Source organism: Lampetra fluviatilis, unplaced genomic scaffold (assembly GCF_964198595.1).
Source record: "Lampetra fluviatilis unplaced genomic scaffold, kcLamFluv1.1 SCAFFOLD_406, whole genome shotgun sequence".
Lineage (NCBI taxonomy): Eukaryota > Metazoa > Chordata > Hyperoartia > Petromyzontiformes > Petromyzontidae > Lampetra > Lampetra fluviatilis.
The window spans coordinates 1-65,000 of NW_027621167.1; the positions used below are offsets into that span (position 1 = coordinate 1).

The 65,000-nt window shown below is 57.8% G+C and overlaps 1 protein-coding gene across 1 annotated transcript; it reads right to left on the reverse strand.

Moving 5' to 3' along the window:
- Positions 1–10,913: 10,913 nt before the first annotated feature.
- Positions 10,914–59,892, reverse strand: LOC144954874 (neurofibromin-like; the record flags this gene model as incomplete). Its single annotated transcript, XM_078885268.1, has 12 exons — positions 59,693–59,892; positions 46,101–46,244; positions 41,276–41,371; positions 40,141–40,243; positions 39,762–39,849; positions 34,639–34,745; positions 28,633–28,700; positions 24,927–25,002; positions 23,855–24,012; positions 16,055–16,228; positions 11,429–11,557; positions 10,914–11,072 (listed from the first exon to the last, which is right to left on the reverse strand). Coding segments are annotated over exons 1-12 (1,362 nt in total), but the record flags the coding sequence as incomplete, so codon positions are not given.
- Between the last annotated feature and the right edge of the window lie 5,108 nt (positions 59,893–65,000).

Sequence of the window (65,000 nt, forward strand, 5' to 3'; positions counted from 1 at the left end):
CCATTCACCCACCCACCCACCCACTCACCCACTCACTCACTCACTCACCCACCCACCCACCCACCCACCACTCACCCACCCACCCACCCACTTCATCCACCCACCCACCCACCCACTCACACCACACACCCACCCATTCACCCACCCACCCACTCAACCCACCCACCACTCACTCCACCCACCACCCACCCACCCACTCACCCACTCACCCACTCACCCACTCACTCACTCACCACCCACTCCACTTCACCCACCCACTCACCCACCCACCCACCCACCCCACCCACTCACCCACCCACCAACCCACCCACTCACCCACCCACCCACCCACTCACCCACCACTCCACCACTCACCCACCCACCACCCACCCACCCACTCACCCCACCCACTCCACCCACTCACCCACCCACCCCACCACCACTCACCCACCCACCCACCCACTCACCACCACACCCACTCACCCACCCACCACCCACCCACCCACCCACCCACCCACCCACTCACCCACCCACCCACCCACCCACCCACTCACCCACCCCCACCCACTCACCCACTCACCCACCCACTCACCCACCCACTCACCCACCCACTCCACCCACCCACCCACCCACGTCACCACCCACCCACCCACCCACCACCCACCACTCCCACTCACCCACCCACCCACCCACCACCCACCCACCCACTCCCACCCCACTCCACCCACCCACCCACCCACTCACCCACCACCCACCCACCCACCCACCCACCCACCCCACCCACCCACCCACCACCACCCACCCACCACCCACCCACCCACCCACCCACCCACCCACCCACCACCCCCACCCACCCACCCACTCACCCACCCACCCACCCCCCCACACCCACCCACCCCACCCCCACCCCACCACCCCACTCACCCACCCACCCACCCACTCACCCACCCACCCACCCACCCACCCACCCACCCACCCACCACCCACCCACCCACCCACCCACCCACCCCCCACCCACCCACCCACCCCACCCACACCACCCACCCCCCACCCACCCACCCACCCACCCACCCACCCACCCACTCACCCACCACCCACCCACCCACTCCCCACCCACCCACTCACCCACCCACCCACCACCCACTCCCCACCCACCCACCCACCACCCACCCACCCACCCACTCACCCACCCACCCACCCACCCACCCACCCACCCACCCACCCACTCACCCACCCACCCACCCACCCACCCACCCACCACCCACCCACCACCCACCCACCCACCACCCACCCACCCACTCACCCACCCACCCACCACACCCACCCACACCCACCCACCCACCCACTCACCCACCACCACCCACCCACCCCACCACCACCCACCCACCCACTCACCCACCCCCCACCACCCACCACCCCACTCACCCACCCACCCACCCACCCACACACCCACCCACCCACCCACCCACTCACCCACCCCCACCCACTCACCCACCCACTCACCCACCCACCCACCCACTCACCCACCCACCACCCACCCACCCACCCACCACCCACCCACCCACCCACCCACCCCACTCACCCACCCACCCACTCACCCACCCACTACCCACACCACCCACCCACCCACCCCACCCACCCACCCACCCACTCACCCACCCACCCACTCACCCACCCACACCCACCCCACCCACCCACTCACCCACCCACCCACTCACCCACCCACCCACCCACCCACTCACCCACCCACCCACCCACCCACTCACTCACCCACCCACCCACCCACCCACCCACTCACCCACCCACCCACCCACCCACTCACCCCACCCACCCACCACCCACTCACCCACCCACCCACCCACTCACCCACCCCACTCACCCACCACCCACCCACCCACCCACTCACCCACCCACCCCACCCACCCCACTCACCCACTCACCCACCCACTCACCCACCCACCCACTCACCCACCCACCACCCACCCACTCACCCACTCACCCCACCCACCACTCACCCACCCACCCACCCACTCACCCACCCACCCCACTCACCACCACCCACCCACCCACCCACCCACCCACTCACCCACTCACCCACCCACCCACTCACCCACCCACCCACCCACCCACTCACCCACCCACCCACCCACCTCACCCACCCACTCACCCACCACCCACCCACCCACTCACTCACCCACCACCCACCCACCCACCCACCCACCCACCCACCCACTCCACCCACCCACCCACTCACCCACCCCACCCACTCACCCACCCACCACCCACTCACCCACCCACCCACCCACCCACTCACTCACCACCCACCACCACCCCCCACCCACTCACCCACCCACCCACACACCCACTCACCCACCCACCCCACACCACCCCACTCACCCACCCACCCACACACCCACCCCACCCACTCACCCACCCACCCACCCACCCACACACCCACTCACCCACCCACTTACTCACCCACCCACTCACCCACCCACTCACCCACTCACTCACTCACCCACCCACCCACCCACTCACCCACTCACCCACCCACTCACCCACCCACTCACCTACCCACTCACCCACCCACACCCACCCACTCACCCACTCACTCACTCACCCACCCACCCATCACCCACTCACCCACCCACCCACCCACTCACCTCACCCACCCACCCACCCACCCACACACTCACCCACCCACCCACTCACTCACCCACCCACCACCCACTCACCCACCCACTCACCCACCCACTCACCCTCACCCCACCCACCCACCCACTCACCCACTCACCCACCCACTCACCCACCCACTCACCTACCCACACCCACCCACTCACCCACCCACTCACCCACCCACTCACCACCACCCATTCACCCACTCACCCCACCCACCCACTCACCTACCCACATCACCCACCCACTCACCCCACCCACTCACCTACCCACTCACCCACACCCACTCACCCACCCACTCACCCACCCACTCACTCCCCACCCACCCATCACCCACTCACCCACCCACCCACCCACTCACCCACCCACCCACCCACCCACTCACTCACCCACCCACCCACCCCTCACCCACTCACCCACCCACTCACCCACCCACTCACTCACCCACCCATTCACCCACCCACTCACCCACTCACCCACCCACTCACTCACCCACCCACCCACCCACTCACCCACCCACCCACTCACCCACTCACTCACCCACCCACCCACCCACACCCACCCACTCACCCACTCACCCACCCACCCACTCACCCACCCACCCACCCACCCACCCACCACCCACCCACCCACCCACCTCACCCACCCACCCACTCACCCACCCACTCACCCACCCACCCACCCACTCACTCACCCACCCACCCACCCACTCACCCACCCACCCACCCACTCCACCCACCCACCCACCCACTCACCCACCCACCCACCCACCCACTCACCCACCCACCCACCCACCCACTCACCCACCCACCCACTCACCCACCCACCCACCCACCCACTCACCCACCCACCCACCCACTCACCACCCACCCACCCACCCACTCACCCACCCACCCACACACCCACTCACCACCCACCCACACACCCACTCACCCACTCACCCACCCACCCACACACCCACCCACCACTCACCCACCCACCCACCCACCCACACACCCACTCACCCACCCACTTACTCACCCACCCACTCACCCACCCACTCACCCACTCACCACTCACCCACCCACCCACCCACTCACCCACTCACCCACCCACTCACCCCACCCACTCACCTACCCACTCACCCACCCACTCACCCACCCACTCACCCACTCACTCACTCACCCACCCACCCATTCACCCACTCACCCACCCACCCACCCACTCACTCACCCACCCACCCACCCCACCCCACTCACTCACCCACCCACCCACTCACTCACCCACTCACTCACACCACCCACTCACTCACTCACCCACTCACCCACCCACCCACTCCACCCACCACTCACTCACCCACCCACCCACTCACCCACTCACCCACCCACTCACCCACCCACTCACCTACCCACTCACCCACCCACTCACCCACCCACTCCACCCACTCACTCACTCACCCACCCACCCAGTCACCCACTCACCCACCCACCCACCCACTCACCTACCCACTCACCCACCCACTCACCCACCCACTCACCTACCCACTCACCACCCACTCACCCACCCACTCACCCACTCACTCACTCACCCACCCACCCATTCACCCACTCACCCACCCACCCACCCACTCACCCACCCACCCACCCACTCACTCACCCACCCACCCACCCACTCACCCACTCACCCACCCACTCACCCACCCACTCACTCACCCACCCATTCACCCACCACTCACCCACTCACCCACCCACTCACTCACCCACCCACCCACCCACTCACCCACCCACCCACTCACCCACTCACTCCACCACCCACCCACCCACCCACTCACCCACCCACTCACCCACTCACCCACCCACCCACTCACCCACCCACCCACCCACCCACTCACCCACCCACCCACTCACCCACCCACCCACTCACCCACCCACCCACCCACCCACCCACCCACCCACCCACTCACCCACCCACCCACCCACCCACCCACTCACCCACCCACCCACTCACCCACCCACCCACCCACCCACTCACCCACCCACCCACCCACCCACTCACTCACCCACCCACCCACCCACCCACTCACCCACCCACCCACACACCCACATCACCCACCCACCCACACACCCACTCACCCACCCACCCACACACCCACCCACCCACTCACCCACCCACCCACCCACACACCCACTCACCCACCCACTACTCACCCACCCACTCACCCACCCACTCACCCACTCACACACTCACTCACCCACCCACCCACCCACTCACCCCACTCACCCACCCACTCACCCACCCACTCACCTACCCACTCACCCACCCACTCACCCACCCACTCACCCACTCACTCACTCACCCACCCACCCATTCACCCACTCACCCACCCACCCACCCACTCACTCACCCACCCACCCACCCACCCACTCACTCACCCACCCACCCACCCACTCACTCACCCACTCACTCACCCACCCACTCACTCACTCACCCACTCACCCACCCACTCACCCACTCACTCACTCACCCACCCACCCACCCACTCACCCACTCACCCACCCACTCACCCACCCACTCACCTACCCACTCACCCACCCACTCACCCACCCACTCACCCACTCACTCACTCACCCACCCACCCATCACCCACTCACCCACCCACCCACCCACCCACTCACTCACCCACCCACCCACCCACTCACCCACCCACTCACCCACTCACTCACTCACCCACCCACCCATTCACCCACTCACCCACCCACCCACCCACTCACTCACCCACCCACCCACCCACCCACCCACTCACCCACTCACTCACTCACCCACCCACCCATTCACCCACTCACCCACCCACCCACTCACTCACCCACCCACCCACCCACTCACCCACCCACTCACACCACCCACCCACCCACCCACACACCCACTCACCCACCCACTTACTCACCCACCCACTCACCCACCCACTCACCCACTCACTCACTCACCCACCCCACCCACCCACTCACCCACTCACCCACCCACTCACCCACCCCACTCACCTACCCACTCACCCACCCACTCACCCACCCACTCACCCACTCACTCACTCACCCCACCCACCCATTCACCCACTCACCCACCCACCCACACCCACTCACTCACCCCACCCCACCCACCCACCACACCCACTCACTCACCCACCCACCCACCCACTCACTCACCCACTCACTCACCCACCCACTCACTCACTCACCCACTCACCCACCCACTCACCCACTCCACTCACTCACCCACACACCCACCCACCACCCACCCACTCACCCACTCCCACCCACTCACCCACCCACACTCACCTACCCACTCACCCACCCACTCACCCACCCACTCACACCACTCACTCACTCACCCACCCACCCATTCACCCACTCACCCACCCACCCACCCACTCACTCACCCACCCACACCCACCCACTCACCCACCCACTCACCCACTCACTCACTCACCCACCCACCCATTCACCCACTCACCCACCCACCCACCCACTCACTCACCCACCCACCCACCCACCCACTCACCCACCCACTCACCCACTCACTCACTCACCCACCCACCCATTCACCCACTCACCCACCCACCCACCCACTCACTCACCCACCCACCCACCCACCCACTCACCCACCCACTCACCCACCCACTCACTCACCCACCCACCCACCCACTCACCCACCCACTCACCCACTCACTCACTCACCCACCCACCCATCACCCACTCACCCACCCACCCACCCACTCACTCACCCACCCACCCACCCACTCACCCACCCACCCACTCACCCACCCACCCACCCACCCACACACCCACTCACCCACCCACTTACTCACCCACCCACTCACCCACCCACTCACCCACCACTCACTCACCACCACCCACCCACCCACTCACCCACTCACCCACCCACTCACCCACCCACTCACCTACCCACTCACCCACCCACTCACCCACCCACTCACCCACTCACTCACTCACCCACCCACCCATTCACCCACTCACCCACCCACCCACCCACTCACTCACCCACCCACCCACCCACCCACTCACTCACCCACCCACCCACCCACTCACTCACCCACTCACTCACCCACCCACTCACTCACTCACCCACTCACCCACCCACTCACCCACTCACTCACATCACCCACCCCACCCACCCACTCACCCACTCACCACCACCCACTCACCCACCACTCACCCACCCACTCACCTACCCACTCACCCACCCACTCACCCACCCACTCACCCACTCACTCACTCACCCACCCACCCATTCACCCACTCACCCACCCCACCCCACCCACTCACTCACCCACCCACCCACCCACTCACCCACCCACTCACCCACTCACTCACTCACCCACCCACCCATTCACCCACTCACCCACCCACCCACCCACTCACTCACCCACCCACCCACCCCACCCACTCACCCACCCACTCACCCACTCACTCACTCACCCACCCACCCCATTCACCCACTCACCCACCCACCCACCCACTCACTCACCCACCCACCCACCCACTCACCCACCCACCCACTCACCCACCCACCCACCCACCCACACACCCACTCACCCACCCACTTACTCACCCACCCACTCACCCACCCACTCACCCACTCACTCACTCACCCACCCACCCACCCACTCACCCACTCACCCACCCACTCACCCACCCACTCACCTACCCACTCACCCACCCACTCACCCACCCACTCACCCACTCACTCACTCACCCACCCACCCATTCACCCACTCACCCACCCACTCACTCACCCACCCACCCACCCACCCACTCACTCACTCACTCACCCACCCACCCACCCCTCACCCACTCACCCACCCACTCACCCACCCACTCACCTACCCACTCACCCACCCACTCACCCACCCACTCACCCACTCACTCACTCACCCCCACCACCCACCCACTCACCCCCACTCACCCCACCCACCCACCCACTCACTCACCCACCCACCCACCCACTCACCCACCCACCACCCACCACTCACTCACTCACCCACCCACCCATTCACCCACTCACCCACCCACACCACCCACTCACTCACCACCCACCCACCCACTCACCCACCCACTCACCCACTCACTCACTCACCCACCCACCCACCCACTCACCCACCCACTCACCCACTCACTCACTCACCCACCCACCCATTCACCCACTCACCCACCCACCCACCCACTCACTCACCCACCCACCCACCCACTCACCCACCCACCCACTCACCCACCACCACCCACCCCACCCACACACCCACTCACCCACCCACTTACTCACCCACCCACTCACCCACCCACTCACCCACTCACTCACTCACCCACCCCACCCACCCACTCACCCACTCACCCACCCACTCACCCACCCACTCACCTACCCACTCACCCACCCACTCACCCACCCACTCACCCACTCACTCACTCACCCACCCACCCATTCACCCACTCACCCACCACCACCCACTCACTCACCCACCCACCCACCCACCCACTCACTCACCCACCCACCCACCCACCCACTCACTCACCACCACTCACTCACCCACCCACTCACTCACTCACCCACTCACCCACCCACTCACCCACTCACTCACTCACCCCACCCACCCCACCCACTCACCCACTCACCCACCCACTCACCCACCCACTCACCTACCCACTCACCCACCCACACACCCACCCACTCACCCACTCACTCACTCACCCACCCACCCATTCACCCACTCACCCACCCACCCACCCACTCACTCACCCACCCACCCACCCACTCACCCACCCACTCACCCACTCACTCACTCACCCACCCACCCATTCACCCACTCACCCACCCACCCACCCACTCACTCACCCACCCACCCACCCACTCACCCACCCACTCACCCACTCACTCACTCACCCACCCACCCATTCACCCACTCACCCACCCACCCACCCACTCACTCACCCACCCACCCACCCACTCACCCACCCACCCACTCACCCACCCACCCACCCACCCACACACCCACTCACCCACCCACTTACTCACCCCACCCACTCACCCACCCACTCACCCACTCACTCACTCACCCACCCACCCACCCACTCACCCACTCCACCCACCCACTCACCCCACCCACTCACCTACCCACTCACCCACCCACTCACCCACCCACTCACCCACTCACTCACTCACCCACCCACCCATTCACCCACTCACCCACCCACCCACCCACTCACTCACCCACCCACCCACCCACCCACTCACTCACCCACCCACCCACCCACTCACTCACCCACTCACTCACCCACCCACTCACTCACTCACCCACTCACCCACCCACTCACCCACTCACTCACTCACCCACCCACCCACCCACTCACCCACTCACCCACCCACTCACCCACCCACTCACCTACCCACTCACCCACCCACTCACCCACCCACTCACCCACTCACTCACTCACCCACCCACCCATTCACCCACTCACCCACCCACCCACCCACTCACTCACCCACCCACCCACCCACTCACCCACCCACTCACCCACTCACTCACTCACCCACCCACCCATTCACCCACTCACCCACCCACCCACCCACTCACTCACCCACCCACCCACCCACCCACTCACCCACCCACTCACCCACTCACTCACTCACCCACCCACCCATTCACCCACTCACCCACCCACCCACCCACTCACTCACCCACCCACCCACCCACTCACCCACTCACCCACCCACCCATTCACCCACCCACTCACCCACTCACCCACCCACTCACCCACCCACTCACCTACCCACTCACCCACCCACTCACCCACCCACTCACCCACTCACTCACTCACCCACCCACCCATTCACCCACTCACCCACCCACCCACCCACTCACTCACCCACCCACCCACCCGCTCACCCACCCACTCACCCACTCACTCACTCACCCACCCACCCATTCACCCACTCACCCACCCACCCACCCACTCACTCACCCACCCACCCACCCACCCACTCACCCACCCACTCACCCACTCACTCACTCACCCACCCACCCATTCACCCACTCACCCACCCACCCACCCACTCACTCACCCACCCACCCACCCACTCACCCACTCACCCACCCACCCATTCACCCACCCACTCACCCACCCACCCACCCACTCACTCACCCACCCACCCACCCACTCACCCACTCACCCACCCACCCATTCACCCACCCACTCACCCACTCACCCACCCACTCACCCACCCACTCACCTACCCACTCACCCACCCACTCACCCACCCACTCACCCACTCACTCACTCACCCACCCACCCATTCACCCACTCACCCACCCACCCACCCACTCACTCACCCACCCACCCACCCACTCACCCACCCACTCACCCACTCACTCACTCACCCACCCACCCATTCACCCACTCACCCACCCACCCACCCACCCACTCACTCACCCACCCACCCACCCACTCACCCACCCACTCACCCACTCACTCACTCACCCACCCACCCATTCACCCACTCACCCACCCACCCACCCACCCACCCACTCACCCACTCACCCACCCACTCACCCACCCACCCACTCACTCACCCACCCACCCACCCACCCACCCACTCACCCACCCACTCACTCACTCACTCACCCACCCACTCACCCACCCACCCACCCACTCACCCACCCACCCACCCACTCACCCACTCACCCACACACCCACACAGGGAGTGGTGTGGTGTAGTGTTGTGTAGTGTAGTGTGGAGTGGTGTAGTGTAGTGTAGTGTGGAGTGGTGCGGTGCGGTGTGGTGTAGTGTTGTGTAGTGTAATGTGGTGTAGTGTGGAGTGGTGTGGTGCGGTGCGGTGTGGTGTAGTGTAGTGTTGTGTAGTGTGGTGTAGTGTAGTGTGGAGTGGTGCGGTGCGGTGCGGTGCGGTGCGGTGTAGTGTAGTGTGGAGTGGTGCGGTGCGGTGCGGTGCGGTGCGGTGTGGTGTAGTGTTGTGTAGTGTAATGTGGTGTAGTGTAGTGTGGAGTGGTGCGGTGTGGTGCGGTGCGGTGTGGTGTAGTGTTGTGTAGTGTAATGTGGTGTAGTGTGGAGTGGTGCGGTGTGGTGCGGTGCGGTGCGGTGCGGTGTGGTGTAGTGTAGTGTTGTGTAGTGTAATGTGGTGTAGTGTGGTGCGGTGTGGTGCGGTGCGGTGCGGTGCGGTGCGGTGCGGTGCGGTGTGGTGTGGTGTGGTGCGGTGCGGTGCGGTGTGGTGTGGTGTGGTGTGGTGTGGTGTGGTGCGGTGCGGTGCGGTGCGGTGCGGTGCGGTGCGGTGCGGTGCTCACCTTGGTGATGATGCGGTGGAGGGCGTTGACCAGCACGTAGTGGAACGTGGCCGGGGACGACGTGGAGAGGCAAACCTGGGGAGACAAAGGCAGAGAAGACCCAGCAAGCCCTCACACACAGACACACACACGCGCGCGTGTCTGTGTGAGTGTGTGTGTCTGTGTGTGTGTGTCTGTGTGTGTGTGTCTGCGTGTGTCTGTGTGTGTCTGTGTGTGTGTGTGTGTCACTGTGTGTGTGTGTGCGTCTGTGTGTGTGTGTGACTGTGCGTGTGTGTCTGTATCTGTGTGTGTGTGTCTGTGTCTGTGTGTGTGTGTCTGTGTGTGTGTGTGTCTGTGTGTGTGTGTGTCTGTGTGTGTGTGTCTGTATCTGTGTGTGTGCGTGTCTGTGTGTGTGTGTGACTGTGCGTGTGTGTGTCTGTGTGTGACGCCACCTTGAAGTGCTGGTTGTTGTGAGGGTTGATGCGAAAGCAGGAGATGAAACAGTCCATCATGAGGTCCAGGTCTGCGCTGAGACTCCCGGCGCCTCGGGAGAACGGTCGGGCCGGGTTGAAGAGGAGGGTCTGACGCAGACAGAGACACGGAGGGAGAGAGACACGGGGAGAGAGACACGGGGAGAGAGACACGGGGGGAGAGACACGGGGGGAGAGACACGGGGAGAGAGAGACACGGGGGGAGAGACACGGGGGGAGAGACACGGGGAGAGAGACACGGGAAGAGACACATGAAGAGGGAGACACGGGGGGAGAGACACGGGAAGAGAGACACGGGGAGAGAGACACGGGGGGAGAGACACGGGGAGAGAGACACGGGGGGAGAGACACGGGGAGAGAGACACGGGGAGAGAGACACGGGGAGAGAGACACGGGGAGAGAGACACGGGGAGAGAGACACGGGGAGAGAGACGCGGGGAGAGAGACACGGGGAGAGAGACACGGGGAGAGAGACACGGGGAGAGAGACACGGGGAGAGAGACACGGGGAGAGAGACACGGGGAGAGAGACACGGGGAGAGAGACACGGGGAGAGAGACACGGGGAGAGAGACACGGGCAGAGAGACACGGGGGGAGAGACACGGGGAGAGAGAGACAAGGGGAGAGAGACACGGGGAGAGATACACGGGGAGAGACACGGGGAGAGAGACACGGGGAGAGAGACACGGGGAGAGAGACGCGGAGAGAGAGACGCGGGGAGGGAGAGACACAGGGAGAGACACGGGGAGAGACACGGGGAGAGAGACACGGGGAGAGAGATACGGGGAGAGAGACACGGGGGGAGAGACACGGGGAGAGAGAGACAAGGGGAGAGAGACACGGGGAGAGATACACGGGGAGAGAGACACGGGGAGAGACACGGGGGGAGAGACACGGGGGGAGAGACACGGGGGGAGAGACACGGGGGGAGAGACACGGGGGGAGAGACACGGGGAGAGAGAGACACGGGGAGAGAGACACGGGGAGAGAGACACGGGGAGAGAGACACGGGGGGAGAGACACGGGGGGAGAGACACGGGGAGAGAGAGACACGGGGGGAGAGACACGGGGGGAGAGACACGGGGAGAGAGACACGGGAAGAGACACATGAAGAGGGAGACACGGGGGGAGAGACACGGGGAGAGAGACACGGGAAGAGAGACACGGGGAGAGAGACATGGGGAGAGAGACACGGGGAGAGAGACACGGGGAGAGAGACACGGGGAGAGAGACATGGGGAGAGAGACACGGGGAGAGAGACACGGGGAGAGAGACGCGGGGAGAGAGACACGGGGAGAGAGACACGGGGGGAGAGACACGGGGAGAGAGACACGGGGAGAGAGACACGGGGAGAGAGACACGGGGAGAGAGACACGGGGAGAGAGACACGGGGAGAGAGACACGGGCAGAGAGACACGGGGGGAGAGACACGGGGAGAGAGAGACAAGGGGAGAGAGACACGGGGAGAGATACACGGGGAGAGAGACACGGGGAGAGAGACACGGGGAGAGAGACACGGGGAGAGAGACGCGGAGAGAGAGACGCGGGGAGGGAGAGACACAGGGAGAGACACGGGGAGAGACACGGGGAGAGAGACACGGGGAGAGAGATACGGGGAGAGAGACACGGGGGGAGAGACACGGGGAGAGAGACACGGGGAGAGAGACACGAGGAGAGAGACACGGGGAGAGAGACACGGGGAGAGAGACACGGGGAGAGAGACACGGGGAGAGAGACAAGGGGAGAGAGACACGGGGAGAGAGACACGGGGAGAGAGACACGGGGGGAGAGACACGGGGAGAGAGACACGGGGAGAGAGACACGAGGAGAGAGACACGGGGAGAGAGACACGGGGAGAGAGACACGGGGAGAGAGAGACAAGGGGAGAGAGACACGGGGAGAGAGACACGGGGAGAGAGACACGGGGAGAGAGACACGGGGAGAGAGAGACAAGGGGAGAGAGACACGGGGAGAGAGACACGGAGAGAGAGACACGGGGGGAGAGACACGGGGAGAGAGAGGCACGGGGAGAGAGACACGGGGAGAGAGACACGGGGAGAGAGACACGGGGGGTGAGACTCACTCACCCACTCACTCATCCACTCACTCAATGACTCACCCACCCACTCATTCACTCATTCACTCATCCGCTCACCCACTCACTCACTCACCCACTTACTCACTCACCCACCCACTCACCCACACACCCACCCACTCACCCACACGCTCACCCACTCACTCACCCACTCACTCACCTACACGCTCACCTACACACCCACTCACCCACTTACTCACTCACCCACCCACTCACCCACACACCCACCCACTCACCCACACGCTCACCCACCCACTCACTCACTCACTCACCCACCCACCCACCTTGAGGTCAGGCAGGATGGACTGCACCAGGAAGCAGATGACCGTGTGGTCCTCCCAGCTGATGTAGGTGCTCACCTTGCTCACCCACTCACTCACCCACACGCTCACCCACTCACCCACACGCTCACCCACTCACCCACCCACTCACCCACTCACTTACTCACTCATCTACTCACTCACACGCTCACCCACTCACCCACTCACTCACTCACCCACCCACTGGCTCACCCACCTTGAGGTCAGGCAGGATGGACTGCACCAGGAAGCAGATGACCGTGTGGTCCTCCCAGCTGATGTAGGTGCTCACCTTGCTCACCCACTCACTCACCCACACGCTCACCCACTCACCCACACGCTCACCCACTCACCCACTCACTCACTCACCCACTCACTCACTCACCCACTTACTCACTCACCCACCCACTCAACCGCTCACCCACCCACCCACCCACTGGCTCACCCACCTTGAGGTCAGGCAGGATGGACTGCACCAGGAAGCAGATGACCGTGTGGTCCTCCCAGCTGATGTAGGTGCTCACCTTACTCACCCACTCACTCACCCACACGCTCACCCACTCACCCACACGCTCACCCACTCACCCACTCACTCACTCACCCACACGCTCACCCACTCACTCACCCACTTACTCACTCACCCACTCACTCACTCACCCACTTACTCACTCACCCACTCACTCACTCACTCACCCACTCACTCACCCACACACTTACTCATCTACTTACTCACCCACTCACTCACCCACCCACTCATTCACCCACCCACCCACTCACCCACACGCTCACCCACTCACCCACTCACTCACTCACCCACACGCTCACCCACTCACTCACTCACTCACCCACTTACTCACTCACCCACCCACTCAACCGCTCACCCACCCACCCACCCACACGCTCACCCACCTTGAGGTCAGGCAGGATGGACTGCACGAGGAAGCAGATGACCGTGTGGTCCTCCCAGCTGATGTAGGTGCTCACCTTGCTCACCCACTCACTCACCCACACGCTCACCCACTCACCCACTCACTCACTCACCCACACGCTCACCCACTCACTCACTCACTCACCCACTTACTCACCCACTCACCCACCCACTGACCCACCCGCTCACCCACCCACTGGCTCACCCACCTTGAGGTCAGGCAGGATGGACTGCACGAGGAAGCAGATGACCGTGTGGTCCTCCCAGCTGATGTAGGTGCTCACCTTGCTCACCCACTCACTCACTCACACGCTCACCCACTCACCCACACGCTTACCCACTCACCCACTCACTCACTCACTCACACGCTCACCCACTCACTCATTCACTCACTCACCCACCCACCCACACACTCACCCACACGCTCACCCACTCACTCATTCATTCAACCACCCCCCCACTCACCCACTCACTTACTCACTCACCCACTCACTCACCCACCCACTCATTCACCCACCCACCCACTCACCCACTCACTTACTCACTCATCTACTCACTCACACGCTCACCCACTCACCCACTCACTCACTCACCCACCCACCCACCCACTCATTCACCCACCCACCCACTCACCCACTCACTTACTCACTCATCTACTCACTCACACGCTCACCCACTCACCCACTCACTCACTCACCCACCCACCCACCCACCTTGAGGTCAGGCAGGATGGACTGCACCAGGAAGCAGATGACCGTGTGGTCCTCCCAGCTGATGTAGGTGCTCACCTTGCTCACCCACTCACTCACTCACCCACTCACCCACTCACCCACACACCCACCCACCCACCCACTGGCTCACCCACCTTGAGGTCAGGCAGGATGGACTGCACGAGGAAGCAGATGACCGTGTGGTCCTCCCAGCTGATGTAGGTGCTCACCTTGCTCACCCACTCACTCACTCACCCACTCACCCACACACCCACCCACCCACCCACTGGCTCACCCACCTTGAGGTCAGGCAGGATGGACTGCACGAGGAAGCAGATGACCGTGTGGTCCTCCCAGCTGATGTAGGTGCTCACCTTGCTCACCCACTCACTCACTCACCCACTCACCCACACACCCACCCACCCACCCACTGGCTCACCCACCTTGAGGTCAGGCAGGATGGACTGCACGAGGAAGCAGATGACCGTGTGGTCCTCCCAGCTGATGTAGGTGCTCACCTTGCTCACCCACTCACTCACTCACCCACCCACCCACCTTGAGGTCAGGCAGGATGGACTGCACGAGGAAGCAGATGACCGTGTGGTCCTCCCAGCTGATGTAGGTGCTCGCTTTGCAGAGCTTGACGCTCGCCACGGCGGCGCTCTCCGTGAGCTGACGGCTCGTGCCGTGGCCAGAGAGGGCACGGCGCACGTTCTCTAGGAAGAGTTTCTGGTGAGCGAGAGAGAGAGAGAGAGAGGGTGGTGGTGAGGAGGTGGTGAGGAGGCGGTGAGCAGCGGTGGTGAGGTGAGGGAGAGAGAGGGTGGTGAGGGTGAGCGTCTCACGTTCTCTAGGAAGAGTTTCTGGTGAGCGAGAGAGAGAGGGTGGTGGTGAGGAGGTGGTGAGGAGGTGGTGAGCAGCGGTGGTGAGGAGGAGGTGAGGGTGAGGGTGAGAGAGAGAGGGTGGTGAGCGAGAGAGAGAGGTGGTGAGGTGAGGGTGAGCGTCTCACGTTCTCTAGGAAGAGTTTCTGGTGAGCGAGAGAGAGAGAGAGAGAGGGTGGTGGTGAGGAGGTGGTGAGGAGGTGGTGAGCAGCGGTGGTGAGGTGAGGGAGAGAGAGGGTGGTGAGGGTGAGCGTCTCACGTTCTCTAGGAAGAGTTTCTGGTGAGCGAGAGAGAGAGAGTGGTGAGGAGATGAGGGTGAGAGAGAGTGGTGAGGAGGTGGTGAGGGTGAGGGAGAGAGAGAGAGAGTGGTGAGGAGGTGGTGAGGGTGAGGGAGAGAGAGGGTGGTGAGGAGGAGGTGAGGGTGAGGGTGAGAGAGAGTGGTGAGGAGGTGGTGAGGGTGAGGGTGAGAGAGAGAGGGTGGTGAGGAGGTGGTGAGGGTGAGGGAGAGAGAGGGTGGTGAGGAGGTGGTGAGGGTGAGGGAGAGAGAGGGTGGTGAGGAGGAGGTGAGGGTGAGGGAGAGAGAGAGAGAGTGGTGAAGAGGTGGTGAGGGTGAGGGTGAGAGAGAGTGGTGAGGAGGTGGTGAGGGTGAGGGAGAGAGAGAGAGAGTGGTGAGGAGGAGGTGAGGGTGAGGGAGAGAGAGAGAGGGTGGTGAGCGAGAGAGAGGGTGGTGAGGAGGAGGTGAGGGTGAGGGAGAGAGAGAGAGGGTGGTGAGGAGGTGGTGAGGGTGAGGGAGAGAGAGAGAGGGTGGTGAGGAGGAGGTGAGGGTGAGAGAGAGAGGGTGGTGAGGAGGTGGTGAGGGTGAGGGTGAGAGAGAGAGGGTGGTGAGGAGGAGGTGAGGGTGAGGGTGAGAGAGAGAGGGTGGTGAGGAGGAGGTGAGGGAGAGAGAGAGAGGGTGGTGAGGAGGAGGTGAGGGTGAGGGTGAGAGAGAGAGGGTGGTGAGGAGGAGGTGAGGGTGAGAGAGAGAGGGTGGTGAGGAGGAGGTGAGGGTGAGGGTGAGAGAGAGAGGGTGGTGAGCGAGAGAGAGGGTGGTGAGGAGGTGGTGAGGGTGAGGGTGAGAGAGAGAGGGTGGTGAGGAGGAGGTGAGGGTGAGGGTGAGAGAGAGAGGGTGGTGAGGAGGAGGTGAGGGTGAGGGTGAGAGAGAGAGGGTGGTGAGGAGGAGGTGAGGGTGAGGGTGAGAGAGAGAGGGTGGTGAGCGAGAGAGAGGGTGGTGAGGAGGTGGTGAGGGTGAGAGAGAGAGGGTGGTGAGGAGGAGGTGAGGGTGAGGGTGAGAGAGAGAGGGTGGTGAGCGAGAGAGAGGGTGGTGAGGAGGTGGTGAGGGTGAGGGTGAGAGAGAGAGGGTGGTGAGGAGGAGGTGAGGGTGAGGGTGAGAGAGAGAGGGTGGTGAGGAGGAGGTGAGGGTGAGGGTGAGAGAGAGAGGGTGGTGAGCGAGAGAGAGGGTGGTGAGGAGGTGGTGAGGGTGAGAGAGAGAGGGTGGTGAGGAGGAGGTGAGGGTGAGGGTGAGAGAGAGAGGGTGGTGAGCGAGAGAGAGGGTGGTGAGGAGGTGGTGAGGGTGAGGGTGAGAGAGAGAGGGTGGTGAGGAGGAGGTGAGGGTGAGGGTGAGAGAGAGAGGGTGGTGAGGAGGAGGTGAGGGTGAGGGTGAGAGAGAGAGGGTGGTGAGCGAGAGAGAGGGTGGTGAGGAGGTGGTGAGGGTGAGAGAGAGAGGGTGGTGAGGAGGAGGTGAGGGTGAGGGTGAGAGAGAGAGGGTGGTGAGCGAGAGAGAGGGTGGTGAGGAGGTGGTGAGGGTGAGGGTGAGAGAGAGAGGGTGGTGAGGAGGAGGTGAGGGTGAGGGTGAGAGAGAGAGGGTGGTGAGGAGGAGGTGAGGGTGAGGGTGAGAGAGAGAGGGTGGTGAGCGAGAGAGAGGGTGGTGAGGAGGTGGTGAGGGTGAGGGAGAGAGCGAGAGGCTGGTGAGCGGCAGTGGTGGTGAGGAGGAGACACACACAGAGACACAGAGACACAGACAGAGACACAGAAACGCAGAGACACAGAGACACAGACACAGACACAGAGACACAGACAGAGACACAGAGACACAGAGACACACAGACAGAGACACAGAGACACAGACACATAGACAGAGACACAGGCGGTGAGAGGGACAGGCGGCGGGACCTTGTTGGTGTTGTTCTCCTGCACAAAGTCCCCGTTGACCTCCACAGAGACACAGAGACACAGAGACACAGAGACACAGAGACACAGAGACACACACAGAGACACAGGCGGTGAGAGGGACAGGCGGAGGGACCTTGTTGGTGTTGTTCTCCTGCACAAAGTCCCCGTTGACCTCCACAGAGACACAGAGACACAGACAGAGACACAGACAGAGACACAGAGACACACACAGAGACACAGGCGGTGAGAGGGACAGGCGGAGGGACCTTGTTGGTGTTGTTCTCCTGCACAAAGTCCCCGTTGACCTCCACAGAGACACAGAGACACAGACAGAGACACAGAGACACAGAGACACAGACACACAGAGACACACACAGAGACACAGGCGGTGAGAGGGACAGGCGGAGGGACCTTGTTGGTGTTGTTCTCCTGCACAAAGTCCCCGTTGACCTCCACAGAGACACAGAGACACAGACAGAGACACAGACAGAGACACAGAGACACACACAGAGACACAGGCGGTGAGAGGGACAGGCGGAGGGACCTTGTTGGTGTTGTTCTCCTGCACAAAGTCCCCGTTGACCTCCACAGAGACACAGAGACACAGACAGAGACACAGAGACACAGAGACACAGAGACACAGAGACACACACAGAGACACAGGCGGTGAGAGGGACAGGCGGAGGGACCTTGTTGGTGTTGTTCTCCTGCACAAAGTCCCCGTTGACCTCCACAGAGACACAGAGACACACAGACACAGAGACACAGAGACACAGACAGAGACACAGACAGAGACACACAGAGACACAGAGACACAGAGACACAGACACACAGACAGAGACACAGGCGGTGAGAGGGACAGGCGGCGGAGGGACCTTGTTGGTGTTGTTCTCCTGCACAAAGTCCCCGTTGACCTCCACAGAGACACAGAGACACAGACAGAGACACAGACACACAGAGACACAGAGACACACACAGAGACACAGGCGGTGAGAGGGACAGGCGGCGGGACCTTGTTGGTGTTGTTCTCCTGCACAAAGTCCCCGTTGACCTCCACAGAGACACAGAGACACAGAGACACAGAGACACACAGACAGAGACACACACACACAGACACACACACAGAGACACAGGCGGTGAGAGGGACAGGCGGCGGAGGGACCTTGTTGGTGTTGTTCTCCTGCACGAAGTCCCCGTTGACCTCCACAGAGACACAGAGACACACAGACAGAGACACACAGACAGAGACACACAGAGACACAGACAGAGACACAGGCGGTGAGAGGGACAGGCGGCGGAGGGACCTTGTTGGTGTTGTTCTCCTGCACGAAGTCCCCGTTGACCTCCACAGAGACACAGAGACACAGACAGAGACACAGACACACAGAGACACAGAGACACAGAGACACAGAGACACAGACGGTGAGAGGGACAGGCGGCGGCGGGACCTTGTTGGTGTTGTTCTCCTGCACAAAGTCCCCGTTGACCTCCACAGAGACACAGAGACACAGACAGAGAAACAGACACACAGAGACACAGAGACACAGAGACACAGAGACACACACAGAGACACAGGCGGTGAGAGGGACAGGCGGCGGGACCTTGTTGGTGTTGTTCTCCTGCACGAAGTCCCCGTTGACCTCCACAGAGACACAGAGACACACAGACACAGAGACACAGAGACACAGACACACAGAGACACAGGCGGTGAGAGGGACAGGCGGCGGCGGGACCTTGTTGGTGTTGTTCTCCTGCACAAAGTCCCCGTTGACCTCCACAGAGACACAGAGACACAGAGACACAGACAGAGACACAGAGACACAGAGACACAGACAGAGACACAGAGACACACAGACAGAGACACACAGACACACAGACACAGAGACACAGAGACACAGAGACACAGAGACACAGAGACACAGAGACACAGACAGAGACACAGACACAGAGACACAGACACAGACACAGAGACACAGAGACACAGACAGAGACACAGACACAGAGACACAGAGACACAGACACAGAGACACAGAGACAGAGACACACACAGAGACACAGACACAGACACACAGAGACACAGAGACACAGAGACACAGACACACAGGCGGTGAGAGGGACAGGCGGCGGAGGGACCTTGTTGGTGTTGTTCTCCTGCACGAAGTCCCCGTTGACCTCCACAGAGACACAGAGACACAGAGACACACAGACACACAGAGACACAGAGACACAGAGAGACACAGAGACACAGAGACACAGACAGAGACACACAGACAGAGACACAGAGACACAGAGACACAGACAGAGACACAGGCGGTGAGAGGGACAGGCGGCGGCGGGACCTTGTTGGTGTTGTTCTCCTGCACGAAGTCCCCGTTGACCTCCACAGAGACACAGAGACACAGAGACACAGAGACACAGAGACACAGAGACACAGAGACACAGAGACACAGAGACACAGACGGTGAGAGGGACAGGCGGCGGCGGGACCTTGTTGGTGTTGTTCTCCTGCACGAAGTCCCCGTTGACCTCCACAGAGACACAGAGACACAGAGACAGAGACACAGAGACACAGAGACACAGGCGGTGAGAGGGACAGGCGGCGGCGGGACCTTGTTGGTGTTGTTCTCCTGCACAAAGTCCCCGTTGACCTCCACAGAGACACAGAGACACAGAGACACAGACAGAGACACAGAGACACAGACAGAGACACAGAGACACAGACAGAGACACAGAGACACAGAGACACAGAGACACAGAGACACAGGCGGTGAGAGGGACAGGCGGCGGCGGGACCTTGTTGGTGTTGTTCTCCTGCACAAAGTCCCCGTTGACCTCCACAGAGACACAGAGACACAGAGACACACAGAGACACACACAGAGACACAGGCGGTGAGAGGGACAGGCGGCGGAGGGACCTTGTTGGTGTTGTTCTCCTGCACGAAGTCCCCGTTGACCTCCACAGAGACACAGAGACACAGAGACAGAGACACACAGACACAGAGACACAGAGACACAGACACAAAGACACAGAGACACACAGACAGAGACACACAGACACACAGACACAGAGACACAGAGACACAGAGACACAGAGACACAGAGACACAGACAGAGACACAGACACAGAGACACAGACACAGACACAGAGACACAGAGACACAGACAGAGACACAGACACAGAGACACAGAGACACAGACACAGAGACACAGAGACAGAGACACACACAGAGACACAGACACAGACACACAGAGACACAGAGACACAGAGACACAGACACACAGGCGGTGAGAGGGACAGGCGGCGGAGGGACCTTGTTGGTGTTGTTCTCCTGCACGAAGTCCCCGTTGACCTCCACAGAGACACAGAGACACAGAGACACAGACACACAGACAGAGACACAGGCGGTGAGAGGGACAGGCGGCGGAGGGACCTTGTTGGTGTTGTTCTCCTGCACGAAGTCCCCGTTGACCTCCACAGAGACACAGAGACACAGAGACACACAGACACACAGAGACACAGAGACACAGAGAGACACAGAGACACAGAGACACAGACAGAGACACACAGACAGAGACACAGAGACACAGAGACACAGACAGAGACACAGGCGGTGAGAGGGACAGGCGGCGGCGGGACCTTGTTGGTGTTGTTCTCCTGCACGAAGTCCCCGTTGACCTCCACAGAGACACAGAGACACAGAGACACAGAGACACAGAGACACAGAGACACAGAGACACAGAGACACAGAGACACAGAGACACAGAGACACAGACGGTGAGAGGGACAGGCGGCGGCGGGACCTTGTTGGTGTTGTTCTCCTGCACGAAGTCCCCGTTGACCTCCACAGAGACACAGAGACACAGAGATAGAGACACAGAGACACAGAGACACAGGCGGTGAGAGGGACAGGCGGCGGCGGGACCTTGTTGGTGTTGTTCTCCTGCACAAAGTCCCCGTTGACCTCCACAGAGACACAGAGACACAGAGACACAGACAGAGACACAGAGACACAGAGACACAGAGACACAGAGACACAGAGACACAGGCGGTGAGAGGGACAGGCGGCGGCGGGACCTTGTTGGTGTTGTTCTCCTGCACAAAGTCCCCGTTGACCTCCACAGAGACACAGAGACACAGACAGAGACACAGAGACACAGAGACACAGACAGAGACACAGAGACACAGAGACACAGAGACACAGAGACACAGAGACACAGAGACACAGGCGGTGAGAGGGACAGGCGGCGGCGGGACCTTGTTGGTGTTGTTCTCCTGCACAAAGTCCCCGTTGACCTCCACAGAGACACAGAGACACAGAGACACACAGACACACAGAGACACACACAGAGACACAGGCGGTGAGAGGGACAGGCGGCGGAGGGACCTTGTTGGTGTTGTTCTCCTGCACGAAGTCCCCGTTGACCTCCACAGAGACACAGAGACACAGACACATAGACAGAGACACAGGCGGTGAGAGGGACAGGCGGCGGAGGGACCTTGTTGGTGTTGTTCTCCTGCACGAAGTCCCCGTTGACCTCCACAGAGACACAGAGACACAGAGACAGAGACACACAGACACAGAGACACAGAGACACAGACACAAAGACACAGAGACACACAGACAGAGACACACAGACACACAGACACAGAGACACAGAGACACAGAGACACAGAGACACAGAGACACAGAGACACAGAGACACAGACACAGAGACACAGACACAGACACAGACACAGAGACACAGAGACACAGACAGAGACACAGACACAGAGACACAGAGACACAGACACAGAGACACAGAGACAGAGACACACACAGAGACACAGACACAGACACACAGAGACACAGAGACACAGAGACACAGACACACAGGCGGTGAGAGGGACAGGCGGCGGAGGGACCTTGTTGGTGTTGTTCTCCTGCACGAAGTCCCCGTTGACCTCCACAGAGACACAGAGACACAGAGACACACAGACACACAGAGACACAGAGACACAGAGAGACACAGAGACACAGAGACACAGACAGAGACACACAGACAGAGACACAGAGACACAGAGACACAGACAGAGACACAGGCGGTGAGAGGGACAGGCGGCGGCGGGACCTTGTTGGTGTTGTTCTCCTGCACGAAGTCCCCGTTGACCTCCACAGAGACACAGAGACACAGAGACACAGAGACACAGAGACACAGAGACACAGAGACACAGACACACACAGAGACACACAGAGACACAGGCGGTGAGAGGGACAGGCGGCGGAGGGACCTTGTTGGTGTTGTTCTCCTGCACGAAGTCCCCGTTGACCTCCTGCAGGATGTCCGGGCACAGGATGAGGAGGACGATCTGCAGGGGCCACACGGCCGCCTTGCGCTTGGGGCTCTCGGCAAAGGCGTCGACCAGGTCGAAGAGTCTCTGCGCACTCTCTGCAGAGACACGGGGGCAGAGACAGAGACAGATGGTGAGAGAGAGACAGAGAGAGACAGAGAGAGAGACACAGAGACAGGATGAGGAGGACGATCTGCAGGGGCCACACGGCCGCCTTGCGCTTGGGGCTCTCGGCAAAGGCGTCGACCAGGTCGAAGAGTCTCTGCGCACTCTCTGCAGAGACACGGGGGCAGAGACAGAGAGACAGATGGTGAGAGAGAGACACAGAGAGAGACAGAGAGAGAGAGATGGTGAGAGAGAGACAGATGGTGAGAGAGAGAGAGACACACAGAGAGACAGAGAGACATGGTGAGAGAGAGACAGACACGGAGACCAGGTCGAAGAGTCTCTGCGCACTCTCTGCAGAGACACGGGGGCAGAGACAGAGAGACAGATGGTGAGACACAGAGACAGAGACAGATGGTGAGAGAGAGAGACACGGAGAGACACGTAGACAGAGAGAGAGACAGAGAGAGACACAGAGAGACACGTAGAAACACAGAGACAGACAGAGAGAGAGAGAGAGACACAGAGAGAGAGACACGGAGAGATGTGGTGGTTGTGGTAGTGGTAGTTGTAGCGGTGGTTGTGGTAGTTGTGCTAGTTGTGGTGGTTGTGGTGGTTGTAGCGGTGGTTGTGGTTGTGGTGGTTGTGGTGGTAGTGGTGGCTGTGGTTGTGGTGGTGGTTGTGGTGGTGGTGGTGGTTGTGGTAGTGGTGGTGGTTGTGGTGGTGGTGGATGTGGTTGTGGTGGTGGTAGTTGTGGTGGTGTTGGTGTTGGTAGTGGTTGTGGAAGTTGTGGTGGTGTTGGTAGTGGTGGTGGTTGTGGTAGTGGTTGTGGTAGTTTTAGCGGAAGTTGTGGTAGTTGTGGTGGTTGTGGTGGTTGTGGTTGTGGCGGTGGTAGTGGTGGATGTACCTGCGAGCTCCGGCTGGGGTCTCTGGTAGAGGTTGGTGAACTCATCAGCGTTGTTCTCCACCCAAACCCAGAACACCTGCAGCGCACACACACACACTCACCACTCACTCACCACACACACACACACTCACCACTCACTCACCACACACACACACACTCACCACTCACTCACACACCCACTCACCACTCACTCACCACTCACTCACTCACACACTCACTCACTCACTCACACACACACACACACACTCACCACTCACTCACACACCCACTCACCACTCACTCACCACACACACACACACTCACCACTCACTCACCCACCCACTCACCACTCACTCACCCACCCACTCACACACACACACACACAGACTCAGTCATCACACACACACAGACTCACCACTCACTCACCCACCCACTCACCACTCACTCATCCACCCACTCACACACACACACACACAGACTCACTCATCACACACACACAGACTCACCACTCACTCACCCACCCACTCACCACTCACTTACCCACCCACTCACCACCCACTCACCACTCACTCACCACTCACTCACCCACCCACTCACCACTCACTCACCCACCCACTCACACACACACACACACAGACTCACTCATCACACACACACAGACTCACCACTCACTCACTCACACACTCACAAACACAGACTCACTCATCACACACACACAGACTCACCACTTACTCACTCACCCACCCACTCACCACTCACTCACCCACCCACTCACACACACACACACACAGACTCACTCATCACACACACACAGACTCACCACTCACTCACCCACCCACTCACAAACACAGACTCACTCATCACACACACACAGACTCACCACTTACTCACTCACCCACTCACACAGACTCACCACTCACACACTCACACACACACACACAGACTCACTCACCCACTCACAGACTCACCACTCACTCACTCACACACACACACACAGACTCACTCATCACACACACACAGACTCACCACTTACTCACTCACCCACTCACACAGACTCACCACTCACTCACTCACACACACACACACAGACTCACTCACCCACTCACAGACTCACCACTCACTCACTCACACACACACACACAGACTCACTCATCACACACACACAGACTCACCACTTACTCACTCACCCACTCACACAGACTCACCACTCACTCACTCACACACACACACACAAACACAGACTCAATCATCACACACACACAGACTCACCACCACATTCACCACCAGCTCATTCACCCACCCACTCACACACTCACTCACTCATCCACTCAACACACACACACACACACAGACTCGCCACCACATTCACCACTCGCTCACTCACCCACTCAACACTCACACACTCACTCACTCACCCACTCACCCACTCACCACTCACCACTCACTCACTCACCACTACACTCACCACTCACTCACCACTCACCACACACTCACCACTACACTCACCACTCACTCACCCACCCACTCACACACACACACACACACAGACTCGCCACCACATTCACCACTCGCTCACTCACCCACTCAACACTCACACACTCACTCACTCACCCACTCACCCACTCACCCACTCACTCACTCACCACTACACTCACCACTCACTCACCACTCACCACACACTCACCACTACACTCACCACTCACTCACTCACCCACTCACACACTCACAGACTCACCACCACATTCACCACTCACTCACCCACTCACTCACACACACACAGACTCACCACCACATTCACCACTCACTCACCCACCCACTCAACACTCACTCACCCACTCACCACTCACACACACACACAGACTCACCACTACATTCACCACTCACTCACCACTCACCACTACAGTCACCACTCACCACTCACTCACTCACCCACTCACCACTCACCACTACATTCACCACTCACTCACCCACTCATGACTCACTCACTCACCCACTCACCACGACATTCACCACTCACTCTGTCACCCACTCACCACTCACTCACCCACTCCTCACTCACCACTCACTCACTCACCCACTCCTCACTCACCACACTCACTCACCCACTCACCACTCACACACACACACACACAGACTCACCACTACATTCACCACTCACCACTCACTCACTCACTCACCCACTCACCACTACACTCACTCACTCCTCACTCACTCACCACACTCACTCACCCACTCCTCACTCACCACTCACTCACTCACCCACTCCTCACTCACCACCCGCTCACCACCCACTCACCCACTCCTCACTCACCACACTCACTCACCCACTCACTCACCACTCACTCACCCACTCCTCACTCACTCACCACTCACTCACCACACTCACTCAACCACACAGTACACTCACCACCCGCTCACCACCCGCTCACCACTCACTCACTCACTCACCACTCACTCACTCACTACTCACTCACCACTCACTCACCCACTCCTCACTCACCACTCACTCACTCACCCACTCCTCACTCACCACACTCACTCACCACTCACTCACCACACTCACTCAACCACACAGTACACTCACCACCCGCTCACCACCCACTCACCCACTCCTCACTCACCACACTCACTCACCCACTCCTCACTCACCACTCACTCACTCACCCACTCCTCACTCACCACTCACTCACCCACTCCTCACTCACCACTCACTCACTCACCCACTCCTCACTCACCACTCACTCACTCACCCACTCCTCACTCACCACTCACTCACTCACCCACTCCTCACTCACTCACCACTCACTCACCCACTCCTCACTCACCACTCACTCACTCACCCACTCCTCACTCACCACCCGCTCACCACCCACTCACCCACTCCTCACTCACCACACTCACCCACTCACTCACCCACTCACTCACCCACTCCTCACTCACTCACCACTCACTCACCACACTCACTCAACCACACAGTACACTCACCACCCGCTCACCACCCACTCACCACTCACTCACCCACTCCTCACTCACCACTCACTCACTCACCCACTCCTCACTCACCACTACACTCACTCACCCACTCCTCACTCACTCACCCACTCCTCACTCACCACTCACTCACTCACCCACTCCTCACTCACCACCCGCTCACCACTCACTCACCCACTCCTCACTCACCACACTCACTCACCCACTCACTCACCACTCACTCACCCACTCCTCACTCACTCACCCCTCACTCACCACACTCACTCAACCACACAGTACACTCACCACCCGCTCACCACCCACTCACTCACTCACCACTCACTCACCACTCACTCACCACTCACTCACCCACTCCTCACTCACCACTCACTCACTCACCCACTCCTCACTCACCCACTCACTCACCACTCACTCACCCACTCCTCACTCACCACACTCACTCACCACTCACTCACTCACCCACTCCTCACTCACCACTCACTCACGCACCCACTCCTCACTCACCACACTCACTCACCACTCACTCACCACACTCACTCAACCACACAGTACACTCACCACCCGCTCACCACCCACTCCTCACTCACCCACTCACTCACCACTCACTCACCCACTCCTCACTCACTCACCACTCACTCACCACTCACTCACCACTCACTCACCACTCACTCACCACTCACTCACCACACTCACTCAACCACACAGTACACTCACCACCCGCTCACCACCCGCTCACCTTCTCCAGGCTGGTGATCACCGCTAGCTGTGCCACCTTCCTCAGGGCTTTGAACTTCAGCACCGTCTCTGCAAACAGCACGAGAGTGGTGGCGCCGCGGTTAGCAGCCTGTGTGTGCTGCGCGTGTGTGCTGTGTGTGTGCTGTGTGTGTGCTGTGTGTGTGTGCTGTGTGCGTGTGTGCTGTGCGCGTGTGTGCTGTGCGCGTGCGTGTGTGCTGTGCGCGTGTGTGCTGCGTGTGTGCGTGCTGCGTGTGTGCTGGCTGTGTGTGTGCTGTGTGTGTGTGTGCGTGCTGTGTGTGTGTGTGCGTGTGTGTGTGCTGCGTGTGTGCTGTGTGTGTGTGCTGCGTGTGTGTGCTGCGTGTGTGTGCTGCGTGTGTGCTGCGTGTGTGTGCTGCGTGTGTGCTGTGTGTGTGTGCTGCGTGTGTGCTGTGCGCGTGTGTGCTGCGTGTGTGCGTGCTGCGTGTGTGCTGTGTGTGTGTGTGCTATGTGTGTGTGTGCGTGCTGTGTGTGTGTGTGCGTGTGTGTGTGCTGCGTGTGTGCTGTGTGTGTGTGCTGCGTGTGTGTGCTGCGTGTGTGTGCTGCGTGTGTGCTGTGTGTGTGTGCTGCGTGTGTGCTGCGTGTGTGTGCTGCGTGTGTGTGCTGCGTGTGTGCTGCGTGTGTGTGCTGCGTGTGTGCTGCGTGTGTGCTGCGTGTGTGCTGCGTGTGTGTGTGCTGCGTGTGTGTGTGCTGCGTGTGTGTGCTGCGTGTGTGTGCTGCGTGTGTGCTGCGTGTGTGTGCTGCGTGTGTGCTGCGTGTGTGCTGCGTGTGTGTGTGCTGCGTGTGTGTGCTGCGTGTGTGTGCTGCGTGTGTGTGTGTGCTGCGTGTGTGTGTGCTGCGTGTGTGTGCTACGTGTGTGTGCTGCGTGTGTGCTGTGTGTGTGTGTGCTGCGTGTGTGTGTGCTGCGTGTGTGTGCTGTGTGTGTGTGCTGCGTGTGTGTGCTGTGTGTGTGTGCTGCGTGTGTGTGCTGCCTGTGTGTGTGTGCTGCGTGTGTGTGCTGCGTGTGTGTGCTGCCTGCGTGTGTGTGCTGCCTGCGTGTGTGTGCTGCGTGTGTGTGTACTGTGTGTGTGCTGCGTGTGTGCTGCATGTGTGCTGCGTGTGTGTGTGATGTGTGTGTGCTGCGTGTGTGCTGCGTGTGTGCTGCGTGTGTGTGCTGCGTGTGTGCTGCGTGTGTGTGCTGCGTGTGTGTGCTGCGTGTGTGCTGTGTGTGTGTGCTGCGTGTGTGCTGCGCGTGTGTGCTGCGTGTGTGTGCTGCGTGTGTGCTGCGTGTGTGTGCTGCGTGTGTGTGTGCTGCGTGTGTGTGTGCTGCGTGTGTGCTGCGTGTGTGCTGCGTGTGTGTGCTGCGTGTGTGTGTGCTGCGTGTGTGTGCTGCGTGTGTGCTGTGTGTGTGTGCTGCGTGTGTGTGCTGCGTGTGTGTGTGCTGCGTGTGTGTGCTGCGTGTGTGCTGTGTGTGTGTGCTGCGTGTGTGCTGCGTGTGTGTGCTGCGTGTGTGTGTGCTGCGTGTGTGTGTGCTGCGTGTGTGTGCTGCGTGTGTGTGCTGCGTGTGTGTGTGCTGTGTGTGTGTGTGCTGTGTGTGTGCTGCGTGTGTGCTGCGTGTGTGTGCTGCGTGTGTGTGTGCTGCGTGTGTGTGTGCTGCGTGTGTGTGCTGCGTGTGTGTGCTGCGTGTGTGTGCTGCGTGTGTGTGTGCTGTGTGTGTGCTGCGTGTGTGTGTGCTGCGTGTGTGCTGCGTGTGTGTGCTGCGTGTGTGTGCTGCGTGTGTGTGCTGCGTGTGTGTGTGCTGCGTGTGTGTGCTGCGTGTGTGTGCTGCGTGTGTGCTGCGTGTGTGCTGCGTGTGTGTGCTGCGTGTGTGTGCTGCGTGTGTGTGTGCTGCGTGTGTGTGTGCTGCTTGTGTGTGTGCTGCGTGTGTGTGTGCTGCATGCGTGTGCTGAGTGTTGCTACGTGTGCGCTGGGTGCGTGTGCGCTACGTGTGCGCTACGTGTGCGCTGGGTGTGTGTGTGTGCTGCGTGTGTGTGTGTGTGCTACGTGTGTGCTGTGTGTGTGTGCTGCGTGTGTGTGTGTGTGTCTGTGTGCTACGTGTGCGCTGGGTGTGTGTGTGCTGCGTGTGTGTGCTGCGTGTGTGTGTGTGTGTGCTACGTGTGTGCTGTGTGTGTGTGTGTGTTGTGTGTGTGTGTGCTGTGTGTGTGCTGCGTGTGTGTGTGCTGGGTGCGTGTGTGCTGCGTGTGTGTGTGTGCTGGGTGTGTGCGTGCTGCGTGTGTGTGTGTTGTGTGTGTGTGTGTGCTGCGTGTGTGTGTGCTGCGTGTGTGCTGCGTGCGTGTGTGTGCTACGTGTGTGTGTGTGCTGCGTGTGTGCTGCGTGTGTGTGCTGCGTGTGTGTGCTACGTGTGTGCTGCGTGTGTGCTGCGTGTGTGCTGCGTGTGTGTGCTGCGTGTGTGCTGCGTGTGTGCTGCGTGTGTGTGTGCTGCGTGTGTGTGCTACGTGTGTGTGTGTGCTGCGTGTGTGCTGCGTGTGTGCTGCGTGTGTGCTGCGTGTGTGCTGCGTGTGTGCTGCGTGCGTGTGTGTGCTACGTGTGTGTGTGTGCTGCGTGTGTGCTGCGTGTGTGCTGCGTGTGTGTGCTGCGTGTGTGCTGCGTGTGTGCTGCGTGTGTGTGCTACGTGTGTGCTGCGTGTGTGCTGCGTGTGTGCTGCGTGTGTGTGCTGCGTGTGTGTGCTGCGTGTGTGCTGCGTGTGTGCTGCGTGTGTGCTGCGTGTGTGCTGCGTGTGTGTGCTGCGTGTGTGTGCTGCGTGTGTGCTGCGTGTGTGCTGCGTTTGTGCTGCGTGTGTGTGCTGCGTGTGTGTGTGCTGCGTGTGTGTGCTACGTGTGTGTGTGTGCTGCGTGTGTGCTGCGTGTGTGCTGCGTGTGTGTGTGCTGCGTGTGTGTGTGTGCTGCGTGCGTGTGTGCTGCGTGCGTGTGCGCTGCACCGTGCAGCAGCCTCTTCAGGCGAGTGCAGTTGACGTTGATGTGCTGCGTGTGTGTGTGCTGCGTGTGTGTGCTGCATGTGTGTGCTGCGTGTGTGTGCTGCGTGTGTGTGTGCTGCGTGTGTGTGTGCTGCGTGCGTGTGTGCTGCGTGTGTGCTGCGTGTGTGCTGCGTGTGTGTGCTGCGTGTGTGTGCTGCGTGTGTGTGTGCTGCGTGTGTGTGTGCTGCGTGTGTGCTACGTGCGTGTGCGCTGCACCGTGCAGCAGCCTCTTGAGGCGAGTGCAGTTGACGTTGATGTGCTGCGTGTGTGTGTGCTGCGTGTGTGTGTGTGCTGCGTGTGTGTGTGTGTGCTGCGTGTGTGTGCTGCGTCTGTGTGTGCTGCGTGTGTGCTGCGTGTGTGTGTGCTGTGTGTGTGTGCTGCGTGTGTGTGCTGCGTGTGTGCTGCGTGTGTGTGTGCTGGGTGTGTGTGTGCTGCGTGCGTGTGCGCTGGGTGCGTGTGTGCTGCGTGTGTGTGCTGCGTGTGTGTGCGCTGGGTGCGTGTGCGCTGCACCGTGCAGCAGCCTCTTGAGGCGAGTGCAGTTGACGTTGATGTGCTGCGTGTGTGTGCTGCGTGTGTGTGTGCTGCGTGTGTGCTGCGTGTGTGTGCTGCGTGTGTGTGCTGCGTGTGTGTGCTACGTGTGTGTGCTGTGTGTGTGTGTGTGCTGTGTGTGTGTGCTGCGTGTGTGTGCTGTGTGTGTGTGCTGCGTGTGTGCTGCGTGTGTGTGCTGTGTGTGTGCTGCGTGTGTGTGCTACGTGTGCGTGTGTGCTGCGTGTGTGCTGCGTGCGTGCGTGTGTGCTGCGTGCGTGTGCGCTGCACCGTGCAGCACCCTCTTGAGGCGAGTGCAGTTGACGTTGATGTGCTGCGTGTGTGTGTGCTGCGTGTGTGCTGCGTGTGTGTGCTGCGTGTGTGTGTGTGTGCTGCGTGTGTGTGTGCTGCGTGTGTGTGTGCTGCGTGTGTGTGTGTGTGCTGCGTGCGTGTGTGCTGCGTGTGTGTGTGCTGCGTGTGTGCTGCGTGTGTGTGTGCTGCGTGTGTGCTGCGTGTGTGCTGCGTGTGTGTGCTGCGTGTGTGTGTGCTGCGTGTGTGTGTGCTGCGTGTGTGTGCTACGTGCGTGTGCGCTGCACCGTGCAGCAGCCTCTTGAGGCGAGTGCAGTTGACGTTGATGTGCTGCGTGTGTGTGTGCTGCGTGTGTGTGTGTGTGTGCTGCGTGTGTGTGCTGCGTGTGTGTGCTGTGTGTGTGCTGCGTGTGTGTGTGCTGTGTGTGTGTGCTGCGTGTGTGCTGCGTGTGTGTGTGCTGCGTGTGTGTGTGCTGCGTGTGTGCTGCGTGTGTGTGTGCTGGGTGTGTGTGTGCTGCGTGCGTGTGCGCTGGGTGCGTGTGTGCTGCGTGCGTGTGCTACGTGTGTGTGTGTGCTGCGTGCGTGTGCGCTGGGTGCGTGTGCGCTGCACCGCGCAGCAGCCTCTTGAGGCGAGTGCAGTTGACGTTGATGTGCTGCGTGTGTGTGTGCTGCGTGTGTGTGTGCTGCGTATGTGCTGCGTGTGTGTGCTGCGTGTGTGTGCTGCGTGTGTGTGCTACGTGTGTGTGCTGTGTGTGTGTGTGTGCTGTGTGTGTGTGCTGCGTGTGTGTGCTGTGTGTGTGTGCTGCGTGTGTGCTGCGTGTGTGTGCTGTGTGTGTGTGCTGCGTGTGTGTGCTACGTGTGCGTGTGTGCTGCGTGTGTGCTGCGTGCGTGCGTGTGTGCTGCGTGCGTATGCGCTGCACCGTGCAGCACCCTCTTGAGGCGAGTGCAGTTGACGTTGATGTGCTGCGTGTGTGTGTGCTGCGTGTGTGCTGCGTGTGTGTGCTGCGTGTGTGTGTGCTGCGTGTGTGTGCTGCGTGTGTGTGTGCTGCGTGTGTGCTGCGTGTGTGTGTGTGCTGCGTGTGTGTGCTGCGTGTGTGTGTGCTGCGTGTGTGCTGCGTGTGTGTGTGCTGCGTGTGTGCTGCGTGTGTGTGCTGCGTGTGTGTGTGCTGCGTGTGTGTGTGCTGCGTGTGTGTGTGCTGCGTGTGTGTGCTACGTGCGTGTGCGCTGCACCGTGCAGCAGCCTCTTGAGGCGAGTGCAGTTGACGTTGATGTGCTGCGTGTGTGTGTGCTGCGTGTGTGTGTGTGCTGCGTGTGTGTGCTGCGTGTGTGTGTGCTGCGTGTGTGCTGCGTGTGTGTGTGCTGTGTGTGTGTGCTGCGTGTGTGCTGCGTGTGTGTGTGCTGCGTGTGTGCTGCGTGTGTGTGTGCTGCGTGTGTGTGCTGCGTGTGTGTGTGCTGCGTGTGTGTGCTGCGTGTGTGTGCTGCGTGTGTGTGTGCTGCGTGTGTGTGCTACGTGCGTGTGCGCTGCACCGTGCAGCAGCCTCTTGAGGCGAGTGCAGTTGACGTTGATGTGCTGCGTGTGTGTGTGCTGCGTGTGTGTGTGTGCTGCGTGTGTGTGCTGCGTGTGTGTGTGCTGCGTGTGTGCTGCGTGTGTGTGTGCTGTGTGTGTGTGCTGCGTGTGTGCTGCGTGTGTGTGTGCTGCGTGTGTGCTGCGTGTGTGTGTGCTGCGTGTGTGTGCTGCGTGTGTGTGTGCTGCGTGTGTGTGTGCTGCGTGCGTGTGTGCTGCGTGTGTGTGTGCTGCGTGTGTGTGCTGCGTGCGTGTGCGCTGGGTGCGTGTGCGCTGCACCGTGCAGCAGCCTCTTGAGGCGAGTGCAGTTGACGTTAATGTGCTGCGTGCGTGTGTGCTGCGTGTGTGCTGCGTGTGTGCTGCGTGTGTGTGTGCTGCGTGTGTGTGTGCTGCGTGTGTGTGCTGTGTGTGTGTGTGCTGCGTGCGTGTGCGCTGCACCGTGCAGCAGCCTCTTGAGGCGAGTGCAGTTGACGTTAATGTGCTGCGTGCGTGTGTGCTGCGTGTGTGCTGCGTGTGTGCTGCGTGTGTGTGTGCTGCGTGTGTGTGCTGCGTGTGTGTGCGCTGCGTGCGTGTGCGCTGCACCGTGCAGCAGCCTCTTGAGGCGAGTGCAGTTGACGTTGATGTGCTGGATGAGTTCAATGTCGTTCACGTCGGCTGCGTCGTCTGTGCAGTTGGTGAGCTCCTGCAGCCTGCCTCACGCACACACACACACACACACGCACACACGGTGTGACACACACACACACACACACACGGTGTGACACACACACACACACACACACACGGTGTGACACACACACACGCACACACACACACGGTGTGACACACGCACACACACACACACGGTGTGACACACACACACACACACACGGTGTGACACACACACACACACACGCACACGCACACACACACACACACACACGGTGTGACACACGCACACACACACACACGGTGTGACACACACACGCACACACGGTGTGACACACACACGCACACACGCACGGTGTGACACACGCACACACACACGCACGGTGTGACACACACACGCACACACGCACGGTGTGACACACGCACACACACACACACGGTGTGACACACACACGCACACACGCACGGTGTGACACACACACGCACACACACACGGTGTGACACACACACGCACACACGCACGGTGCGACACACGCACACACACACGCACGGTGTGACACACGCACACACGGTGTGACACACACACACACGGTGTGACACACGCACACAGTGTGACACACACACACACACACGGTGTGACACACACACACACACGGTGTGACACACACACACGGTGTGACACACACACACACACGCACGGTGTGACACACGCACACACACACACACGGTGTGACACACACACACACGCATGGTGTGACACACACACACGGTGTGACACACGCACACGGTGTGACACACGCACACACACACACACGGTGTGACACACACACACACACACGGTGTGACACACGCACACACACACAGTGTGACACACGCACACACGGTGTGACACACACACACACGGTGTGACACACATACACGGTGTGACACACGCACACACACGCACGGTGTGACACACGCACACACACACACACACACGGTGTGACACACACACACACGGTGTGACACGCACACACACACACGGTGTGACACACATACACGGTGTGACACACGCACACACACGCACGGTGTGACACACGCACACACACACACACGGTGTGACACACACACACACGCACGGTGTGACACACACACACGGTGTGACACACGCACACGGTGTGACACACGCACACACACACACACGGTGTGACACACACACACACACACACACACGGTGTGACACACACACACACACACGGTGTGACACACGCACACACACACAGTGTGACACACGCACACACGGTGTGACACACACACACACGGTGTGACACACACACACACACGGTGTGACACACACACACACACGGTGTGACACACACACACCCGGTGTGACACACGCACACACACACACACACACGGTGTGACACACACACACACGGTGTGACACGCACACACACACACGGTGTGACACACATACACGGTGTGACACACGCACACACACGCACGGTGTGACACACGCACACACACACACACGGTGTGACACACACACACACGCACGGTGTGACACACACACACGGTGTGACACACGCACACGGTGTGACACACGCACACACACACACACGGTGTGACACACACACACGGTGTGACACACACACACACACACACACGGTGTGACACACGCACACACACACAGTGTGACACACGCACACACGGTGTGACACACACACACACGGTGTGACACACACACACACAAGCGGTGTGACACACACACACACACGGTGTGACACACGCACACACACACACACACACGGTGTGACACACACACACACGGTGTGACACACACACACACGGTGTGACACACGCACACACGGTGTGACACACACACACACACACACGGTGTGACACACACACACACGGTGTGACACACGCACACACACACACACGGTGTGACACACACACACACGGTGTGACACACACACACACACACACGGTGTGACACACACACACGGTGTGACACACGCACACACACACACACACACACGGTGTGACACACACACACACACACGGTGTGACACACACACACACACGGTGTGACACACGCACACACACACACACGGTGTGACACACGCACACACACGGTGTGACACACGCACACACACACACACGGTGTGACACACGCACACACACACGGTGTGACACACACACACACACACGGTGTGACACACACACACGGTGTGACACACACACACCCTGTAGTTGTTACAGTCTGTGCGGTCCCCCTTCTTGAAGAGGGGGACCACCAGGGCATCCTTCCAGTCCTGCGGAACCCGTCCAGTGGTCCAGACTGTTGTTATGATGTCATGTAGGGCATATTATTTGGTTCTTTCGGTGAAGTCACGTCTAAAGATAAAATAATAAATTTAATTAAATAATAGAATACGACGTTTCGATTGCAACACAAGCAATCATCATCAGGTATAATGAAATAGCGACATAAAATCTAACCAGAAAACTATAGTTTTCTGGTTAGATTCTATTATTTAATTTAATTTATTATTTTATCTTTAGACGTGACTTAACCGAAAGAACCAAATAATAATTCCTGCAGTCACGAAAGTTCTAAAATTAAGATCATGTAGGGCAGTCTGTGCACAAACGCCACCCTCCCTCAGCATTTCAGCCGGTGCCTTTCCTGGTCAGTACTTCCTCAACAGATGGCACCTCAGCCAGCCACTCACAGGGGGTGACCTCTTCCAATATCTGAGACACCGCAGCCTCAGCAGGGTCATCCCCACTTTGTGCCACGATGTTTTCCTGGCTGAGAGATTTCCCCTCCCCCAGGACCTCACAAAAATGCTCAGCAAATCTGCAAACCTGTTCCTGGGGGTCGGAGATTGGATCACCGTTTTTTCCTCTAATGATGGTAATAGATGTGGCGCTGCAGGTGACTTTGTTGATGGAGTTAAATGGTGATTTGTGATCGCGGGCCACTGAGGCAGACTCCATCTCCTCAGCAACCCGCGACCACCACCCATCCTTGCAGCGCCTCACGGCTCTCCGAACCTCCGAGCGAAGGCTGCGGTAAGCCTCCTCATTCTCTGACGTGGGATGCTGTCGACGATGAGAGTGGGCCTGTCGCTTTTTCTGAGCCAGCTTGAACACCTCCTCTGTCAGCCAGGGTCTCTGGGGAGGTCTGGACCGCGTACCCAAAGCAGCCATTGCAGCTGCATGAGCCACAGTCCTAAACCTCGCCCATTTCCCCTCGACATCAGGAGTGGGAGACGATGCCAACTCTGGCCGCAAGCGACGATGAAATTCTCGCTTGCAACTTTCATCAGCTAGCTGAGACCAGGCCACTTTAGGTTTGAAATGGGGTCCTGGGTGTACACCCACCAGGCGCATCTTACAGATGACTAGTCGATGGTCAGAGGGCAGATCAGCTCCACGGTAGGTCCTGGTGTCAAGGACATGGGCTCGCATCCGCTGGTCCGTCACTACGTAGTCCAGCAGATGTTCTTGCTTGGACCCGGCATGCATCCGTGATGTTGTGTGGATGCGCCGATGCCGGAAGAGCGTGTTGGTAATTACAAGCCCATGGGCTGCACAAAAATCTAGCAGCCTCCTGCCCTTGTTATTGAGCTGATCTGGCCCATGCCTTCCAATCACTCCAGACCAGGTGCCAACATCATGACCAACTCGGGCATTGAAGTCGCCCAACAAGATGACTCTATCCCGAGTGGCCACTTTAGCCAGCATCTGTGACAGGAGGTCATAGAAGCCATCTGACTCATCGGCCTTGCCTGCATCCCTCCACGGATGTTCGTCTTCGGTGGGGGCATAAGTAACCACGACCACCACTCCTCGTCTCCGGTTGATGGGATGGCGATCCCAAAGTAGCCTGGGGCTTACAGCTTCCCACACCTCACCGCCACGCTCCCACGCCCCCTTCATTCTTTTGTTCAGAAGAAGAGCCACACCCTGTTGTTTGGCAGTCTCCTGCCCCGAGTAGAGGACTGTCCACCCCTCACGGTGACAGAAGTCAGAGCCGGTCCACCGGACCTCCTGAATGCCACAGAGATCCAGGCGGTACCGGTCCAGCTCCCGACAGAGGAGTGGCAGCCTCTCCTCCTCCGCAGTGAGCGTTCCAACATTCCACGTGGCCATCCGTAGACGATTTTCGTTGTTTCTGGAGGAGCCCCGAGGGTGAAGATTCAATCTCCTGGCTCCGCCAAATGGGGTTTGGGCAGGAGACGTCATGGACGCCTGTCCCCCCGGGGCCTCCGGCACAAGCTTAGTAATTACAATTTTCATTCGTGGTTTCGTGGTAATTCATTGAAGGTGGAGGGGTTACCAGCCCCTGGCACCCCATTTGGCCGCTGTGGTGGTCACAAACGCCATGAGGGAAAGGCCACGGCACTGCCCACCACAGCGTTGCCGTCCGGCACCACGAGGAGGCAGGGAGTTGTGTTTGCCAGACACACACACACAGACACTCACACACACTCACACACACACTCACCCACACACACACGCACGGTGCGACGCACACACACAGACACGCACACACAGACACACTCACACACACAGACACACTCACACACAAACTCACACACACAGACACACTCACACACACACACTCACCCACACACACACACTCACACACGCACGGTGCGACGCACACACACAGACACACTCACACACACACTCACACACTAACAGACACACTCACACACACTCAACCACACACACACAGACACACTCACACTCACACACAAACTCACACTCACACATACACACACAGACACGCACAGACACACTCACCCACACACACACTCACCCACACACACAGACACACTCACACACACTCAACCACACACACACAGACACACTCACACTCACACACAAACTCACACTCACACATACACACTCACACACGCACGGTGCGACGCACACACACAGAATAACGCAGAGCCCAGCGTGTCCCACCCCCCCCCACGTGCCCCACCCCCCCCCCCACGTGCCCCACCCCCCCCCCCCACGTGCCCCACCCCCGCGTGCCCCGCCCACCAGCCCATCACCTGGTGGCCGTGCGGTTGAAGACGGCGTTGAAGTTGTTGCACGACAGGCAGAAGAGCACCTTGGAGGCGGAAGAACGCAGCTGGGCGGCTAGAGCCGGCCCCGAGATGACACCGCCACCACCGCCACCACCGCCACCACCGCCGCCACCACCGCCACCACCGCCACCACCGCCTCCGCAGCCGCCGCCGCCGCCGCCGCCACCGCCGCAACCTCCGCCCACTCCCCCTCCACCGCCCCCTCCGCTCCCTCCGCCCCCTCCCCCGCCGACTCCTGCCGCGGCGCCGGTCGTGCCGGAACTACCGGAGCCGCCCCCGGAGCCGCCGGAACTGCCGGAGCCGCCCCCGGAGCCGCCGGAGCTGCCGGAGCCGCCCCCGGAGCCGCCCCCGGAGCCGTCGCGCGGCTGGTGGATGAAGAGGCAGATCTCGGGCAGCAGCTGCTTGACCAGCATCGACTCGTCCAGGCGAGACGTGTCCTTGGGCTGCTGCTCACGCGCCGACACGCGGGCGGACGCACGGACAAATGTACACGCGGACACACGGACACACCGACACACGGACCGACACACGGACCGACACACGGACCGACACACGGACCGACACACGGACACACGGACAGACCGACACACGGACCGACACGGACCGACACACGGACCGACACACGGACCGACACACGGACACACAGACAGACCGACACACGGACCGACACACGGACCGACACGGACCGACACACAGACACACGGACAGACCGACACACGGACCGACACACGGACCGACACACGGACCGACACACGGACCGACACACGGACCGACACACGGACACACGGACACACGGACAGACCGACACACGGACCGACACACGGACCGACACACGGACCGACACACGGACCGACACACGGACCGACACACGGACCGACACACGGACCGACACACGGACCGACACACGGACACACGGACAGACCGACACACGGACCGACACGGACCGACACACGGACCGACACACGGACCGACACACGGACCGACACACGGACACACGGACAGACCGACACACGGACCGACACATGGACCGACACGGACCGACACACGGACCGACACACGGACCGACACACGGACCGACACACGGACACACCGACACACGGACCGACACACGGACAGACACACACGGACACACGGACACACACGGACACACGGACCGACACACGGACACACGGACACACCGACACACGGACACACCGACACACGGACCGACACACAGACCGACACACGGACGGACACACGGACAGACACATGTACACGCGGACACACCAACACGCGGACACGAGGACGGACACACGGAGTGGGTGAGCGTGAGTGGGTGAGCGTGGGCGATCGAGCGTGAGTGGGTGAGCGTGAGCTGGGTTGAGCGTGAGTGGGTGAGCGTGAGCGGGTGAGTGGGTGAGCGTGAATGGGTGAGCGCGAGCGGGTGAGTGGGTGAGCGTGAGTGGGTGAGCGTGAGCTGGGTTGAGCGTGCCACTCACCCCTGCCAGGCACTTTTCCAGAGTGTCCAGAATGATGAGCTGGGAGAGGTGCAGATTCCGCTCCATCTCCGCGCTTGCGTTGACGTAACGTTTGCCCTGCTCACCACACCACGCTCACCACCGTCACTCACCACACACTCACCACCGTCACTCACCACACACTCACCACACGCTCACCACACACTCACCACCGTCACTCACCACACGCTCACCACCGTCACTCACCACACGCTCACCACACCACGCTCACCACCATCACTCACCACACGCTCACCACCGTCACTCACCACACGCTCACCACCGTCACTCACCACATACTCACCAAACGCTCACCACCGTCACTCACCACACGCTCACCACCGTCACTCACCACACACTCACCACACGCTCACCACACACTCACCACCATCACTCACCACACACTCACCACACGCTCACCACACACTCACCACACGCTCACCACACACTCACCACCGTCACCCACCACACACTCACCACCATCACTCACCACGCTCACCACCGTCACTCACCACACGCTCACCACCATCACTCACCACACACTCACCACACGCTCACCACACACTCACCACCATCACTCACCACACGCTCACCACCATCACCCACCACACGCTCACCACACACTCACCACCGTCACTCACCACACACTCACCACCGTCACTCACCACACGCTCACCACACACTCACCACCGTCACCCACCGCACACTCACCACCGTCACTCACCACACGCTCACCACCATCACTCACCACACGCTCACCACCATCACTCACCACACGCTCACCACCGTCACTCACCACACACTCACCACCGTCACCCACCACACGCTCACCACCGTCACTCACCACACGCTCACCACCGTCACTCACCACACACTCACCACCATCACTCACCACACACTCACCACCATCACTCACCACACACTCACCACCGTCACCCACCACACGCTCACCACCGTCACTCACCACACGCTCACCACCGTCACTCACCACACACTCACCACACACTCACCACCGTCACTCACCACACACTCACCACCGTCACTCACCACACGCTCACCACACACTCACCACCGTCACTCACCACACGCTCACCACCGTCACTCACCACACGCTCACCACACGCTCACCACACACTCACCACCGTCACTCACCACACACTCACCACCGTCACTCACCACACACTCACCACCGTCACTCACCACACGCTCACCACCGTCACTCACCACACGCTCACCACGTCACTCACCACACACTCACCACCGTCACTCACCACACACTCACCACCGTCACTCACCACACGCTCACCACCGTCACTCACCACACGCTCACCACCGTCACTCACCACACGCTCACCACACACTCACCACACACTCACCACCGTCACTCACCACACACTCACCACCGTCACTCACCACACGCTCACCACCGTCACTCACCACACACTCACCACCGTCACTCACCACACACTCACCACCGTCACTCACCACACGCTCACCACACACTCACCACCGTCACTCACCACACGCTCACCACCGTCACTCACCACACGCTCACCACACGCTCACCACACACTCACCACCGTCACTCACCACACACTCACCACCGTCACTCACCACACGCTCACCACCGTCACTCACCACACGCTCACCACCGTCACTCACCACACGCTCACCACACACTCACCACCGTCACTCACCACACACTCACCACCGTCACTCACCACACACTCACCACCGTCACTCACCACACGCTCACCACACACTCACCACCGTCACTCACCACACGCTCACCACCGTCACTCACCACACGCTCACCACACGCTCACCACACACTCACCACCGTCACTCACCACACACTCACCACCGTCACTCACCACACACTCACCACCGTCACTCACCACACGCTCACCACCGTCACTCACCACACGCTCACCACGTCACTCACCACACACTCACCACCGTCACTCACCACACGCTCACCACGTCACTCACCACACGCTCACCACCGTCACTCACCACACACTCACCACCATCACTCACCACACGCTCACCACCGTCACTCACCACACGCTCACCACCATCACTCACCACACGCTCACCACCGTCACTCACCACACACTCACCACCGTCACTCACCACACGCTCACCACCGTCACTCACCACACGCTCACTACCATCACTCACCACACGCTCACCAAACGCTCACCATACGCTCGTGTGAGTGAGTGTGTGTGTGTGTGTGAGTGAGTGTGTGAGTGGGTGTGTGAGTGAATGAGTGTGTGAGTGAGTGAGTGTTCGAGTGAGTGAGTGGGTGTGTAAGTGTGTGATTGAGTGTGTGAGTGAGTGAGTGGGTGTGTGAGTGTGTGAGTGTGTGAGTGAGTGTGTGTGTGTGTGTGAGTGAGTGTGTGAGCAAGTGAGTGTGTGAGTGGGTGTGTGTGTGAGTGAGTGAGTGAGTGTGTGAGTGTGTGAGTGTGTGAGTGTGTGAGTGAGTGAGTGTTCGAGTGAGTGAGTGGGTGTGTAAGTGTGTGATTGAGTGTGTGAGTGAGTGAGTGGGTGAGTGAGCGTGTGAGTGTGTGAGTGAGTGAGAGCGTGAGTGAGTGTGTGAGTGAATGGGTGAGTGTGTGAGTGAGTGAGCGTGTGAGCGAGCGTGTGAGTGAGTGTGTGAGCGAGCGTGTGAGTGAGTGTGTGAGCGAGCGTGTGAGTGAGTGTGTGAGCGAGCGTGTGAGTGAGTAGGTGAGTGAGCGTGTGAGTGAGTAGGTGAGTGAGTGAGCGTTTGAGCGTGTGAGTGAGCGTGTGAGTGAGTGAGCGTGTGAGTGTGTGAGTGAGTGAGCGAGCGTGTGAGCGTGTGGGTGAGCGAGCGTGTGAGTGTGTGAGTGAGTGAGCATGTGAGTGAGTGAGCGAGTAGGTGAGTGAGTGAGTGTGTGAGTGAGCGTGTGAGTGAACGTGTGAGCGAGCGTGTGAGTGAGCGAGTAGGTGAGCGTGTGAGCGAGCGTGTGTGTGAGTGAGCGAGCGTGTGAGTGAGCGTGTGAGTGAGAGTGTGAGCGAGCGTGTGAGTGAGCGAGTAGGTGAGCGTGTGAGTGAGTGAGTGTGTGAGTGAGCGAGCGTGTGAGTGAGCGTGTGAGTGAGAGTGTGAGCGAGCGTGTGAGTGAGCGAGTAGGTGAGCGAGCGTGCCAGCCGGTGAGCGAGCGTGTGAGTGAGTAGGTGAGTGAGCGTGTGAGCGAGTAGGTGAGCGAGCGTGTGAGTGACAGTGTGAGCGAGCGTGTGAGTGAGTGAGTAGGTGAGCGAGCGTGTGAGTGAGCAGGTGAGCGAGCGTGTGAGCGAGTAGGTGAGCGAGCGTGTGAGTGACAGTGTGAGCGAGCGTGTGAGTGAGTGAGTAGGTGAGCGAGCGTGAGTGAGTGAGTAGGTGAGTGAGCGTGTGAGCGAGTAGGTGAGCGAGCGTGTGAGTGACAGTGTGAGCGAGCGTGTGAGTGAGTGAGTAGGTGAGCGAGCGTGTGAGCGAGCGAGCAGGTGAGCGAGCGTGTGAGTGACAGTGTGAGCGAGCGTGTGAGCGAGTAGGTGAGCGAGCGTGTGAGTGACAGTGTGAGCGAGCGTGTGAGTGAGTGAGTAGGTGAGCGAGCGTGTGAGTGAGTGAGCAGGTGAGTGAGCGTGTGAGCGAGTAGGTGAGCGAGCGTGTGAGTGAGTGAGTAGGTGAGCGAGCGTGTGAGTGAGTGAGCAGGTGAGCGAGCGTGTGAGCGAGTAGGTGAGCGAGCGTGTGAGTGAGCAGGTGAGCGAGCGTGTGAGCGAGTAGGTGAGCGAGCGTGTGAGTGAGTGAGTAGGTGAGCGAGCGTGTGAGTGAGCGAGTAGGTGAGCGAGCGTGCCAGCCGGTGAGCGAGCGTGTGAGTGAGTGAGTAGGTGAGTGAGCGTGTGAGCGAGTAGGTGAGCGAGCGTGTGAGTGACAGTGTGAGCGAGCGTGTGAGTGAGTGAGTAGGTGAGCGAGCGTGTGAGTGAGTGAGTAGGTGAGCGAGCGTGTGAGTGAGTAGGTGAGCGAGCGTGTGAGTGAGCGAGTAGGTGAGCGAGCGTGTGAGTGACAGTGTGAGCGAGCGTGTGAGTGAGTGAGTAGGTGAGCGAGCGTGTGAGTGAGTAGGTGAGCGAGCGTGTGAGTGAGTGAGTAGGTGAGCGAGCGTGTGAGTGAGTGAGTAGGTGAGCGAGCGTGTGAGTGAGCGTGTGAGTGAGTGAGTAGGTGAGCGAGCGTGTGAGTGAGCGAGTAGGTGAGCGAGCGTGCCAGCCGGTGAGCGAGCGTGTGAGTGAGTGAGCAGGTGAGTGAGCGTGTGAGCGAGTAGGTGAGCGAGCGTGTGAGTGACAGTGTGAGCGAGCGTGTGAGTGAGTGAGTAGGTGAGCGAGCGTGTGAGTGAGTGAGCAGGTGAGCGAGCGTGTGAGCGAGTAGGTGAGCGAGCGTGTGAGTGACAGTGTGAGCGAGCGTGTGAGTGAGTGAGTAGGTGAGCGAGCGTGTGAGTGAGTGAGCAGGTGAGTGAGCGTGTGAGCGAGTAGGTGAGCGAGCGTGTGAGTGAGCGAGCAGGTGAGCGAGCGTGTGAGTGAGTGAGCAGGTGAGCGAGCGTGTGAGTGAGTGAGCAGGTGAGCGAGCGTGTGAGTGAGCGAGTAGGTGAGCGAGCGTGTGAGTGAGCGAGCAGGTGAGCGAGCGTGTGAGTGAGCGAGCAGGTGAGCGAGCGTGTGAGCGAGCGAGCAGGTGAGCGAGCGTGTGAGCGAGTAGGTGAGCGAGCGTGCCAGCCGTTGAGCGACTGCTCCTGCTGCATCTCCTGCACCTACTCACCATGTTGTTGACGTTCTTGAGGATGGCGGTGAGTCCGCTCACCACCAGCGAAAACTTGTACTTCGACAAGTTGATGAGGCACTCCTTGTTGTGTTCCGTGCTCACTTTGCCGTGAGTGTTTTGGAGTCCCGCCTTGATGGGCAGCTGAGAGCGCGAGAGAGAGAGCGCGATTAGGGCGGTCGAGATACAATCCGAAGAACCGGCAAGCTCTTTGCGGTACCGGGGTCTCGCACACTCACGCAACGTGCGCGCACACACGCACGCACGCGCACTCACATACACTCATAAATACACACACGCACGCACACCTACACACACACTCACATACACTCATAAATACACACACACGCACACTCACATACACTCATAAATACACACGCACGCACGCACACTCACATACACTCACAAATACACACACACGCACACACACACACTCACATACACTCGTAAATACACACACACACGCGCACACACACACTCACATACACTCATAAATACACACACACACACACTCACATACACTCATAAATACACACACACGCGCACACCTACACACACTCACATACACTCATAAATACACACACACGCACCTACACACACTCACATACACTCATAAATACACACACACGCACACACACACACTCACATACACTCATAAATACACACACACACTCGCACACACTCACATACACTCATAAATACACACACACACTCGCACACACTCACATACACTCATAAATACACACACACGCACACACACACACTCACATACACTCATAAATACACACACACGCACACACACACTCACATACACTCATAAATACACACACACACTCGCACACACTCACATACACTCATAAATACACACACACACACTCGCACACTCACATACACTCATAAATACACACACACGCGCACACACACACACTCACATACACTCACAAATACACACACACGCGCACCTACACACACACTCACATACACTCATAAATACACGCACGCACCTACACACACACTCACATACACTTATAAATACACACACACGCACGTACACCTACACACACACTCACATACACTCATAAATACACACACACACGCACCTACACACACTCACATACACTCATAAATACACACACACGCACTCGCACACTCACATACACTCATAAATACACACACACACGCACACACACACTCACATACACTCATAAATACACACACACACACTCGCACACTCACATACACTCATAAATACACACACACACTCACACGCACTCACATACACTCATAAATACACACACACACACTCACACGCACACACTCACATACACTCATAAATACACACACACACGCACCTACACACACACTCACACTCATAAATACACACACACGCACCTACACACACTCACATACACTCATAAATACACACACACGCACACACACACACTCACATACACTCATAAATACACACACACACACTCACATACACTCATAAATACACACACTCACACGCACACACTCACATACACTCATAAATACACACACACACACTCACATACACTCAGAAATACACACACACACTCACTCACATACACTCACATACACTCATAAATACACACACACACACACTCACTCGCACACACTCACATACACACACACGCACACACACTCATAAATATACACACACTCTCACATACACACGTAAATACACACACACACACACTCACATACACTCACATACACTCATAAATACACACACATACACTCATAAATACACACACACTCACACACTCACATACACTCATAAATACACACACACTCACATACACTCATAAATACACACACACTCACATACACTCACATACACTCATAAATACACACACACACTCATAAATACACACACACTCACATCCACTCATAAATACACACACACACTCTCATACACACGTAAATACACACACACACGCACACCTACACACACACTCACATACACTCATAAATACACACACACTCATAAATACACACACACTCACATACACTCATAAATACACACACACACTCACATACACTCACATACACTCATAAATACACACACACGCACACACACACTCACATACACTCATAAATACACACACACGCACACACACACTCACATACACTCATAAATGCACACACACACGCACACCTACACACACACTCACATACACTCATAAATACACACACACGCACACACACACTCACATACACTCATAAATACACACACACGCACACACACACTCACATACACTCATAAATACACACACGCACACACACACTCACATACACTCATAAATGCACACACACACGCACACCTACACACACACTCACATACACTCATAAATACACACACACGCACACCTACACACACTCACATACACTCATAAATACACACACACACACTCTCATACACACGTAAATACACACACGCACGCACTCACACACACGCACATACACACGTAAATACACACACTCACATACACACGTAAATACACACACGCACTGACTCACACACACTACCATACACTCATAAATACACACACACACTCACGTACAGACACACACTTACTCACACACCTACTCACACACATACACACGCACAGACGTACAGACACACGCACACACGCGTTGCACACGCACGCACACATGCGTTGCACACGCACGCACACGCGTTGCACACGCACGCACATACGTACAGACACACGCACACACGCGTTGCACACGCACGCACACACACTCACACTTACATACACACAAACTCACTAGCACACACACTCACACACATACACACTCGCACACACTCTCACACACTCTCACACACTCTCACACACTCACAGACACACTCACACACACTCGTACACACACTCACACTTACACACAAACACATACACACTCACTCACACACTCGCACACACACTCACACTTACATACACACAAACTCACTAGCACACACACTCACACACATACACACTCGCACACACTCTCACACACTCACAGACACACTCACACACTCACACACACTCGTACACACTCACACTTACACACAAACACATACACACTCGCACACACTCACTCACACACTCGCACACACACTCACACTTACACACAAACACATACACACTCGCACACACTCACTCACACACTCGCACACACACTCACACTTACATACACACAAACTCACTAGCACACACACTCACACACATACACACTCGCACACACTCTCACACACTCACAGACACACTCACACACTCACACACACTCGTACACACTCGTACACACACTCACACTTACACACAAACACATACACACTCGCACACACTCACTCACACACTCGCACACACACTCACATACACACAAACTCACTAGCACACACACTCACACACATACACACTCGCACACACTCTCACACACTCTCACACACTCACAGACACACTCACACACACTCGTACACACACTCACACTTACACACAAACTTACACACAAACACATACACACTCACTCACACACTCGCACACACACTCACACTTACATACACACAAACTCACTAGCACACACACTCACACACATACACACTCGCACACACTCTCACACACTCACACAGACACACTCACACACACACACTCACACTTACATACACACAAACTCACTAGCACACACACTCACACACATACACACTCGCACACACTCTCACACACTCACACAGACACACTCACACACACACACTCACACTTACATACACACAAACTCACTAGCACACACACTCACACACATACACACTCGCACACACTCTCACACACTCACAGACACACTCACACACTCACACACACTCGTACACACACTCACACTTACACACAAACACATACACACTCGCACACACTCACTCACACACTCGCACACACACTCACACTTACATACACACAAACTCACTAGCACACACACTCACACACATACACACTCGCACACACTCTCACACACTCACAGACACACTCACACACTCACACACACTCGTACACACACTCACACTTACACACAAACACATACACACTCGCACACACTCACTCACACACTCGCACACACACTCACACTTACACACAAACACATACACACTCGCACACACTCACTCACACACTCACACTTACATACACACAAACTCACTAGCACACACACTCACACACATACACACTCGCACACACTCTCACACACTCACAGACACACTCACACACTCACACACTCACACTTACATACACACAAACTCACTAGCACACACACTCACACACATACACACTCGCACACACTCTCACACACTCACAGACACACTCACACACTCACACACACTCGTACACACACTCACACTTACACACAAACACATACACACTCGCACACACTCACTCACACACTCGCACACACACTCACATACACACAAACTCACTAGCACACACACTCACACACATACACACTCGCACACACTCTCACACACTCACAGACACACTCACACACTCACACACACACTCACACACTCACTCACTCACACACTCACTCACTCACACACTCACTCACTCACACACTCACTCACTCACACACTCACAGACACACTCACACACACACTCACTCGCACACACACTTACACACACATACACTCACACACACTCACACTCACTCACTCACATACTCACACACATACACACAGTCACATACGTACAAAGACAAAGAACCCCCCTATAGCCTTATCAGACTGTAGGGGCAAGTGCTGCTAGTAGCGAGTAGCAGCAGCGGCGTCTATGTACTACACACACCACACACAGACAAAGATCCCCCAGGTAGCCTCCAGCAGGGCTGTAGGGGCAAGTGCTGTTAGTAGCGGGTAGCAGCAGCAGCGCCTATGAAGGCTACCGGCACTGTGGCTACACACACCACCACCACTACACCACCACCACTACACCACCACCACTACACCACCACCACTACACCACCACCACTACACCACCACCACTACACCACCACCACTACACCACCACCACTACACCACCACCACACCACCACCACTACACCACCACCACTACACCACCACCACTACACCACCACCACTACACCACCACCACTACACCACCACCACTACACCACCACCACCACTACACCACCACCAGTACACCACCACCACTACACCACCACCACTACTACTACACCACCACCACTACTACACCACCACCACTACACCACCACCACCACTACACCACCCCCACCACTACATCACCACCACCACTACCACTACGCCAGGTAGCTCGTTTGAGGCTGAGTCGACCTAGTGGAGGCCCAGGACAGGTTCATAGTGAGTCTATGTGAGTGAGAGTGAGTCTATGTGAGTGAGTGAGTTCATGACAGTGAGTGAGTGTGAGTCTATGAGAGTGTGAGTGAGTGAGTTTATGTGAGTCAGAGTGGAGTGAGTGTGTCTGTGTGCGTGTCTATGTGTGTGTCTATGTGTGTGTCTATGTGTGTGTCTGTGTGTGTGTCTGTGTGTGTATCTGTGTGTGTGTCTATGTGTGTGTCTATGTGTGTGTCTGTGTGTGTGTCTGTGTGTGTGTCTGTGTGTGTGTCTATGTGTGTGTCTGTGTGTGTGTCTATGTGTGTGTCTGTGTGTGTGTCTGTGTGTGTGCGGCAAAACAACCCCCTACCTCCTCGCGGTGCCGGACGGGCAACGCTGTCGTGGGCAGTGCTGTGGGGGGGAGGGCCAATTCCGATTGGCCCTCTCCCCTCATGGCGTCTGTGACCACCACAGCGGCTAAACGGGGGCTTTGGATGAGTGCGAGGGGCTGGTAACCCCTCCACCTTCAATGAATTACCACCAAACCACGACTGAAATATCTAATTAATCAGCTTGTGCCGGAGGCCCCGGGGGTACAGGCGTCTATGACGTCTCCTGGCCAAATCCCACTTGGCGGAGCCAGGAGATTGAATCTTTACCCTCGAAACAAAAAAGACACTGCGGGTGGCCACGTGGAATGTTCGAACGCTCACTGCGGAGGAAAGGCTGCCACTCCTCTGTCGGGAGCTGGACCGGTACCGCCTGGATCTCTGTGGCATTCAGGAGGTCCGGTGGACCGGCTCTGGCTCCTGCCACCATGAGGGGTGGACAGTCCTCTACTCGGGGCAGGAGACTGCCAAACATCAGGGAGTGGCTCTTCTTCTGAACAAAAGAATGAAGGGGGCGTGGGAGCGTGGAAGTGAGGTGTGGGAAGCAGCAAGCCCCAGGCTACTTTGGGCTCTCCTTCCCATCAACCAGAGGCAAGGAGTGGTGGTCGTGGTTACTTATGCCCCCGCTGAAGACGAACATCCATGGAGGGATGCAGGCAAGGCTGATGAGTCAAATGCCTTCTATGACCTCCTGTCACAGGTGCTAGCCCCTCAGGACAGTCATCTTGTTGGGTGACTTCAATGCCCGAGTTGGTCATGATGCTGGCACCTGGTCTGGAGTGATTGGAAGGCATGGGCCAGATCAGCTCAATAACAACGGTAGGAGGCTGCTAGATTTCTGTGCAGCCCATGGGCTTGTAATTACCAACACGCTGTTCCGGCATCGGCGCATCCATACAACATCATGGATGCATGCCGGGTCCAAGCAAGAACATCTGCCAGACTATGTAATGACGGACCAGCGGATGCGGGCCCATGTCCTTGACACCAGGACCTACCGTGGAGCTGATCTGCCCTCTGACCATCGACTAGTCATCTGTAAGATGCGCCTGCCATTCTTCCACTGTACACCCAGGACCCCATTCAAATCCAAGGTGGCCTGGTCTCAGCTAGCTGATGAAAGTTGCAAGTGAGAATTTCATCATTGCTTGCAGCTGGGGTTGGCATCGTCCCCCACTCCTCCTGATGTCGAGGGGAAATGGTCGAGGTTTAGGACTGTGGCTCATGCAGCTGCAATGGCTGCTTTGGGTACACGATCCCGACCTCCCCAGAAACCCTGCCTGACAGAGGAGGTGTTCAAGCTGGCTGAGAAAAAGTGACAGGCCCACTCTCATCGGCTACAGCATCCCACATCAGAGAATGAGGAGGCTTACCGCAGCCTTCGCTCGGAGGTTCGGAGAGCCGTGAGGCGCTGCAAGGATGGATTGTGGTCGCGGGTTGCTGAGAAGATGGAATCTGCCTCAATGGCCCACGATCACAAATCCCTATTTAATTCCATCAAAAAAGTAACCTGCAGCGCCACACCTATTACCACCATTAGGGGGGGAAACGGTGATTCAATCTCCGACCCCCAGGAACAGGTTTGGAGATTTGCTCAGCATTTATGTGAAGACCTGGGGGAGGGGAAATCCCTCCACATGGAAAACATCTTGGCACAAAGTGGGGATGACCCTGCTGAGGCTGCGGTGCCTCAAATATTGGAAGAGGAAGTCACCCCTTGTGAATGGCTGTCTGAGGTGCCATCTGTTGAGGAAGTACTGACGGCTATCCAGAGTCTGAGACCAGGAAAGGCACCGGGCAGAGATAATCTCCCAAGCAATATGCTGAGGGAGGGTGGCGTTTGTGCACAGACTGCCCTACGTGACATCATATCAACAGTCTGGACCGCTGGACGGGTTCCGCAGGACTGGAAGGATGCCCTGGTGGTCCCCATCTTTAAGAAGGGGGACCGTACCGACTGTAACAACTACAGGGGCATCTCACTCCTAAGTGTGCCGGGAAAGGTCCTGGCAAGGATTATTCAACACCGCCTTGCCAGGCACGCTGAGGAGAGGCTTGCGGAGCCCCAATGTGGTTTCAGGAAAGGGCGGTCCTGCACAGATGCCATATTTTCTGTCCGTTTGCTACAGCAGAGGTGTAGGGAATTCCAACAAGACCTACATCTCTGCTTTATTGACCTGGTCAAGGCCTATGATACCATCAGTAGTCCTGGGCTCTGGGTTGTTCTTCGTGCATTCGGAGTCCTTGACCCGCTGCTCACGATCATTAAGGACCTTCATGATGGTGAGCAGGCCCGGGTAAAACTACGTGGCCAGGAGTCAGAGCCATTCCCTGTACACCTTGGGGTGCGACAGGGTTGTCCTCTGGCTCCAACATTATTTAACATCTGTTTCGACCGCGTAGTTCGTGGAGCCTTCAGCAGTTGTACCGGAGGAATTTCCATCTGGTACAGATACAATGGGAGGCTGATAGATGCCCAGGTGCGGTCAAGGGATGGCTCCCTATTGGTCAACCACGTTATGTATGCCGATGACCTGGTAATTGCGGCTCACTCAGAGGAGGAGTTGGAGACGCTGCTGCTGAAACTGGAGCGTGCCACTAAGAGGTGGGTATTTTGTACCATCGGGCACTCCACCCCACAACTCCCAATCAGTGATGGGGCAGTTGTGGAGAGAGTGGAGAGTTTCCCATACCTGGGCAGTGTGCTTATGACCGGCTCCAGTTTAACAGCAGAGGTCTCCCTCTGAATCAGTCGAGCGGCAATATCTTTTCATCGGTTGCGTAACGCTGCGTGGAAGCTACCCGGTTTGTCGCTCCGCACGAAGCTTCGGGTCTTCTCGGCCACGGTCATTCTCTCCCTTCTCTACGCTTGCGAAACGTGGACCCCCCTAATGGAACATCTTCGCCGGTTGGAAACATTTAGGCTGGCCTGCCTACGATCCATCCTGGGTTTAACCAGGCTGGATTGTGTGAGGAGCTCACAAGTCCTTGAAAGATGTGGACAAAGTCCCATCGGTGAGCTCCTCCGGCAGGCAAGGCTTCGTTGGCTGGGTCATGTAGCCCGCATGTCCAGCCACCGCATGACCAAACAGCTTTTGTTCGGCCGGATCGAGGGGGCTAAACGGGCGCGGCACGGGCTAGAGAAGAGATGGAGTGATGTGGTACAGGAGGACGTGGAGCTGAGTGGACTTGCCGATGACCGGTACCAGCGGTGTAAAGATCGGCCTCTGTGGAGGAGGCTCGTGAAGGACGCTACTGGGCAGTTGGAGGCAGTCGCCCTCCAACAACAACGGAGGGCGGAGGAGCGACGCTCACAACAACGAGCGGAGCGCCGGGTGGCTAAAGCACAGCAAGTTGGCACAGTAGGGGGCACAGGTGGTGCATCAGCCAGTCATCTCGGTCATCTCGGTCAGTCGACCCGTGGTACCTGGGTCTGCTCCGTGACCTCCTGCCAGCGGGCGTTCGACACTTCACGTGGCCTCAGGGTGCACATGGCCTGGCACAAGCGTCGTGGTGACGTCACCGCCACTTAGTGGCGAATGGCGGTTGTTGTTGTTGTGTGTGAGTGTATGTGTGTGTATATGTGTGTATATGAGTGTGTGTGTATGAGTGTGTATGTGTGAGTGTATGTGTGTGTGTGTGTATATGTGTGTATATGAGTGTGTGTATATGAGTGTGTGTGTGTGTGAGTGTATGTGTGTGAGTGTATGTGTGTGTGTGTATGTGTGTATATGAGTGTGTGTGTATGAGTATATGAGTGTGTGTGTATGAGTGTATGTGTGTATGAGTGTATGTGTGTGTGTGTGTATGAGTGTATATGTGTGTATATGAGTGTGTGTGTATGAGTGTATGTGTGTGAGTGTATGTGTGTATATGAGTGTGTGTGTATGAGTGTATGTGTGTGAGTGTATGTGTGTGTGTATATGTGTGTATGAGTGTGTGTATGAGTGTGTGTGTATGAGTGTATGTGTGTGAGTGTATGTGTGTGTATGTGTGTATATGAGTGTATGTGTGTGTGTATGTGTGTATGTGTGTATGAGTGTGTGTGTGTATATGAGTGTGTGTGTGTTTAGTGCAGGAAATGGCCTTGTTTGTCCCCACATACGGAACCCATTACTGCGTTTCCCATTACAGCGCTCCTTCTCACCCACACAGCACAGGCACACACACACACAGACACACACACAGTCACACACACAGTCACACACACACACACACAGACACACACAGACACACACACAGTCACACACACAGACACACACAGACACACACAGTCACACACACAGTCACACACAGACACACACACAGACACACACACAGTCACACACACAGACACACACAGTCACACACACAGTCACACACACAGACACACACACACACACAGTCACACACACAGACACACACAGACACACACACAGTCACACACACAGTCACACACACAGTCACACACACACAGTCACACACACAGACACACACAGACACACACACAGTCACACACACAGACACACAGACACACACACACAGATACACACACACAAATACACACACAAATACATACACAAATACACACACAGTCACACACACACTGACACACAGTCACACACACAGTCACACACACAGTCAGTCACACACACACACAGTCATACACAGATAGACACACACACACACAGTCACACACACACAGTCTCACACACACATACACAGTCACACACACAGTCACACACACAGTCACACACACAGAGTCACACACACACAGTCACACACACACTGACACACAGTCACACACACAGTCAGTCACACACACACAGTCACACACAGATAGACACACACAAATACACACACACAGACAACACAGTCACACACACAGTCACACACACAGCCACACACAGTCTCACACACACACAGTCACACACACAGTCACACACACACACAGTCACACACACAGTCACACACACACACAGTCACAAACACAGACACACACACAGATACACACACACATAGACTCACACACACACACAGTCACACACACAGACACACACACACACAGTCACACACACAGCCACACACACAGCCACACACAGTCTCACACACACACAGTCACACACACACATACACAGTCACACACACAGCCACACACAGTCTCACACACACACAGTCACACACACACATACACAGTCACACACACAGCCACACACAGTCTCACACACACACAGTCACACACACACACAGTCACACACACAGACACACACACTCAGTCACACATGTTGATGATGATGCTGATGATTATACTGAGGATGATATTGATGCTGATGATGCTAATGATTATATTGATGATGATGATGATGCTGATGATAATATTGATGATGCTGATGATTATACCGAGGATGATATTGATGCTGATGATGCTGATTATACTGAGGATGATGCCGATGATGATGCTGATGATTGTACCGAGGATGGTGCTGATGATTATACTGAGGATATTGATGCTGATGATGCTATTGATAATGCTGCTACTACTACTGCTGCTGATGCTGCTCCTTCTGATGATGCCGCTGCTGATGATGCCGATGATGATGCTGCTGCTGATGATGATGCTGATGCTGCTGCCGATGATGCTGCTGCTGCCGATGATGCTGCTGATGATGCTGATGATGATGCTGATGATGTTAATGCTACTGATGATGTTGATGATGATGCTGCTACTGCTGATGATGCTACTGCTGATGATGCTACTGCTGCTGATCCTGCTGCTGTTGCTACTGATGACACTGCTACTGATAATGATGCTGATGATGCTGCTGATGATGAGAGAGATGATGATGCTGCTGATGATGCTGCTGATGATGAGAGAGATGATGATGCTGCTGATGATGCTGCTGCTACTGATGATGATGCTGCTGCTGCTGATGATGATGCTACTGATGATGATGCTGCTGATGATGATGCTGCTGATGATGATGCTACTGCTGATGATGCTACTGCTGCTGATGATGATGATGCTGCTGAAGATGATGCTACTGCTGATGATGCTACTGCTGCTGATCCTGCTGCTGATGCTGCTGCTGCTGATCCTGCTGCTGATGCTACTGCTGATGCTGATGCTACTGCTGATGCTACTGCTGATGATGCTACTGCTGCTGATGCTACTGCTGATGATGCTACTGCTGCTGATCCTGCTGCTGATGCTACTGCTGCTGATGCTACTGCTGATGCTGATGCTACTGCTGCTGATGCTACTGCTGATGATCCTGCTGATGATGCTACTGCTGCTGATGCTACTGCTGATGATGCTACTGCTGATGCTGATGCTACTGCTGATGCTACTGCTGCTGATGCTACTGAAATGCTGTTGCTGCTGATGACACTGCTACTGAAAATGATGCTGCTGATGCTACTGCTGATGATGCTACTGCTGATGATCCTGCTGATGATGCTACTGCTGCTGATGCTACTGCTGCTGATGCTACTGCTGATGATGCTACTGCTGATGATCCTGCTGATGATGCTACTGCTGCTGATGCTACTGCTGATGATGCTACTGCTGATGATCCTGCTGATGATGCTACTGCTGCTGATGCTACTGCTGCTGATGCTACTGCTGATGATCCTGCTGATGATGCTACTGCTGCTGATGCTACTGCTGCTGATGCTACTGCTGCTGATGCTGCTGCTGCTGATGCTACTGCTGATGATGCTACTGCTGCTGATGCTACTGCTGCTGATGCTACTGCTGCTGATGCTACTGAAATGCTGTTGCTACTGATGACACTGCTACTGATAATGATGCTGATGATGCTGCTGCTGATGATGATGCTTATGATGATGCTGATGATGCGGCTACTGATCATAATGATGCTGCTGATGATGATGCTGATGCTTATGATGATGCTAAAAATGCGGCTACTGATCATAATGATGCTGCTGATGATGATGCTGATGATGATGCTGGCACAGCTACTGATGCTTCTGATGAGAGATATGCTGCTGATGACACTGCTGATGATGATGCTGATAATGCTGCTGCTACTGATGATGATGCTGCTGATGCTGCTGATGCTGTTGCTACTGATGATGATGCTGCTGATGATGAGAGAGATGATGATGCTGCTGATGATGCTGATGATGCTGCTGCTACTGATGATGCTGCTGCTGATGCTGCTGATGATGATGCTGCTGATGCTGCTGCTGATGCTGCAACTGATGATGATGCTGCTGATGATGAGAGAGATGATGATGCTGCTGATGATGATGCTGATGATGCTGCTGCTACTGATGATGATGCTGCTGCTGTTGCTGCTGATGCTGCAACTGATGATGATGCTGCTGATGATGAGATGATGATGCTGCTGATGATGCTGATGATGCTGCTGCTACTGATGATGATGCCGCTGCTGCTGCTGCTACTGATGATGATGCTGCTGCTGATGATGCTGCTGCTGCTGCTGATGATGCTGCTGCTACTGATGATGATGATGCTGCTGCTGCTACTGATGATGATGATGCTGCTGCTGCTACTGATGATGCTGATGATGAGAGAGATGATGCTGTTGCTACTGATGATGGCACTGCTGATGATGATACTGCTGCTGATGATGTTGATGCTGCTGCTGATGCTGCTGATGTTGCTGCTGCTGATGCTGCTGATGATGGCACTGCTGATGATGATGATGATACTGCTGCTGATGATGATGGCACTGCTGCTGATGCTGCTGATGATACTGCTGCTGATGCTGCTGCTGCTGCTGATGATGATACTGCTGCTGATGATACTGCTGCTGATGCTGCTGCTGCTGATGATACTGCTGCTGATGATACTGCTGCTGATGATGATGATACTGCTGCTGATGCTGATGATGATGTCCACTCACCTGCTCATCAAACCGCTGGATGACAGCGCTCACCCACTCGGTGGGTTTATGGGCCGCCATGGCAGCTCCTCACCACCAGCTCCTCACCACTTCGTCTTCCTCACCAGCTCCTCCTCCTCACCAACTCGTCGTCTTCCTCACCACCAGCTCGTAGTCCCCTCACCACCTCACCCCGTCTGCTCACCCCCTAGTCAGCTCGTCTCCTCACCCTCCCCCCCACCTCCTCACCACCTCACCAGCTCGTGATCTTCCTCACCACCACCACCTCACCACCACCACGTCTCCTCACCCTCACCACCACCTCACCCTCACCACGTCTCCTCACCTCCTCACCACTACCTCACCACCACCACCTCACCACCTCACCACCACCACCTCACCCTCACCACGTCTCCTCACCTCCTCACCACTACCTCACCAACCACCTCACCACCTCACCTCACCACCTCACCTCACCACCACCTCACCCTCACCACGTCTCCTCACCTCCTCACCACTACCTCACCACCACCACCTCACCACCGCACCTCACCACCGCACCTCACCACCTCACCACCACCACCTCACCCTCACCACGTCTCCTCACCACTACCTCACCACCTCACCTCACCACCTCACCACCACCACCTCACCCTCACCACGTCTCCTCACCTCCTCACCACTACCTCACCAACCACCTCACCTCACCACCTCACCTCACCACCACCTCACCCTCACCACGTCTCCTCACCTCCTCACCACTACCTCACCACCACCACCTCACCACCGCACCTCACCACCTCACCTCACCACCACCTCACCCTCACCACGTCTCCTCACCTCCTCACCTCACCACCTCACCTCACCACCACCTCACCACCACCACCTCACCTAGTCTCCGCCTCTCTCGCCTCCCCCTCAGTGCCCGCCGCCATCACAAGGAGCCGCGGCGCCTGAGGCTCGCACTGCGCATGCGCGGGAAGTGGAGGGGGGGGGGTGATGGGGGGAGGGGCAAAGGGGGGCAGTTGAGGGGGAGTTGGCGGGAGGAGGCGGAGCGGAAGTGGGCGGAGACAATGAGCGGAAGTGGGCGGAGACAATGAGCGGAAGTGGGCGGAGACAATGAGCGGAAGTGGGCGGAGACAATGAGCGGAGGTAACGGGATGGGGAGGGGCGAACAAAGGGAGTGGGCGGAGACAATGTCAGGGAGTGGGCGTGGTTATGCTAATGCTACAGCGGGGGAGGGGCCGTTTTAACTTCATGGTGCTATGCTAATGAGGGGGGATGGGGCTATGCTAATGAGGGGGGTGGGGCTATACTAAAGAGGGGGGTGGGGCTATGCTAATGAGGGGGTGGGGCTATACTAATGAGGGGGTGGGGCTATGCTAATGAGGGGGTGGGGCTATGCTAATGAGGGGGGTGGGGCTATGCTAATGAGGGGGTGGGGCTATACTAATGAGGGGGATGGGGCTATGCTAATGAGGGGGATGGGGCTATGCTAATGAGGGGGTGGGGCTATGCTAATGAGGGGGGTGGGGCTATGCTAATGAGGGGGGTGGGGCTATGCTAATGAGGGGGTGGGGCTATACTAATGAGGGGGGTGGGGCTATACTAATGAGGGGATGGGACTATGCTAATGAGGGGATGGGGCTATGCTAATGAGGGGATGGGGCTATGCTAATGAGGGGGGTGGGGCTATGCTAATGAGGGGGTGGGGCTATGCTAATGAGGGGATGGGGCTATGCTAATGAGGGGGATGGGGCTATACTAATGAGGGGATGGGGCTATGCTAATGAGGGGGTGGGGCTATGCTAATGAGGGGATGGGGCTATGCTAATGAGGGGGTGGGGCTATGCTAATGAGGGGATGGGGCTATGCTAATGAGGGGATGGGGCTATGCTAATGAGGGGGTGGGGCTATGCTAATGAGGGGATGGGGCTATGCTAATGAGGGGGATGGGGCTATGCTAATGAGGGGGATGGGGCTATGCTAATGAGGGGGTGGGGCTATGCTAATGAGGGGGATGGGGCTATGCTAATGAGGGGGGTGGGGCTATGCTAATGAGGGGGATGGGGCTATGCTAATGAGGGGATGGGGCTATGCTAATGAGGGGATGGGGCTATGCTAATGAGGGGGATGGGGCTATGCTAATGAGGGGGATGGGGCTATGCTAATGAGGGGATGGGGCTATGCTAATGAGGGGATGGGGCTATGCTAATGAGGGGATGGGGCTATGCTAATGAGGGGATGGGGCTATGCTAATGAGGGGATGGGGCTATGCTAATGAGGGGGATGGGGCTATGCTAATGAGGGGAATGGGGCTATGCTAATGAGGGGGATGGGGCTATGCTAATGAGGGGGATGGGGCTATGCTAATGAGGGGGATGGGGCTATGCTAATGAGGGGATGGGGCTATGCTAATGAGGGGGATGGGGCTATGCTAATGAGGGGATGGGGCTATGCTAATGAGGGGGATGGGGCTATGCTAATGAGGGGGATGGGGCTATGCTAATGAGGGGGTGGAGCTATGCTAATGAGGGGGATGGGGCTATGCTAATGAGGGGGATGGGGCTATATTAATGAGGGGGATGGGGCTATACTGATGAGGGGATGGGGCTATGCTAATGAGGGGGATGGGGCTATATTAATGAGGGGGATGGGGCTATGCTAATGAGGGGGATGGGGCTATGCTAATGAGGGGGTGGAGCTATGCTAATGAGGGGGATGGGGCTATGCTAATGAGGGGGATGGGGTTATGCTAATGAGGGGGATGGGGCTATGCTAATGAGGGGGATGGGGTTATGCTAATGAGGGGGATGGGGCTATGCTAATGAGGGGGATGGGGCTATGCTAATGAGGGGGATGGGGCTATGCTAATGAGGGGATGGGGCTATGCTAATGAGGGGGATGGGGCTATGCTAATGAGGGGATGGGGCTATGCTAATGAGGGGGATGGGGCTATGCTAATGAGGGGGATGGGGCTATGCTAATGAGGGGGATGGGGCTATGCTAATGAGGGGGGTGGAGCTATGCTAATGAGGGGGGATGTTGAGACTAGGCTCTAAGGAAAGCTGTCTCGGGTGTGGACCAATCAACTTCAAGGACAGTGCATACATTATCAGAGTTGTGTGTTTTTGTTTGCATTATGGCTGCAGGTATTGTGGTCTATGCAAACATGACTCCTCGTCAAAAAAAAAGTGTCAGTTTTGTTGCCAGATAGAAGGGTAAAAAAAACAATTATCATATTTTTACTGGCAAATGAGGTTCCAATGGTGGATCAACCTTGTCGCTATTCCAGCCATGGGTCAACTGAGATGCCCGGCAGATTTTTCGATTTAAAGCTTTCGTGACTGCAGGGATTCATCTTCTTGGTTTTTTCGGTAAAGTCACGTAGAAGGGAAGTAATAAAATAATAAAAATAAAACATAATAATAAAACATAATTGTTTCATTTTATTATGTTTTATTTTTATTATTTTATTACTTCCCTTCTACGTGACTTTACCGAAAAAACCAAGAAGATGACCGGCAGATGATCACCACCTGTGCCAACTTGCTGCATTTTATCCGCCCGGCGCTCCGCTCATTGTTGTGAGCGTCGCTCCTCTGCCCTCCGTTGTTGCTGGAAGGCGACTGCCTCCAACTGCCCAGCAGCCTCACGGTGCACCTAGCCTGGCACTGCCCACTAGCAACAGCAGCGTCCTTCACGAGCCTCCTCCGATCTTGACACCGCTGGTACCGGTCTTCGGCAAGTCCACTCAGCTCCACATCCTCCCGTATCGCATCAGCTCCATCTTTTCTTTAGAGCGTGTCACCCACTCACCACACACTCACTCACTCACCCACACACCCACTCACTCACCCACACACACACCCACTCACTCACTCACCCACCCACTCACTCACTCACCCACCCACACACTCACTCACTCACCCACACACTCACTCACTCACCCACTCACTCACCTCACCCACCCACTCTCTAACCCACTCACCCACTCACTCACTCACCCACCCACCCACACACCCACTCACTCACCCACAATCACTCACTCACTCACCCACCCACTCACCCACACACTCACTCACTCACTCACCCACTCACCCACTCACTCACCCACTTACTCACCTCACCCACCCACTCTCTCACCCACTCACCCACTCACTCACTCACCCACCCACCCACTCACCCACTCACTCACTCACTCACCCACTCACTCACTCACTCACCCACCCACTCACCTCACCCACCCACTCTCTAACCCACTCACCCACTCACTCACCCACCCACTCACTAACCCACCCACACACTCACTCACTCACTCACCCACCCACACACCCACTCACTCACCCACACACACACCCACTCACTCACCCACCCACACACTCACTCACCTCACCCACCCACTCTCTAACCCACTCACCCACTCACTCACTCACCCACCCACCCAACCACACACCCACTCACCCACACACTCACTCACCCACCCACTCACTCACTCACCCACCCACCCACACACTCACTCACTCACTCACCCACCTCACCCACCCACTCTCTCACCCACTCACTCACCCACCCACCCACCCACTCACCCACTCACTCACTCACCCACTCACTCACCCACCCACTCACTCACTCACTCACCCACCCACCCACACACTCACTCACCTCACCCACCCACTCTCTCACCCACTCACCCACTCACTCACTCACCCACCCACCCACCCACTCACCCACCCACTCACCCACTCACCAACTCACTCACTCACCCACTCACTCACTCACCCACCCACCCACTCACTCAGTCACCCACCCACCCACCCACTCACTCACTCACTCACCCACCCACACACTCACTCACTCACCCACTCACTCACCCACTCACTCACCCACTCACTCACCTCACCCACCCACTCTCACCCACTCACCCACTCACTCACCTCACCCACCCACTCACCCACCCACTCACTCACCCACCCACTCACTCACTCACCCACCCACCCACTCACCCACCCACCCACCCACCCACTCACCCACTCACCAACCCACCCACTCACCCACTCACCAACTCACTCACTCACTCACCCACCCACCCACCCACTCACTCACTCACCCACCCACTCACTCACTCACTCACCCACACACTCACCCACCCACTCACACATCACTCCGTATCATCTCTAGCCCGTGCCGTGCCCGTTTAGCCCCCTCGATCCGGCCAAACAGAAGCTGTTTAGGCATGCGGTGGCTGGGCATGCGGGCTACATGACCCAGCCAACGCAGCCTTGCCTGCCGGAGGAGCTCACCGATGGGACTTTGCCCAGATCTTTCT